General features: G+C 47.9%; 7 protein-coding genes across 13 annotated transcripts; 4 read left to right on the plus strand and 3 right to left on the minus strand.

The window, feature by feature from the left end:
- The first annotated feature begins 10,760 nt into the window (after window positions 1–10,760).
- On the plus strand, window positions 10,761–14,593 carry Ripk3 (receptor interacting serine/threonine kinase 3). 2 transcript variants are annotated; one of them, XM_013157774.3, is made up of 11 exons: window positions 10,761–10,779; window positions 10,914–11,010; window positions 11,197–11,337; window positions 11,461–11,764; window positions 12,156–12,307; window positions 12,434–12,480; window positions 12,661–12,831; window positions 12,941–13,008; window positions 13,213–13,563; window positions 13,705–13,765; window positions 14,237–14,593. In XM_013157774.3, exons 2-11 carry the CDS (start codon window positions 10,994–10,996, stop codon window positions 14,371–14,373), a joined length of 1,449 nt encoding a protein of 482 aa, XP_013013228.1. In that variant the 5' UTR covers window positions 10,761–10,779; window positions 10,914–10,993; the 3' UTR covers window positions 14,374–14,593. The 2 variants fall into 2 exon arrangements, with proteins under 2 accessions (XP_013013228.1, XP_003474333.3); XM_003474285.5 differs by lacking the exon at window positions 10,761–10,779 and adding an exon at window positions 10,798–10,820.
- Window positions 14,594–15,666: 1,073 nt separating this feature from the next.
- Adcy4 (adenylate cyclase 4) lies at window positions 15,667–37,799 on the plus strand. Of its 6 annotated transcripts, none has more exons than XR_010043352.1 (27): window positions 15,667–16,117; window positions 17,417–17,614; window positions 17,708–17,869; window positions 18,685–18,834; window positions 19,208–19,356; window positions 19,433–19,544; window positions 20,209–20,336; window positions 20,456–20,614; window positions 20,839–20,971; window positions 21,174–21,347; window positions 24,200–24,243; window positions 24,385–24,471; window positions 24,688–24,757; window positions 25,074–25,171; window positions 25,750–25,834; window positions 25,939–26,076; window positions 26,663–26,773; window positions 27,025–27,209; window positions 27,338–27,422; window positions 27,934–28,092; window positions 29,709–29,855; window positions 30,147–30,254; window positions 30,360–30,474; window positions 30,787–30,942; window positions 34,051–34,127; window positions 34,566–36,132; window positions 37,435–37,799. XR_010043352.1 is itself a non-coding variant. In XM_003474388.5 (25 exons), the coding sequence occupies exons 1-25, from the start codon at window positions 15,959–15,961 to the stop codon at window positions 31,144–31,146; spliced, it is 3,234 nt and encodes a 1,077-aa protein (XP_003474436.2). In that variant the 5' UTR covers window positions 15,668–15,958; the 3' UTR covers window positions 31,147–31,627. The 6 variants fall into 6 exon arrangements, 1 of the variants encoding a protein (XP_003474436.2); XR_010043353.1 differs by having other exon boundaries at window positions 34,566–34,720; XR_010043354.1 differs by having other exon boundaries at window positions 34,649–34,720.
- Ltb4r (leukotriene B4 receptor) lies at window positions 32,887–35,289 on the minus strand. The gene is made up of 2 exons (NM_001172835.1): window positions 35,042–35,289; window positions 32,887–34,194 (listed from the first exon to the last, which is right to left on the minus strand). The coding sequence occupies exon 2, from the start codon at window positions 34,183–34,185 to the stop codon at window positions 33,139–33,141; it is 1,047 nt and encodes a 348-aa protein (NP_001166306.1). The 5' UTR covers window positions 34,186–34,194; window positions 35,042–35,289; the 3' UTR covers window positions 32,887–33,138.
- On the minus strand, window positions 37,600–40,946 carry Ltb4r2 (leukotriene B4 receptor 2). Its single transcript, XM_013157491.2, has 2 exons — window positions 39,398–40,946; window positions 37,600–38,998 (listed from the first exon to the last, which is right to left on the minus strand). Exon 2 carries the CDS (start codon window positions 38,976–38,978, stop codon window positions 37,896–37,898), a length of 1,083 nt encoding a protein of 360 aa, XP_013012945.1. The 5' UTR covers window positions 38,979–38,998; window positions 39,398–40,946; the 3' UTR covers window positions 37,600–37,895.
- A 154-nt stretch (window positions 40,947–41,100) lies between these two features.
- Window positions 41,101–50,390, minus strand: Nop9 (NOP9 nucleolar protein). Its single transcript, XM_003474401.5, has 10 exons — window positions 50,024–50,390; window positions 49,348–49,818; window positions 48,430–48,540; window positions 48,047–48,188; window positions 47,726–47,918; window positions 46,956–47,096; window positions 46,445–46,570; window positions 46,024–46,260; window positions 45,701–45,806; window positions 41,101–45,362 (listed from the first exon to the last, which is right to left on the minus strand). The coding sequence occupies exons 1-10, from the start codon at window positions 50,268–50,270 to the stop codon at window positions 45,205–45,207; spliced, it is 1,932 nt and encodes a 643-aa protein (XP_003474449.1). The 5' UTR covers window positions 50,271–50,390; the 3' UTR covers window positions 41,101–45,204.
- Window positions 41,854–44,998, plus strand: Cideb (cell death inducing DFFA like effector b). Its single transcript, XM_003474287.5, has 5 exons — window positions 41,854–42,032; window positions 42,278–42,419; window positions 43,718–43,864; window positions 44,098–44,288; window positions 44,456–44,998. Exons 1-5 carry the CDS (start codon window positions 41,992–41,994, stop codon window positions 44,586–44,588), a joined length of 654 nt encoding a protein of 217 aa, XP_003474335.1. The 5' UTR covers window positions 41,854–41,991; the 3' UTR covers window positions 44,589–44,998.
- Window positions 50,391–50,484: 94 nt separating the features above from the next.
- Window positions 50,485–60,590, plus strand: Dhrs1 (dehydrogenase/reductase 1). The gene is made up of 9 exons (XM_003474406.5): window positions 50,485–50,734; window positions 51,037–51,207; window positions 52,220–52,363; window positions 52,500–52,579; window positions 58,364–58,496; window positions 58,818–58,964; window positions 59,606–59,675; window positions 59,980–60,060; window positions 60,205–60,590. The coding sequence occupies exons 2-9, from the start codon at window positions 51,058–51,060 to the stop codon at window positions 60,339–60,341; spliced, it is 942 nt and encodes a 313-aa protein (XP_003474454.1). The 5' UTR covers window positions 50,485–50,734; window positions 51,037–51,057; the 3' UTR covers window positions 60,342–60,590.
- The last annotated feature ends 1,657 nt before the right edge of the window (window positions 60,591–62,247 follow it).

Here is a 62,247-nt window from a genome sequence, read left to right on the forward strand (position 1 = left end):
TGTTCAAGTCACAAAATTAAAGCTTGTAGAGTGGACATTCCAACAATGATACTGCAAACAGTTCTGTTCAATGATCCAATAAAACTCTGTGATATCATTTTCTATCTTATACATTTAAATATACATGCAGTTATATAGTTTAGAGCACTTTCTTTTCCTCTCTTTTGTACAATGACTATTACACATTTTGGGTTTCATTGCTCCCACGGTTCTTATTGCTTTTTTGGAAGAGAGTAAAACCAAATGTGACATAACAGAACAGAATCGGTCAAGTCAAAAGGGTGGACATAATAGATAATATAAAAACATAATACCAGGTGATCAACAATGGTTACCATAATGCCTCCCACTATTTCTAATAGAATTGCCTATATCATTAGTTGTTATACAATTGAACAAAACCGTAAAGAATAAAACCGACAATACCAAAACATTGGAGATATTGTAGGTCTTCAAAAGTAGATAAAAGTCAACGAGAATGGGCGTTATAATGAATCTCATTATCTTCTCAGCTGATGCCTAAACTTTCGAACCTGATACTATCCAGTAAAACAGAATAGAGGAACCTCAGTCAAAAACAAGATGGTGAGAGTAATACAGGGCTTCAAATCGAGATAATAGAAAGTCAAAGTGGGTTACTATATTATATCCTGCTATATTTTTCCCTTTAATTAAATGGATAAAAATAAAAAAGTAAATAATGGAGTGGAGATTGAGAAAAAAGAGGGCATAACAGCGAAACAGGGCAGATCAAAACATAACCATTTAAGCAGAATAGTGTTTCACCACCAGATAATCCTGACCCAAAAATAGTTACCATATTGACTCCCTCCCTGAAGTCCTTGAGTACAACTTCATATACTGTAGCATTAAGTATATCAAAACAATGTAAAACCATTTAAGAGAATGACAGCATTATAGAGTATTTAGAATCGACTAACAGGAAATGAACAATGGTCTCTGTATAATCTCCTTGTCCTTAAAAGGTTTTTGCTTATACTATCGTACATAACAAAATCCAATAAGATACAACCTGTTTAGACCATTGGAGACAGAAGAACAAAAGCTAGATGAGACTTCAAAACAAGATGGTACTAAATCAGCATTACCTATTAAGATGTCATTTTCTCCAAAAAAAGCTGTTCCTATCATCCAATCTTCTCTGTCTCATTTCTGTTGAGCTCTTTTTCTGTCAGTAGCTGTCAGTTTGTCTTCTTCATTTTGTTCTCTGCTCCATTCATTGTGGCCTCCCCACCACTATTTCTGGGTTCTTTGTATTTTTCTTTTTTTTAGAATATCCTGCAATACTTTCTGTAGGGTTGAATTGGTGGTTGCAAATTCCCCCAGTTCCTCTTTATCCTGGAAGCACCTCGTTTTTCCATCAATTTCCAGGGGCAGTTGTGCAGGATATCTCAATCTTGGCTGGAGATTATTATCTTTCAAAGCTTGAATTATTTCTCCCCATGCTCTTCGTGATTTGATGGTTTGTGAAGAGAAATCTGCTGTAATTCTGATGGGTATTCCCTTGTAAGTGATCTGTTTCTTGTCTCTTACAGCTTTTAATATTCTGTTCTTGTATTGAATTTCTGGAATTTTTATTATTATATGCCTGGGTGTTTCTCTGTTAGGGTTGTAGGTAGCTGGGGTCCTGTATGTCTCATACATCTGAGTATCTTTACCTTTTGCTAAATTAGGAAAATTCTCCTGGATTATTTCTGTGAGTAGCTTTTGTAGTTCACTTGTTTGTGTCCCTACTTCTTCTTTTATGTTCTTAATCCTTAAGTTATGGCTCCTCTTATCATCTTCTTGTCTTTGTATTATTGCTGTGTGTTTCTTTGTTATTTTTAAGAAGTTTTTCATTTCATTCTCCCATGTTTCAAGTCTGCCCTCCAATTCAGATAGTCTGTCCTTAGTTTCTTTCAAGCTGTTATGCCAGTCTTGGATAGACTTCTTAATTTCTTGATAGTCTCTTTGAACCTGCTTCACATACTCAATGCTTTCTCTGTTTTCTCCATCAAGCAATTCTCCCCTCTTTTTCTGTTCTTCCATTCCACCATCTGCTTTTTCCTGGGTGGTGCTTAGCATTTCTCTAACTATTCTGCATACTTCTAGCTTCAGGTCATTGATAACTTCATTCCTGAATTGGTCTATGAGGTTCTCTAGATGGCGCTTAATGTATATTGGTGCGGTGTCCACTATTGCCTGTTTCTCAGGATTGGGGGCCGAGGAGCCTTTTTTGTTGCTTCCCTTCCCCATATTTTCTGTTCCTTATAAAATGCAAGCTTACATAGGAGGCCCGGCTTCCCTGCCTGTCAGCCACAGCCTGATCAAATTGCGCTGGCTAGTTGTTCCCGCCCACCGCTGCGCCCCAGGGAGTTGCGGAGGAGGCAGCCTACGCGGGAGTCGGTCGCTCCTCCGGGCCACCGTCAGGCTCTGGGATCTGGGTTAGGCCAGCCTAGGGAGTCCGCCAGCAGCGTCACTCAGGCCAGGCACCTTTCACCAATCCCGTCCGAGAGGGGAATGTGCGGCTGGAGTTGTCACCGCACCCTGCTCTTACAGGACTGCCTGAGCCCAGAAAAACCTCCGCTGGAGTCAAACTGTGGTAGGGGATCAGTTTCTTGCTCACCTCGCCACCAGTCAGTTTTCCTCCTTGTCCGTCCTGTTTCCGACTCCGTTCGCAGACTCCCGTTCCCAGAGCTCGGCGCGTCTCTCCTTGCCGAGCCGCTGTGGAAGCAGCCAGCTGCTGGGCGGCGGGAAATCCAAACCGCGGTTTCCAATGGCGCGGGGACTCCGTTCGCAGACTCCCATTCCCAGAGCTCGGCGGGCGCGTCTCTCCTTGCCGAGCCGCTGTGGAGGCAGCCAGCCGCTGGGCGGCGGGAAATCCAAACTGCGTTTTCCAATGGCCTGGGGACTCCATTCGCAGACTCCCATTCCCAGAGCTCGGCGGGCGCGTCTCTCCTTGCCGAGCTGCTGTGGAGGCAGCCAGCCGCTGGGCGGCGGGAAATCCAAACCGCGGTTTCCAATGGCGCGGGGTCGAGCCTCCACACAGAGATTTTTCTGTTCCTATTTTAGCGCCAGGACTGTATTCTAAGTTAGATTCTCTCAGCCCAGTTCGTTCCTGAGTCAGCAGAGCATATCTCTACTGGTTCGTATCTCCTTAGTCCGCATCATTCCTGGCCTCTGAGCCGAGCCTTTAGAGAGCCTTCAGTAGCTGCTGCTGTCTGTCCGCCATGTTCTCTACTCTCTCCTCTCATCAATTCTTGAAATTTGTCAACCACTTTCTCTTTCAATGTTACAGTTGTACTCATGTTTTATCTTCTTTTCTTGTGGGATTCCAATTTTATATACATTAGCGCTCCTTGTTCTTTGACTCTTAACTTTTCTATGTGCTAGCCTCTTTCATACACCATGGAGAGCTTTTTCAGGCCCAATTTTCAGTACATCAATTATCTTTTTAGCTGTATTTTTTGATTAACCAATTCTTAAAAATTTATTTTTAGTGGTTATAAACTTTTTTATTTCCAGACATTCTATTTTTCCCTACATTTCTCTGAGCATCATTATCTTGTTCCTTGCTTATTTTTTATTATATCTTTTATCTTATTCATTTATTTATTTACTTAGTGTTTTTGAGACAGGGTCTCACTGTGCAGTTCAGGCTGGCCTTGAGCTCACTTTGTAGCCCAGGCTGGTCTCAAACTTGCAGCGATCCTCCTGCTGCAGCCTCCTAAGTGCTGAGATTACAGGGACGGGCCACCATGCCCAGCTTCCATCTTTTATGTATTTAAACATTTTATTCTTTAATTTCTTTATCTAATGCTTGCAAATTCTGAAATCTTAAAGATTTAGATGTGTTCCTGTTCCTGCTGTCTCTCTTATGATGGGTTGAATCCTTGTCTATTTAGTACTGTTTTGTTGAGTTTAAATTTGACTGAATTTAATTCAGTAGGCTACCCTGAAGATGTTTCCCTCCAAGAAGAATTTGGTTTTGCTTCTGTTGAGGTCACTTCTAAAGGGAATATTAACGTAGGGCATTGAAATTTTTCAGTTTTTGTTCACTTGATCAGAGAGAAAGTATAAAATCTCAACCACAGACCCACATGAGAGCAAGTCTCACATGGAAACTGATGCTTTTACTAATTTTGACATCTGGTGCTAACAGCTGCACAGGTTTCTTATATATTTACTCTTATATATTTCCCAGAAATGTATAAGAACTGTTTCATTCCAAATAAGAATGCAGCCAAATTAAGGGTCCCAGCTTTATGGGGATGATGTGGTTTGAATATGTTTCGTCCCTACCAAAGCTCATTAAAGAATGAATACCCATGTAGTGGTATTGCTAGGTGGTAGCCTTTAAAAGATACTTTGGTCATTAAGATAAATTAATCCGTTCTTATGGGCCTAGATTTGTTACTGAGACAGCAGAAGTGATCCAGTGACCCTGTGTTCGCCTCATCTGTGTGTGCCTACTTGCCCTTCTGCTTCCTCCATGAGTTGAAGCAACACAAGGCACTCAGCAGAAACCAACAGGATTCAGTACCTGAGCCTGGACTTTCCAGTCTCCAGAACTGTGAGCCAAAATGAACCCATTTTCACAGTAAATAAACCAGCCTGGGCTATTCTGTTATAGCAAAAACAACAGATGAGGTATAGAAAACAAGGGATGAAAAAGTCCCATATTCATCTCTGCCATCCTCTCATCCCCAAGACACAAACCCTTGACACCCTTGACACAAACCCCAAAATTCTGGATTCTAGTTCGGTAACTTGTCAGTTTACTTTCTGGTTGGTATTATTTTGTCTCACTAGTTTCAAGGGGATATCCTTATGTAATTAATCTTTATTTTCTTAGAACCTTACTAATGAACTTAAACATACTTTTTAAAATGTTTTATACAGCATTCAGGTATTCTGCCATGGAAGACTTTTGAGAATATCAGGTCTACCATGTTACTAAGAGATTTTTAAATAAACAAAAAATGTCATTATATGGTGCATATTATTTTATGATCTGCTTTTTTCCCTTGGTAAACACCCCTCAATATTAATGAGTATAGGTATACAACATCACTTAACAGCTGTATTTCATTTTATTATGTAATGTATTCATTCTTTCTGGGGTTCATTGAGGGAGGTATGTGTGCACACACATGCACACGTGTAGTACTAGGGCATGAATCAGGGCCTTTGTATTGAGTTATACCCCCCAGGCCCATTTAAATTTTTTTAAATTTTTAGACAAAAATCTTGTTAACTGGAGGACATGATAAATTGCCATAAATATATGACTTTAAAAAACATGAAGCAGTATGGGAGACAACTCCAGTGACTCCCTTTGAATCCAAAACAATTGCTGTGACTTTGAATACTTGGAGACTCATTTCCTTATACTGATATGTGAAAGACTGGCTAGGGTATTTCCTTCTCTCTTCAATTGGCTCTGAGCACTGCAAATAAGGCTTGCCAAGGTGCTATTATGCAAAGTCTGTAGCCATCAGGCAGTCCTGTTTCCTTGCATGGTTCTCTCCACAGCAGGATTGAGCTGGTGAGATATTAGAGCAAACAGCTCCGGAAATGTCAACTGGTTATGAGCCTCAAGATAAGAGGCTATGACTCCCCAGGGCACAAGAGTTTGCAAATCAGAAACTGAAGTCATAGCCCCCCAAAACAATTCCACTGTTACCATAATTGGGTTATGTAAATTGATCCTTCTGCATATCTTTATCTCTTCAGTCTAATGCTCTCTCAACTGAGCTATTTCAGCTGCCTCTTGCATATCTTTATCTCTGCAAATTACAGAGATGCCATTCTTGCACCTAGCCAGCCAGCTCAAGTTACTCAGTAATCCCTGACATCCTCACTATCACTCATCCTTGAGTCACCCCTCTTTCTTCACAAGATAATAAATACTGGGAGAGGCCTAGGATTGAGGCCTTTGTCTGCATGTGCTCACAAGGACTGGACTTGGGACCCTTTGGCTGCCCTTAACTTGGAACATGTGTTGGTGTCTTTACTCTCACTATGGGTTGGATTGGTGGTGGTAGATTGGAATTAACTTGCTAGGATTCCAATAAAATCTCAATGGGATTACAAATATAACTGTTTGGATTGTGAGGAAAACTAGAAAGAGTATTACAATACTTGGATGACTGAACTCGATATTTGGCTTTACAATAAAGCAGGACCTAAGGAAATCAGTGATTGTATTTGGGGCATTAAAAAATCTGATGTAATAAAAGTAAATAGATTCTTCCAGCTGGTGATAAAACTGTTCACCCTTAGGAACATGCTACCTTGATAGAAGTGAAATCTAAATTTTAATACAGCCCTTAAGAATATGGAATACACTTCTGAGGGAGAAGTTCTGATTATTACTATAATCTATTGCTTTTTTAAATTACCTTTTTTTTGTACCAGGGATTAAACTCACAACCTTGTGCTCGTCAGGCAGGTGCTTATGCCACTGAGCTAAATCCCTGGCTCTAATGCATTTCACAGTGCAGTAAGTTTGGGCCCAATGAAACCCTCTGAAGCACTTGCAGCCATCAATTCTGCATCTCCTCATACTATAAAGAATTTTTCACTGTAGGAGGTGAAATTTTAAAATTTGTAATTGAAAGAGTTTTGGCCCAGACAGGACACTGTAGCCCGTAAAGCCCGTAAAGGGGCTCTATCTCCCCCACTCCTAGGAATCTACCTCTGGTGCCAAACTAGTGCCAATGGGCTACCTGTGCAGCCCTAATGCCCCCTCAGGCACCACCCCTAACCTAAGCTACATATAGGCCCCCACTCCACATGTTCCACAGAAGATCACCAATCCCAGAGTGGAGATGCCGCACCCCAGGGGATCGCGGGTGTCTCTCCCTGCATTCTCAAAATAAAGGTCATTTATATTTCATACTTCTTATCTTTTCAGCTGCTGCCGGTCCCCCATAGTTCTATCAGTAATAATAATGATTGTAATAGTGGAGAATTAGCTGGTCATAGTGGTGCATGCCTATAATCCCAGCACTTGGGAGGCTGAGGCAGGAGGATCATTGCAAGTTCAAGACCAGCCTGGGCTACAAAGTGAGCTCAGGAACAGCCTGAACTGCATAGCAAGACCCTGTCTCAAAAAAGAAAGAAGGGGAAAAAAGAAAAATAATAATAATAGTGGAGAATTAGAATCCTACGAGGAACACTTTGGTCCCATTCACTGTGTGAGATTTGGTCCTGAGGAGAACTATACCAGTGATTCTGAAGGTGGAATTCTGACTGTGGAAAACTGTGGTAGGAAAAACCTATAGCCTCTGGAAATGTGTGACTCCTGAAGAAGTTACTGGTAAATTGTCAAAACAAAGATCAACTTTCCAGAGAGAACAGAACAGTAACTAGAGGAAATTGTTTCAGGAAATTCAGACTCCATCTATTCAACTCCTGAAGTGAAAGTCTGAGCATCAAGCTTGTACCACAGATAGTGTAGAATTTACGAATTCATGGAGCAAGAAAAAAGAAAAAAAACAACTAAGTTACTTTCTGCTTAATGCCAAACACAGACATGAACAATATGGAATTTGCCTTAATCTTGGGCTGGAACAACTAACTTGGTGTTCGTCACATGTGAGTGAAAACTCACAGCACCAAGAAGAACAGGGGAAGCTGGGTTCTTCTTACTGTGACAGCCTATTGTCTTTTTAATGAATACATGTAAGCCAACATCTATTTCCTGTCATTAAGATTAAATTTCTTACAGTTTTTTTTTATTATGGAGAGGAAAAATATACTTGCTTATTTTTTTAACATTTGTCTTCAAACAGAATGTCTGTCTCTCTCTCTCTCTCTCTCTCTCTCTCTCTCTCTCTCTCCCTTTGTTGTTGTTGTAGAGAAGAGGAAATAGGCCACCTGTGGGCCGGGCCATAGGGAGGACAACCAGACACCAGCCTGTTCCCACATCTGGGCCAGGAGAGGAGAAAAGACAAGGTCCTCTCTCCCCACCCTATAAGCAACTGGCTGATCTGGAAAAACACAGGCTAAGATGATAGTTGTTGAAGTAAAATACAACTTAGTTCTTGTAGCTGTAGAAGAACCTGTGGGGGAAAGAAATGGGTCAGTCACTCTTTGTAGAAGACATTGACTTTGCAGACTACTGTCTGATTACCTATTTAGAAGACAACAATATGTAATGTAGCATCTATGGCAGATCTCCTTCTGCAGGTGACAGCTGTTGTTAACTCCTTATTATCTTGTTTTAAAGTCCTGTATCATTTTCATTGTTTTGTTTGGTTTGGTTTTATTCTGTTTTGTCTTGTTTGGTTTTATTATATCTGATGGCATGGGATGATATTTCAAAGATAACAAGATATATTATGGTAGCCATTTTGGATTTACTATTATCTTGTTTTGAAGTCCTGTATTGAATTCATTGTTTTGTTTTTATTGAATCTGGTCTGTTCTGTTTTATTCAATTTTACTATATTTGATGGTAGGGGCTATTTTGAAGACAACAAAAGGCATTATGGTAGCCACTGTTGATTTCCTATTATGTTGTTTTAAAATCCTGTGTCACACTGGCTTGTTTTGATTGGCTTTATTGTTTTATTTTGCTTGATTTTATTCTCTTCAAAATTAAAAAAAGAAATATATGACAAAGTAACTGGTTTTATTTCTTTCATTGTTGTAGTAGTTTGGGGTTTACAAGACAAACAATTACATACAGGATGCAATTTATAGTATTGTTTTATAGTAATCACCCAAAGAGTTAAGTACAAGAAGTACTTAAATATGTCCACACACTAAGATCCAAGGAATCCAGCTGAGGGCCTGAATCCACAGAAACATCCTGCATGAGTACAGATGAAGACTTAAAAGTCCATAAAAGACTTAAAAGTCATGAGTGACAGTGTCACTCATGAGTCCAGCTGAAGGCCTAGAGCCCATGACAATGACTCATGCCAGTCTGTTTCATGGATCTGCTCTGGAAAGGCCCAAAGATCAACAATGGAACCTAGAAAGTCTATGCCAGCAGAGTGAAGGATCTGTGCCAGTAGGCTGAGGGTTCTGCACTAAAACCAGGAAACAATTTTTAAAGTAAGAACCAAGGCTCCCCAACAGAGTACCGCAGCCATCCTCAGTGGCAACAAGGTCTCCAGCCCCTCCAACAATGGTAACAGCTGAGTTTATGTTAGGAAGCCAGTGTGACAAGCTTCTCCAAGAGACTGACAGCACATCATCTTTCCCTCTGGAGCCAGGAAGCAATACTCAAAGTAAGGAACAGAGATCCCTGAAAATGAACCGCAGCCATTCTCAGCAACAAGATCCCAAGCTCCTTTGATGATGAGAACAGCTGAGTTCCTATCAAGAAAGCTGGTGTGACAAACTTCTCCAGGGGATCAACAGCACACTATCTTCCCCTCCAGTTCTCCTTTTTATGCTGGCAACAATCCCCAGGTGGGCCCTCCACACCCCGAAGCATGCTGATACAGTTCAGCTGGGTGTTACAAGTTGACCACTTGTTATCAGTCCACCACAACTGTAAACTGCTTCTGTATACTGCTTCTAAATATTTACCAATCACTTAACATGCAGTGGGTTTTTAGGACACAATATAAAGATTCCTAAGCAGCTTCAGAACAGCATTGCCTGACCTTAACAGAATCCATGGTGAGGCTACTGCAGTTTGCAGTTACTCTAGAAAACACAGTTAACTGCTGGCCACTTCTCCCACCAGAAGACCCCTCAGACCACTGGACAAAGTAAAAAGCATGAAACAAAGGGAGCACTTTCACAGTGAGATACCCACACATCCACAGGGTTGGATCTACTTCTGAAGGAGTAAGTGCTTAGGGCTGACTTTATCTAGCTCTCAGCCTCCAACCATGGTCATGCCTTGGGGAGATAAATAGGGGGCTTTTCATCTACTCTAAATCCTTAAGGTTCCTCATGCTCCTGAGTTCTCAAAAGCCCTCATCCAAAGTATATGCTTGACAGCAACATGAATTAATCAGGGTATTTGAATGGAGAAGCTGTCATATGGGGGAGTCGGTCAGAAGCGCTGAGCTATGACATTCTGGCTGGCCCAATACACCTGGCTTGAGCACAGTGCCCTAGAAGAGGGTCTTGGGTTTTTCAGCTCCATGAGCTCCATTTGTAGAGTACACAAAACCCTACCAATGCTAGGCACTTGCCTCAACAAGAGCAGGCCTCAGGCCCTGGGCAGGAAAAGAGACAGGGACCCTTCATCGCATTGATGAATGTTTTTCTCTCCCACCACCTGCACTGCCAGTGGAATGGTACAGGCCTGAAGCCTATGTACAAAGAGAATGACTTGATGATTTGAGCCAGGCTATATGTCATTTCCATGTGCACTTGGGTAAGGTAATTAAGTTGTCGGTGCCTCAGTTTTCTCAATTATAAAAACATAATAAAAGCAGTACCTGTATCCTTAGGATTGATGTAAAATTAAATAAGCCCACCGGGCACTTGCACATGGTAAGCTTACAGGCGTGTTAGCTGTGATCTTAGGGCAGCTGTAGGAGAGCTGAATCCTAGGACAAAAAAATCCTCCTAACCATAGGATCATAAAACCTCCCTATCCCAGCCCTGGCATCAGTTGAAGAAGGAAGAGACACTGGGCTGTAGGAAGAGTAGATTGTGGTTTCCTGGAAGGCGAGGACTCCTTCCGGAGCACTAGCAGTGTCCAGCTACAGTTAGACTGGCTGTGCCCCACAGAGCGTGCGCAGGAAACATTTCTCAGAGGAGACAAATCTCAGACTTCCTTCTTCCCCACCCAAGGGCGAGGTGGGTAGGACTGTAGAAGAGCCCGTGGGGGGAAGAAACGGGTCAGTCACTCTTTGTAGAAGAAATAACCTGGTAAGGGAAATTTGTACCTTGACCTAGAGTGATCCTTCTACAGATCCTGTCCCCTCCCCCAGGCAAGAAAAGCCCAGCTCCAGAAGTCACTGCATCCCGTGTGGCTCACAACTCCCAGAAGTCTCTTGCAGCTGCCAGCCTGATGTCTCGAAAGTTGGGGTGAGTAGGAAGTAGCATGAAGGAACCCCACAGACAGAAGCCTTCCTTTGCAACTCCTGCCACAGCCAGGGCCCCAGTGACAGTGCCAGAAGTGAGACTGACAGAGGGTGGGAGTTACCTGCCCTGAGGGATCGGGCACAGTGTGGGGTACAGCTGGCTGGCTAGTGGACCAGACCCCTCCTTCAGGTTCAGCGGCGCCTCTGCCTCCCTGGTCCCCCCAGACGACTTGAAGAACCGCGAGTTGGTAGGTGAAGGCGGGTTCGGCACAGTGTTCCTGGCATGGCATAGGAAGTGGCACTGTGATGTGGCTGTCAAGATCGTGAATTCGTGAGTGTCCCTGCGGTCGCTGGCGGCTCTGGCCGAGGGGGTGGAGCCGCTGTGCTAACTCCCCGAACGAGGAAGGGAGAGATCTTTCGAAGAAGCTGCGCCCCCATGCACCTCTCTCTTTAGGGACCAGCTGTCCAGCGAGGCGAGAACTATGGCAAGTCTGGATAACTCGTACGTGTTGAGACTTCTAGGAGTGACGGAGAACCTACAGTGGGACGGCGTGTCCGGGCCAGCTCTGGTGACACAATTCATGGAGAACGGCTCCCTGTCAGGGCTGCTGCAGCAGAACTGCCCTCGGCCCTGGCCGCTCCTCTGCCGCCTACTGTGGGAAGTGGTGCTTGGGATGAGTTACCTGCACAGTCTGGAGCTAGTGCACAGGGACCTCAAGCCCTCCAATGTCTTGCTGGACTCAAACCTTCACGCCAAGGTCAGCCCATCCACACCTAGCCCACACCTCTAGCTCCACGCCCCACCCCCATCCCCACCCTGCACCCCCACCTCCTACTCCCACCCCCGACCCGTACCCCCCTTTGCTGCCACAGCGCCACCCACTGGCCACAGCTCCTGGGGCAGTGTTCCTCTGCCAAGGCCAATTTAGCCCAAGGACTCACACTCAGACCTATCCGGAAGGAAATGTTGAGTCACTCCATGACCCAGACCCACCCAAGGAGACCTACATCTCTGAGCCAGGCCCCTACTGATTCTACCTTTCCTCACTCCCATTATAAAACAAGCCTTGCACCTTCTGCAGGAAGGTAAGGGAGGATTCTAGATCTGGCCCATTTCATTCAATAGCTGCTCCTGTTCTTCCTTTGCAGTTGGCAGATTTTGGCCTCTCCGCGTTTACGGGACAGTCACAGTCAAGAACAGGGTATAAGTTCCAGAAGCCAGGGGGCACCCTGGCTTACTTGGCCCCAGAATTGTTAGCTGATATAAACAAGAAAGCCTCCAAGGCCAGTGATATCTACAGGTAAGGTGCCTGCCCCAAACACACATCCTAGATTTCTACACCTCTCTGGAGGCCCTTTTAGGAAATAGTATATGGGAAAGGAATCTTGCCAGTGGTTGGCCAAGTATCCACTTGTATCTCCTGCAGCTTCGGGATCCTCATGTGGGCATTGTTAGCAGGAAGAGAACCTGAGGGTAAGACTAAGCAGACTGTGGGGTCCTTAACCCCAAGTGGTCGCTACCTGAAAGCCGGTCAAGCCCTCCCTTTCCAGCTGAGCTATGCAGACTGCCTTCTGCACCTCCTCCTTGGTCAGGGGGACGGATACCCCTCATACTCTTGAGTGCCTTTTCTGTTACCCTCCCACCCAATCCCAGTGGCAGCACAGATATCACTGGTCCATGAAAGAATAGTTGAGAAGCAGATGCGACCCCCAGTGAGTGAGCTGCCCTTGTCCAGCCCTGAGACTCCAGGCTTGGAAGAACTGAAGAAGCTGATGCAGCGCAGTTGGAGCCATGAGCCCAGTGACAGGCCCCCCTTCTTCCCAGGTGAGCTGGTGGTTTCACTGGCAGCTAGAGGAGGCCTGGGTCTGAGAGCGGGGGCTATTCCCAAGAAAAGACTTTCTGCTCATCTGCAACCCAATCGGCTATCTCTCAGAATGCCAGGAAACAACTGAAAAAGCCTGTTTGGGGGTACTTGGCAACATGGATGCTGCTGTCTTGGAAGTGAGTGCCTAACTGCACCTCCCACCCAGGATCTGATGAGGAATGGCACACATGGCTACACTGGCCATCCAGTGACTCCCTGCTGAGCACTGCTGTGTGTGCCTTTACCTTTACCCTGGCCCTCCTCACCCCACCCCACCCCTGAGTTACCAGGTACATTGACTCTTCCAATTCATGCCCCATAAGCTCCTCCTGTCTCTGCAGGTGACAAAATTTCTGTCTGAGCACAGGAACAGCAATAGGAAGTTGTCTGCCCCAAATCTAAGCCAAGGAGGAAAGGAAATGGACAGGGAAACCACCGGAAACCAATCCTCGTGGACTGATTCCACATTGTCTGAGAGTCTGAACTACCTGACACTGAAGCAGCCCCCCACCCCAGTTCCTAAAAAATACACAGGTCTTACTGAGGAGAGTAGGGCACCGGGAGAGCAGGTTGAGAATGCCAGAAGAGCAATGGGCCAAACTCTCCAGGCTCCAGAGACCTCACCTTTCAGAAACCAGACAGCCAATCCCTTTTCCACTGCAACTCCAAGTCCTGGAGCCCAAGGCAATCAGGTGAGACACTGGCATCCTAAGCAATGATCTAGGACTCCTGTGAACTCTGTCCTGTTTCCAGAAAAAACTTGGGGCTGATGGAGTATTCACTAGGGGGACTAGGCTCCAGCACAGGAAGCCTGACAACTGTGTCACTTGTAGGGAACTATGGGACATGACACCAACTCGTTCTCCAGGGCTCCAGAGTCAATTTCACCAACAGGTACCCATTCCTCACTCCATTCCTTTCCCCTGCTGAATTTTCTACCACCTCCTTCTTTAATAACTATATATTGGCCCAGGGTATTTGGGAGTGGGGAGAAACACAATTTTCTCACTTCATAAATGAAGAGACTGACATCGACCGGGAGAGGATCTTATAGCAAAGCTTGGATTTGCCCTTGGGTGTTCTGACTATCCCCAGCACCAGATCTGTAAGCCCCCCCGGTTCTGTTGTTACTATGGCAATCTAAAGCATCTCCCAGCACAAAACCCCAAATATCAGTTGCTACTTTTCCTGAATTGTAAAACCAGCTGTGGAGAGGCAGCGTAAAGGGTGAGACACAGGACAAAGCACTGTCAGGCAAGTTCCCTTCTTGTATTTCCTCTTGATGAACACAAGGGGCCGCTGCCCCCTTCCCCAGTGGGCCTGCTAACCTCAACCCTCTCACCACCACCATTTTTTTTCTTAAAGGGCCGTTTATATACCATAGCAGCTACTTGCAAGTGGGAAGCTACAACCACATGACAGTACACTCAACAGCTACCTTTCCTGAGCAGCACTTGACAGCCTTTAGCCTGGGTAGGAGGGACCAGTATCCCCAGAAGTAGATTTGAAAAAAGGCCTGCCAGAATCTGAAGCCTGGAGTGGGCTGCACAGCCAGTATGAGGTGGACACTGAAGCACCTCCTAAGCTTCCCGCGGGGTTTGGAGAGCCAGCATCACCCCTGAAACCTTCAGCTTTCTTCAAGTTCAATCCTGCCTATGTCCCAGCTGACTTTGTGACCTGCCCCCCACCCCAGTCAATAAACATGTTTGAATGTTAGCAAAAGGCGAATGAGAGAGAGAGAGCCTGTGGCATGGGAGGGGCATAGGGTTAGGGGCTTCGGCTTAAGAATAGAGGCCAGGACCTAATGACCAAGGAGGAGGAGGCACTGCAGTTTGGCCAAGGCAGGAAAGGAAAGGGAGTGGGGAGGGCTGGGAATAGCTACGCTGATAGGGGCGGGAGATTTAGCTCGGCAGTGTAAATGTTCACCTGGCAAGCATGAAGTCATGAGTTCAATCCCTGGCACACACACACAAACACACACACACACACACACACACACACAAAACCACAAGGGAGAGCCCAGCAGGTGGCCGGAAGGAATCCCAGAGGCCTGGCTTCCTGGGTCCCGTTCCTCTGGAGCTCACTGCCAACTCCACCTTAGGCCTAGACTCAGGGGATAGAAATCAGGTCTCACAGCATCCTTTCCTTCTGAACCTAGGCCTCTGAAGCAGGTCCCTGGGAATGGGAGGGGTAGCTCTGTGGTAATTTACAGATGTCAGCCCTTCTCCTGTCCCACAGGAAGCCCCAGCTCTCCAGGGTCACCCTTATTGTCACATGCCTCCACCGCACAGGGTCACATACTCTCACCCTGCTTCTAGGGACTGGAGCCCTCTTCTCTTTTTCTGGTACTGGAGATTGAATCCAAGGCCTTAGTGAGCTACATCTCCAGCTCTTTGTTTTTATTTTGAGACCTTACTAAACTAAGATACCCAGGCTGGGCTCAATCCTGAGATCCTCCTGCCTCATCCTCCCAGAATTCTGGGATTACAATGGTGGGGCCTACGCTGCTACCTGCGTTCTGGCTGGGCATACGCCAGTCCTCCCTCAGTCTCCCCATACCTTAGCATTCTGCCCACATTTTGGTCTATTCCCTTAGGACCACCCTCAGTCTCTCCCACGGTCCACCACTCCCTCCCTTTGCTGGGACCAGGAGGAAAGGCAATGATGTGAAGATAAGGTGGGCGGTGAGGGGAGGCCAGGGGAGTTCTCCAGCACGGGAAGGGGCCGGGCTGTCTTGCTGGGGAAGTGGGAGGGGGCCTTGGCGCCGGGAGGGAAGCGCTGTCGCCCTGGGATCTGAGCCACTGGCATTACGGCGGGGAGCGCGACAGGGCACCCGCACTTCAGGCTGCGTCCTGAGCAGTGAGTTGGGGGAAAGGACGACCCGGGCCCCTTCGCGCTGGCCGTGAGTCCTGGCATCTTCACGGTGTGTCTGGGCTCGCGGGAGGCGGCAGGAAGGCTCAGGCGGCCATCGGGAGCGGCCGGCGAGGGTGCGGCCTTGGAGCAGGTGAGCTGGGAGGCGCGGTGGAGCCCCGGGCACTCGCCCCGCGCTCGGCCCGCCCGAGACCTGCGGCCCGGGCCGCGGAGACCATGGCCCGCCTCTTCAGCCCCCGGCCGCCCCCCAGCGAGGACCTCTTCTACGAGACCTACTACAGCCTGAGCCAGCAGTACCCGCTGCTGCTGCTGCTGCTCGCCGTCGTTCTCTGCGGGCTCCTGGCGCTGCTCGCTGTCGCCTGGGCCAGCGGCAGGGTGAGCGGGGGGGGGGGGGGGGGGTCTGGGTCGTTTTCGGGATTGGAGTTTGAGGGTTCTTCTTTCCCGTGTTTTCTTTTCTGGGAACCAGAGAAGCAGCCTACAACCCCGCTCTGAACTGTCGGGACCTGGACAGTCTCTGCCCTGCGGCCCTGCTCTCCGGGTCTGCACGGAGAGGTAGCTGGGTCCCCGGTACTTCCCATTGCCCTCCCGGCTCTAAGCGACCCCAGAAGTTTCTGTGGTCCACCGGTTCTAGAATACCAAATCCAACACCGGATTTTCCAATTTTCCAGAGAGGAAATTCTACTCAAGCCCCAGTAGGGATCCATTTCCTGCTTTTTTCTCCCTCTTTGGCAATGTGGGGCAGTTGTGCCCACTGACTTCCAGAAGGCCCCTTCATTTAAGCCCTCGGGGAGACCTCACATCAACCCATTTTCTGGCTATGAGGAGGAAGGTCTTCCATTCCATAACGGGAAATATTCTGCTCCTAGCTTTTTTTTTCACTGTTTGGAGGCAAGGTGTGAAAATCAAATGGGAGTGGCCATTCCTTGCTGCTCCACCCAAACTCCGGAAAGAGGTGGGGACAAAGGGCGGGAACAGTCTAGGGATTTGCCGGAGCCCTGGCAGGTGGCGGAAGCCCTGCTTTGGCCGCTCTGAAAGCGCGGGAGAGAAGCGCCCCCTGCCGTTCCAGAAGCCTCGCGCTAGACCTCCTTCCGCGGCTCCAAGTTTATCCTGAGCAATTGATCTTGATTTGATGACATTCGTTTCTTAGTGTCATCTTATGAGCTAAAGTCGTTCTCTTGCGTCCGAACGCCAGGCGAGTGCCACAATTCCAGTTCAACAGTTAAAAACTGAGACGCAGAGAGACCCTGGCTTTGCAGATAACCAATATGGGGTGGAAACTGTTCTCCTCAACTGTCCCAGGTTCCCCCGCAGCTGCAAACAAGATACTAGATTGAACCGTACGACACTGCCAACATTTTTGTTGGCAGCCTTTTTTCTCCCGGTGCTAAGAACTGAACCCAAGGTCTTGTCATTGAAGGTACATCCCTAGCCTCTGGAGGATCAAACTCAGGGTTGCTGGGATTACAGGTGTGCACCATTGTGCCCAGCTGGCAGTTTCTTCCTGTGCAGCTTAATATGAATGGAAAATAGAGGTGCTGTGCGTCCTTTTCGTATTTGGGTTCGAGACTCTTCAGAAATGTCCAGGGTGCTGTTACTCTTCCTCCAGTTGGTCTCTCCTCATTTTAAGTGAACTAAGCTTCCATTCAATTCACTCCAAGCATCCTTGCCCCACAGGAGCTGACGTCAGACCCAGGCTTCCTTACCACAGTGTTATGCGCCTTGGGTGGCTTCTCGCTGCTGCTGGGCCTAGCTTCCCGGGAGCAGCGACTGCAGCGCTGGACACGGTCACTGTCTGGCCTTGTGTGGGCTGCACTGCTGGCTCTAGGCCAGGGCTTCGTGTTTACTGGGGGCATCGTGAGTGCCTGGGACCAGGTAAAAAGGATGACAGGCAGACAGTGGGGGAGCCAGCACCCAGACCATGTGCTGTTGTGACATTGGCCTTCAGCTTCCTGTGCCCTGCTCCAGGTGTCCTTCTTCCTCTTCATCATCTTCACTGTGTATGCCATGCTGCCCTTGGGCATGTGGGAAGCTGCCGCTGCAGGCCTCACCTCCTCACTCTCACACTTACTGGTCCTCGGACTCTACCTTGGGCCACAGCCGGACTCCCAACCTGCGCTGCTGCCACAGGTAAGCATGCAAGTAGTACAGGCAGTGCCCTGGGCCAGCTCTGCTGCTGGTCCTCTGAGTGTTTACTGAGCTATGACTCTAAGGTTCAGTGCAACAGTAGCTGTGCTAGCTAGAGGCAGCCGCGCATTCGTGTGATCCCAACCCTCAGAAGGCTGAGGCAGGAGGATCACTGAGAGGTTGAGGCCAGCCTGGGCTACATAGTAACTATAAGGCCAGCCTGAACTATATAGTGAAACCCTGCCTCAAAAAAAAAAAAAAAAAAAAAAAAAAAAAAAAAGACAAAAAAACCGGTGGGTGTAGGATCCAAACACATGGAACCTGGATAATGCCCTCTTGCTGCTGGTACACCAGGGCAACGTCATGCCCACTGATACCAGAAGAGGTCTCGGGGCCCACAGGGAAAGAAATCACAGTTCACCAAGGGCAGAAGAATGCAGAGGCAGAAGCAGATAATGGAAACTTCAGAGAATGAAAATCAGGACTTCAGTAGTTTTGTACACCTACAACCGAGGCAGGGGATGAGGGTGGTAAAGTGGTATTCGAGGCAGAGGAAAGGTACATGCAAATTGTAAAGATTTCTAGACGGAAGATGCCATGTTGGCCCAACAGCCAAGAGTCTAGAGCAGAGAGCACTGGGAGGGGAGACACTCCAGGAGCCTCACAATGTGGCACCACTTGCCCTGAGATATTTGCCCTGAGATATCCCTACCTGTAGAACCAGCGCCAGCCCATTCTGGAAAAACAACTTTAACTACAGCCCTACGCACCTGACCTTCCCTGGTCCTGCTCCCCCTGAAGCTGGTTCTCACCCACAGTTGGCAGCCAATGCAGTGCTGTTCTTGTGTGGGAATGTGGTGGGGGCGTACCACAAGGCACTGATGGAGCGCGCACTGCGTGCCACCTTCCGGGAGGCACTCAGCTCCCTGCACTCTCGCCGGAGACTGGACACAGAGAAAAAGCACCAGGTCAGTTGCGCTTAGTAGGCATACTGGACCCATGCTCAGAGAGAATTGTTTACATTATGCATGGGCTCTTTCATAAGACCAGTAATTCTGAACAAGTTATTTTCCTTCTATGATGTTTCCTCCTTTGTATAAAATGTAGTTATTGCCCAACTTGGAAGATTGTTGCTAGGCACTTCAAGACATGTGTTGAATGAAGAATTCTAATTCAGGTGTTGGCCCTGAGTATTAAGTTCCTAAAGGTGATCAGGGTGGGACAGGGTGCTGGAAGAAGCAGGCTTGAGGGGAATGCACTGGGAAAAAGTAGTATGTGGGTTCCTGGGTGGTCTGGAGGGCTGAGTATGGGAGGGTTGGTGCTCATAGTTACTTTCTCCAGGAACACTTGCTCCTGTCCATCCTTCCTGCCTACCTGGCCCGAGAGATGAAAGCAGAGATCATGGCACGGCTACAAACTGGACAGGAGTCCCAGCCAGAGAACACCAATAACTTCCACAGCCTCTATGTGAAGAGGCACCAAGGAGTCAGGTATGAGGAAGGGTGACCAGGGAGGAGGGCTGGGGACTGAGACTCTGGCTGCATTAACAAGATCTGCCTTCTGCAGTGTGCTGTATGCTGACATCGTGGGCTTCACACGGCTGGCCAGCGAGTGCTCTCCAAAGGAGCTGGTGCTCATGCTCAATGAGCTCTTCGGAAAGTTTGACCAGATCGCCAAGGTCAGAGGGGGCCCTCCAGGGACCCTCAAACACCCCATCCTGGGGAGCCCATTCCGAGGGAAGCTCTTGTCTACCAAGACCCTAGTGGAAGTAGAAAATCCTCTCAAACATTCCCAGTCATGTCTGCTCACATGCTCTTCAAATGTGGAGAGACCTCTCAATATCTCCACCAATGTCCCCCAAATATCAGTGGATGTCTCCACTGATGTGCCCCTAAATATGCCCCACACAGGTGTCCAAGGACATTGTAACTAAAGTCTAGAAGTGCTCCATTCTGAGGGGGCTTTTCCAAGAGAAATTTCTGCCTTCTGCAAAAACAGCTCAGCACCTACTCAAACCCTAAGGGTCTAACCCATATTGGGATCCCTCTCCAAACCCCTCAGTCCTGAGACTACTTCCAGGTCTGTGTAACACACACACATGGCACAAATAGGAAGAGCCACAGACACCCCAGCCCCTGGGAATGCCTTATGAGAAAAATATCCACAGGGGACACCTCAGTCAGCCCCATGCAGAGTTCAGGGAATCCCTAGATCTGACCTAGATGCATCCAACCTTGGAAGTTCTTCAGGATTACCACTCTCGCTCCCCACTTTTCCCAACTCCCTCCTACCCCTCTGGCTTCTAACCAGGTTCCTCTACACACCCACACACACACTCCCAGGAGCACGAATGCATGCGGATCAAAATCCTGGGAGACTGCTACTACTGCGTCTCCGGGCTGCCACTATCATTGCCTGACCATGCCGTCAACTGCGTGCGCATGGGGCTGGACATGTGCCGTGCCATCAGGTCAGCCTCTGTGGGAACAGATAGATGGATGTGGGGGAAGACACCTTGAGAGGAGGAGGCGTGTCCTACGGACAAGGCTTAAAGCAAGACTCAAATTGTCCCCCACACACTGTGCTCAGGAAATTGCGTGCAGCCACTGGTGTGGATATCAACATGCGTGTGGGCGTGCACTCTGGCAGTGTGCTTTGTGGAGTCATCGGGCTGCAGAAGTGGCAGTATGACGTCTGGTCCCATGATGTCACACTGGCCAATCACATGGAGGCGAGCGGTGTACCAGGGTGAGATCTGGAGCCTCAGGCAGCCACCACAAGAACCAATAAGTCTTCCCATCTGCTATCATCCTTTTCATAGTTACTTAAAATTGTGTGGGGCCCAGGGAGGTTCTAGGGTACAGGGAGGGGATCTAGGAGGCATACCCTTAACACAGATCCTTTTTTAAATCACACCTCCAGAAGTGAGGGGTCTGGAGGATCTCAATGCTGACTCCTACTCGTCCTTCCAGGCGGGTGCACATCACAGGGGCTACCCTGACCCTGTTGGCAGGGGCCTATGCTGTGGAGGACGCAGCCATGGAACACCGAGACCCATACCTTCGGGAGCTAGGGGAGCCTACGTACCTGGTCATCGATCCTCGGGTAAAAGCCCAGCCTGGACCAGACAGACTGACCCTACAAACCACCCATATCTACAGGCCTAACCATTTCTGCTATGCTAGAGATTGGCAGGCGGAAGGCCTGGGTCCTAGTGGGCAGGGGGAAGGCCAAGCCTCTAAGGGATGGTGGGGGCGGGGGGAATGAAAGGTCTGCGATCTTTACTCTCAGACTTCATATGCCCCAGGCTGAGGAAGAGGATGAGAAGGGCACCGCAGGAGGGTTACTGTTCTCTCTGGAAGGCCACAAGATGCGCCCATCACTGCTGATGACCCGCTATCTGCAGTCTTGGGGTGCAGCTAAGCCTTTTGCCCACCTGAGCCACATAGACAATCCTGTGTCCACCTCCACTCCTCTCCCGGTATGTGTTCCTCTATTATGAGCCCTAACACTTAGACTAAGCCAGCTCTCACCATCCTTGTGCTCCACTCTCAGCTTCCTTCTCACCAGTGAGTCACATTTTTGTGACATCCCAAGGTCCTGAACTGTCTGGTCACCCCAGTCATTGGGTCAGCCTCCTCCTTGCCCTTCCTTCCGGGGAAAGAGCAAAGTTCACTGCTCTCTGCACTCACCTCAGAGAAGATACAGGATTCCCATAAACACCATTGTCCATTGCTCCTCAATCTCTCCTTTCCTGACACCCCAAAAGTAGTAGATTCCACTTCTTCATGGTTTTGATCCCAGCACCACATAGTTATCCCACCAGGAAATGTCTCTATTTAACTCAGTTCCTGCAACTGCACGCTTTCCCTCGACCTCTATTAGAATTAGGGAAGAGGGGCCTGGGGATTTAGCTCAGCGGCATAAGTGCCTGCCTTGAAAGCAGGCAGTCGTGAGTTCGATCCCCAGTACCGATAAAAAGGAAAAAGACCGGAAAAAAAAAAATTAGGGAAGAGGGAGAGAGGTGATTGTTCCCCCTACTCCTGAGTATTTATACATGGACTCAGTGTGGTGTGAGTGAAAATCAAACATGGCCTTGAAAACGGAAGTCACCACTAGCAGACCAGACAGAGGGGAGGCTATCCCTTGCCTGTGTGAATCTAGGGGCACTGATGACTGTCAGATCCTGTGCAAAGTGCCTTGACATTCACAGTGACCCACTAGCTAGTGGAGGACCCTAGATCTCTGCCACAAGCAGACTCTTTAAGTTGATGAGCAGCCAGAACTCCCTCCTGCAGGGACCCAGGTCATGTTCCTAAAGATGTGCACAGGATTAATGAGGTTCTGTCCCCTCCAATGGCCATCCCTCATCTTACCCAGCCTTCCTGAAATCTGTTCAGCAGTCCCAACCACCTTTCCACAAGTCTCCCAAAGTCTTTGTTAACTGGATAAACCACTGGGACTCTTGGGATGTCTCAGAGTACCCTTTCTGTGTTCAATCCTCCTCTGTTCCTATCTGGCAGGAAAGAAGGCCAGAGAGATCAGGGAACAGTGAGGTGACACTGGCAATAGCAGTGCAGGGGAAGATCCAACAGAGGTCAGGGGTTTAACCAGCAGGAGGGAGAGGAAGGAAGAATCCAAGGCCAGGCTGACAGTTGCAGGATGAGCCCTCCAGGGTGGGGTGGCAGTTGTTACAAGCCCAGGGACTTCATGAACTGTGAGGTGACCTTGGGAGCAATTCCTATGGTAGGATTGCCTACCAAAGCCCATGTCAGACTCCTGCTACTCTCCACTGGTGGGCAGACCACTGGCATATCAGGCAGTCAACCCTGATCAAAGGTATCTCCTGAAATAGGCCCTCAGTAGCCCAGGATTCTACTTTTAAGCCCCTGAAGTTCTAGAGGGTCAATCAAACTGGATCCTGAGACTCACCGTCAACCTACTGTTAAACGGTGTGGAATTTTGGAGTAGAGGAGCAATGTTTATATTGGCATGTACCATTCACCCATCCATTCCCTCCATTTAGGGGGGCTGCTAGGAATCAAACCAGAGTCTTCTGCGTGCTAGATAAGTGCTCTACTATTGAACTATATTCCCAGCACCCCGTCCCATTTTTTGAGCATCTATATTATGGCAAACACTAGACAACTTCTTGAGAAGGCAGAAATGAATAAAATGTTTTTTCCCTGCCTTCAGCTTAGGCATGGAGTAGGTGGTTTGAAAAAGACCTGGGTGTGGATGCATAGATGGGTCCATACTCAGAGCCCACCATTCCCCCTCAATATTTCCTCCTCCCATGCTCTAGGTTCTGGTTTGGGGATGATGTGACCTTGTGACCTACTTCCTGCACATGAACCAAAGGGAGCAGGGAGAAATGGCCAGCACACTTCTGGCCTATGGTCCACTGGACTTCACTGTTCCGCAGCAGTTGGTTTGCTGCTCATTTCTGCCTGGGCTCTGCATTCCTGCTGACTGAAGAAGAGAATCACTAATGAGATCGGTTTCCCTCCTTTGCCCTTCTCTATGTCTTATCTATTCCAATACCTCTCAGCTTAGCTTGGCTGACCTCAATAAAGGTCAGAGGGGAGTCAGAATAATCTGCATTGTCACTTCAATTTGTTTGTTTTGAGTACCGGAATCAAACTCAGGACCTCATGCTTGCCAGGCAGGCACTGTACTGCAGAGCTATATCCCCAGCCACCATTTCAATTTAAATCAAACTTTTGAGCAGTCAAGGGTGATGAGAAAGTCCTTGTCTTTGGAATTTGTGCAATCTTGAGAGTTTGGAGATTCTAGCAGGGGAGTATAGCTAATCCCATACCCTTGATGGAGGAAATGGTCTTCCATCAGTGAAGGTCACCCTCTTCAGCTAAGAGTACAGCTCCAGGAGGGGTTAACATGGAGCAATGAGGGAAGGAGACACCTGCCTAGGCAGCCATGTTAGCTAAATCAATGCTGGCAACCAGTAGGGTGACAGATGTCACAGGCAGGTCGTCCTCACATCCAGCTGTGCAACCTTTAGGGAAGATGAGACGCAGCATACAGAAGATAAAGGGATCCCAATGAAATGATGGAAGCAATGAGGAAATGAAAAGTCGAAAGACCCTGGGGATCTACTGTGATAAGAGGAAACCTCAAGAAGGAAATAGGGTTTGAATTTCCACTTGAAGAGCAGATGGGATTTGGTGGGGAAGAGAGAGAAGTCATCAGACAAAAGAAGTAGCCAGAGCAAATGCCCAAGGCCAAGGACATGTGCAGAGCATGTTGTAAGTGCAAGATTACCTCACTGTGAGGCCCCACTCACTGTCGCTTCTCCATGTGTTCTCCTGACAGGAGAAGGCCCTGGCTTCCTTCAGCCCCCAGTGGAGCCTGGACCGGTAAGAAGACAGAGAGCCACTCTTGACAGTGAGACCGATTGGGTCACCTGTCGCCGTCTTTCCTGGTGGAAGGTGGCTGCTCTGCTTGCCCAGATGCTTTTGAGGGTCCCCTTGATGACAGGCTTGGTTGTCACTGTGCAGGAGCTGGACCCCCCGGGGACTGGATGATGAGCTGGACACTGGGGATGCCAAGTTCTTCCAGGTCATCGAACAGCTCAACTCTCAGAAGTATGGAAAGCAAAGAGGTCTAGGAGGCCAGGAAGCCCTGAGGAGTCATGTTATGGGGGAGGGTTGGTGATCCCCCAAGGCCTGGGAGGGAAGTAAAGGGCTGTTCAGGAGGGAAGACCCACCTGGTCCCTCCTCCTGTCCTTTCCCTGGCCTCCTCCTGTGCTGGCCTGTCCCACCGCATCCTCTGTGGTGTTACCACCACCCACCTCTCACCAGACAGTGGAAGCAGTCGAAGGACTTCAACTTACTGACACTGTACTTCAGAGAGAAAGAAATGGAAAAACAGGTAGGCTGGACACAAAAGGACTTCCCAGCTTTAGTTCCTAAACCTTGGAAAGGGATCAGGCCTGCAATGTCCTTCTCCCCTGGTTTGCTCAATTTTTGACCTTAGGGCAAGAGCGTTGAGTCTCAGACAGGAAAGTCATCCATAGATTGAGTTAGTGGTGGCGAGAAGGACAAACTCCTTGGAGAACTGGTAGTGGCTACATGGAACTGTGAAGGGTCAGGTGGTGAGGAACCCAGCACTCCCCTCAGCTTGACACTTTTAGAACAATGGGCGGAGCACATGGCCCTTCTCTGCCTACCCCTTTGTTCCCTTCTAGTATCGGTTCTCGGCTCTCCCTGCCTTCAAATACTACACAGCCTGCGCCTTCTTAGTTTTTGTGTCCAACTTCATCATCCAAATGCTGGTAACGAACAGGTAAGGACACACCAGACAAAGAGGCCCTGGCTCTCCTCCACAGATCTCCCTTTGCCCTTCCTGACCCCTGACCACTCTGTCTTCCTTTGCCCACCCCCTTAGCTTCATGCACTTTCCCACAGAGGGAGCATGCTCTACTGAACCAAGCCTCAGCACAGCCTTAGTCTAGTATTATTGTGCATTGTCACATGCTTGTCTCTTTTGGTGTGATAACATCCCCATGAAGGAGCTTGTGTGCCCACTGAGAAGCCCAAACAGGCTAGAATAGGTCCTTATTCCCATCTCTCCTTTTAAGGTCTTTTTTCAAAACAGCTGAGTGAAAGAGCTTTTAGCCCAGAGAATGGTCTGATACAGATTTAGCCACTCTTGGGAGCTTCAATGCTGTGATTCCTGATCTACCCAAACACTTCTTGGAACCCTTCAACTTTCCAAAAACATCTTTGATCAGCTTGACCCCACTAGCAGCTACTCTGGATCCCCGGGACCACCTCCACCTGGCAGCTCACCCCAAGATGGCATTGTATCCTGTCAGCACACCCTGTACCAGCTTATTAAAACCTCCTTCTGTCACTCCACAGGCCCCCAGCTCTGGCCTTTACTTACAGCATCACCTTCCTCCTCTTCCTTCTCCTTCTCTTCATCTGCTTCTCAGAGCACCTGACGGTAAGGTGGGATGGAAGGTAGAAGTGGTGAGCTGGGGCTGACTATGACCTGGGCTGAAGAAGGCCTCTCAGTCCATGGCTAAGACACCCATGCTTTCTCCACAGTGGTGTATCCAGAAAGGTCCCAAGATGCTGCACTGGCTGCCTGCACTGTCTGGCTTAGTAGCCACACAGCCTGGACTGCGAGTAGCTCTGGGTACTGCCACCATCCTTCTCATCTTTACCATGGCCATTGCCAGCCTGGTAAGGGCAAAGGGGATCCTCTCCACCCTATCAGGGCACGCTGGACCTGTGAGGGACCAAGGGGATTCCTGAATCTGAGAGAACAGCTAGATTGAGGCTAAGGGAGGCTAAGATTGTCCTACAAAAAGAAAGAAAAAAATTACTCTCCCACAACTATCATCTGCGCAGACTCATTGTTAATAACGTGATCAATGTCCTTCCTGTCTCTTTCCTATGTAGGGAGACATTCCATACTTAGCTTCCTTGGCTGATTTTAACAGAATGTATAATCATTCCTAGACTTTTGTCCCTGAGGGGCCCCTGGAATCATCCCCAGCCAGAAGAGGAATCTAAGGTCCAGACAGTTTGAGTGACTGACAAGATCCAATATACTGATCCAGGGCAGACCGGTGCTCACTGCACCATCTCACAGTCCCTCTTCCCAGTGAGCACACAGGCTTAGGTTGCCTCACCAACCAGAAGTAGCACAATCCACCGCTTTGTAGGAGCCTGGCCCTGAATCATCCCTAGGTCAGTGGAAACCCAGCCGAAGCACCGGGGCATCAAGGAGCTGCCTGCTCCCTCAGCGTCTCATCTCCTTCTATAGTTCTTCTTACCAGCATCCGCAGACTGCCCTTTCCAGACCCCCAGTGTGTCCTCCGTGGGTTTCAACCTGTCCTGGGAGCTGCCTGGGTCACTGCCTCTCATCAGTGTCCCGGTAAGTACCCTTCGCAGCCGTGGATCTCCTTCCCCAGACCTGTCCTCAGTGCCCTCCCTCGAGTTGAAAAGCATTCCATCCTGTGCTGTGGGACAGACACTAACCACATCCAGCATGTGTTTGTGTGGACGATGTCCCCTGTCTCCAGACAAGTCCAGGGCTCCGGGAGGGACACGGTGGGAGCTCACAGGTGTCCTCCCACCTATGCCTGTGGGACAGGCTCCCTGCTGACCCCTCACTCCACCCCACAGTACTCCATGCACTGCTGTGTGCTGGGTTTCCTCTCCTGTTCCCTCTTTCTGCACATGAGCTTTGAACTGAAGCTGGCGCTGCTCCTGCTGTGGCTGACGGCTTCCTGCTCCATCTTCCTGTACTCCCATGCCTGGCTGTCAGACTGCCTCATCGCCCACCTCTACCTAAGTCCCTTGGACTCCAGGTATGTATGGCCACTGGCCAGAAGGGCAGAAGAGGAGAGGTGGGGAAGGCTACATGGGCACTATGGGCAGGGAAGAGGCCAGTGGGAGGGACAGAGCAAGGGACAACCCTGATCTGTGGCCTCTTCAGGCCAGGAGTCCTGAAAGAACCAAAGCTGATGGGAGCCATCTCCTTCTTCATCTTCTTCTTCACCCTCCTGGTCCTGGCTCGGCAGGTAGGACACGCAGCTCAGCCTTGCAGGGCCTCCCTGTGAATGGTGGAGCTGGAGCCCCTATTGGTGACTGGTCTCATGGCTCACCAGCATTGGATTCAAATGGCATGCCTACTAGAAGCTTCTTTTTTTTTTTTTTTTTTTTTTTTTTTTTTTTTTTTTGTACCAGGGATAGAATTCACGACCTCACGTTTGCCATGCAGACACTTACGTCACTGAGCTAAACCCCTGGCTCCCACTGAAAGCTTCTAAGCAAGCTTTCCCGCGCCCTTTCTTGTTCCTTCACTCCTCACTCCAGATATCTACTTCCTACTTCCAAGTCTGAGAAAACTGTGTTTAAATAAGACTCTGCTGCCAGATCTGTACACCAGACTTTGAGTCTAGTTTGCCACTTTCCAGCCCGTGAAGCCTTTTCTCCAAGCTGGGTGTGAAGGTGTTCAGACATTTGTGCAGTTGAGGTGCAAACACTCAAGAGCTGGGGCTTCCCAGCAGTCTCTCTCCATGGCCCTTCCAGAATGAATATTACTGCCGCCTGGACTTCCTGTGGAAGAAGAAACTGAGGCAGGAGCAGGAAGAGACAGAGACAATGGAGAACCTGACCCGGCTGCTCTTGGAGAATGTGCTTCCTGCACATGTGGCCCCACAGTTCATTGGCCAGAACCGGCGCAATGAGGTGACTCCTGATCCCTGAACCCTGAGCCCCAGGTGCCACCGGGACCACATTTGTATGAAAGTCTTGGCCCCTTAGCCCATCCTCTCTGAACTCCACAGTAGTGGGTCAGGCAGCCATCAAAATCCATGCTCCTGTCAGACGCTTCTATTTTCACAAGATTTGGGGCTTTGTCTTAGTGAGTATAGAATCTCTGCATTTCAAATTCTTACTTGGAAGGAGAGTTTTTTTCTCTAACTCATGATTATTCCATATCTTTCAGAAGCTTGGCACGTGTTGATAGTTTTTGGCAAGAGCATTCTGCCAACCAGGCATAATGGCACATGCCTGAAATCCCAGCACTTAGAAGGCTGATGCAGGGGAATTGTCTTGAGCTTGAGGCCAGCCTGGGGTACAGGGAGCATTCAAGGCCAGCCTGAAGTACATAGCATGACCCTGTCTCAAAAAAAACCAAAAACAAACAAAAAAGATACTGTCTACCTTTTTCTCTAGACATGCACTATCCAGTATGCTAACCATAATCATGTTTGGCCATTCAAAATTAAGTTTAAATTCATTAAAGTTTTAAAATTCACCTGGATGTGGTGGTGCATGTCTGTAATTTCAACATTCCAGAAGACTGAGGCCAAAGGGTTGTCTAAGAGACCAACCTAGACAACTTAGCAAATTTGTGAAACCCTCTCTCAAAATAAAATACGAAGAGGGCTGGGGATGTAGCTCAGTGTAAAGGCCGTGGGTCCAATCCCCAGTACTAGCTATATCTCAAGTGCACAGTCAAATGTGACTAGTGGCCACAATATCCAGCAGTACCTTTATATAAAATGCTTCCACCACTGCAGAAGTTTCTAGTGGATGCTGCTACTCTAGAGCCTCAAAAATCTGGCTATAGTGAGTCACCCATAAAATGTCACCCAGATACTTACACCATCATTTTTGTATCACCACTACCTAGCACTATTTGCCATGGAAATCCTTTTGTCTTATACTAGGAGATGTTAAAAGAAAGAGTTTAGGAACTTTTCACAGTCTTATGACCCTCTTTCCTATTCTCAGCTCTCAACTACTTCTTAGAAGTAGTTCTATTTCTAGTCTCAATTCCTATGGACACAGAGAATCTTATAGCTGATCCTATTTCTTTTTTTACATTGGCTGTTAGAAAAAGTTCATCCAGAATCCAGGACTAACACGGACTTTGTGGCACTCATCACGTGAATATGCTCAGATCTGACTCCATCTTTATCTTGTTATTCTTATTTTCTCTTTGACTCCCTATTGTTGCTTTATTTTATACTCCTCTCTTGACAAACTCACCCAATATGACACATTTCGGCAATGAGATAGAATTTTTAAAAATTCCCACTGGTATGGTCCCAACTTCAGGGATGAGTACCTTCATTTAGCCATTAGGTGATCCTGACCCAGATCTCTGTCCTTCTTAGAGTCACAAGGACACCAAATTTTAGACTTATGAATCACATCCCTGGGATGACCAGGCCCTCCCACTCTCCCTTCTTCCCAATCCTTGTTGAACAAAGAAACTAGGAAGGTGGACATAGGAAGAAGGCCTCTGAAACCTGGCACACATGACATATGCCCCCTCCCCTCTCTTCCTCCCCCAGGACCTCTACCACCAGTCCTATGAGTGTGTTTGCGTGCTCTTCGCCTCAGTCCCAGACTTTAAGGAGTTTTATTCTGAATCCAACATCAACCATGAAGGGCTAGAGTGTCTGCGGCTGCTTAATGAGATAATTGCTGATTTTGATGAGGTGACAGCTCCAAGGGTATCCAAGACCCTATATCTTGGACTGTAGAACTTCACACTGGTCCCTCTCTACATTGCCCTCCTGTCCATGAAGCCATTCCTATCCATCACCACCATCCCCAGCATTCCCTTTCCTCTGATGCCCAGCTCTATACTCTCCAACTCTCTCCTTCCTCCTGCCAACTTCAACCCTGAAGCTTTGTCCTTTAGCCTCCTAAGGCCTTGGGCTGAGCTTCTGGGTGAGGGAAAGGGAAGAAGTGAGAGAGATTAGAGACAAAGCCTCCTCTCTATACAGCTGCTTTCCAAGCCCAAGTTCAGTGGAGTAGAGAAGATCAAAACTATTGGCAGTACCTACATGGCAGCCACAGGTTTAAATGCCACCTCTGGACAAGATGCACAACAGGTACAACACCCTTACCATCCCTCCCCACAGTCTCATTAATGGGCACACAAGTAGGACATTCTTGTGCCCTCATTGGCCCATCCTGATGGGCACACCCATTACCAGGATGCTGAGCGAAGCTGCAGCCACCTTGGCACCATGGTGGAATTTGCAGTTGCCCTGGGGTCCAAGCTGGATGTTATCAGCAAGCACTCATTCAACAACTTCCGACTGCGTGTGGGTGAGTCCCCCGCTCCTCAAGGCAATGTGGTATCTCGTTTTCTCAGTTTCCCTACAAGTCCCTTGTAAGTTGCTCCCCAGCTTTTCTCTGCACCCCTTACAGACTTACTTATTTGGATGAGGCATGAAACTGCTGGGCCAAGAGCTAAGAGGCTCACTCCTTCCATTCCCTAAGCCACATTCCCCCACTCCAGGAACCCTTCTCCTTTAAGAACCCCTTAACTCTTTACCCCAGTTCACTTAACTTCCTCTCCTCCACTTCCTTTTCAAAGTTCCTCTTTTAAGGGCTTCTCCTCATCACATCATTTGTCAGGGTTGAACCATGGACCAGTGGTGGCTGGAGTGATTGGGGCTCAGAAGCCACAGTATGATATCTGGGGCAACACAGTGAACGTGGCCAGTCGCATGGAGAGCACAGGAGTCCTTGGCAAGATCCAGGTGAGGGAGTGACACTGGAGGAATGGAGAAGGTGAGAAGGATGGGGTCACCCCCATACATCCTTACAGACTTCCAATTGCAGGTAACTGAGGAAACAGCCCAGGCCCTGCAGTCCCTGGGCTATACATGCTACAGTCGAGGTGTCATCAAGGTCAAAGGCAAAGGACAGCTCTGCACCTACTTTCTGAATACAGACTTGGCACGAACTGGACCTCCCTCAGCCACTCTAGGCTGAGATCTCCACTCCTTCTAAGAACTTCTAGGATGTTTGTAGCTAACTGATATCAAAAGCGGGTGATGTAGCTGGGAATCACCACCTCCTTGGCTCTCAAAAGGATGGTTTCTTCTCAGGTTAAACTCTGTGTGTGTGTGTGTGTGTGTGTGTGTGTGTGTGTGTGTGTGTGTTGTGCAAACCAGAGTGTGTTGGAAGTGATTCTTTTCACTGGCTTAGAAGAAGACTGCCTGTGCCTCCTTGTCTACCTCCTAAGTTGATTCCAGTATGGTGCATACCATAGAATCATACAGAATTTTAGCCACATAACTCCAAACAACAATTTTTCCTTTCCTGTCACCTAGCCACAAATATGGGAAGAAATCTCCAGAAATGTCATTTGGCTTTTATTCATTCAAACACTAAATAACCACCTATTATGTGCTTGCTATGAATAATGAGTGAGTGGTCTGGGAAATAAACTATGATTCTACTGTTGTTCTCAGATTGGCGCAGTAGGCTTTCTAGTAAAGACTGGTAGACAGCTTGGGGGCTTTCTTGTCCTCAGGTCCATCAGATAGCCTTGTTCCTGCTCCTCTTGTGCGGATGGTGATATGGTTTATGGGTCTTAAAGCGCTGATCTTCATTCTCAGCTGCTCTTTGGGTCCATGGCAATATCTTATATGCTAGATTTGTTATAAATATTACAGAAGGACTTTTGGTTTTTGCTGTCCTAGTTTGTTTCTTTTTCTTTTTTATGGAAAAGATCTAAACAGTACTTCACTGCTGCTGCCATCTTCCTAAAATGTCAAAACAAAACTAGACCAAGGTTCTCTGAGACAAAACACGCCTAGGAATGAAGAGCTCATCCCTCCCATTTTTAGGAATCTTTGTTTCTGGGCATTACCCTGGCCACAAAGGACCCTCACTACCACCTGTGATAGAGTGTGTGGTAAGGGCTGACAGATGCTGATGTGCACAGTTCTGGAAGATAAGATCTGATGACTTGAGTCTTCTGTGAGACCTCTGTGGGAGATGGAGTGAAGGAAGGAAATCCCCGAGAGCAGTGGTGGCCAACCTACAGCACTTGTGCCGCAGAGGGCTGTTTGTATCACTGAAAGCTCTAAAAGTCATCATCACTGACCTAGGACATCTGCTGCTGAGACCATGAAAATTACAAGCAGAAAGCTGGAGTCATCTAACGGGAGGACAATTTACCAGTAGAGCTGTCTTCACAAAAGGTCTCCTGGATATGAGTCTGAAGTTAGAAGACCACATGCATGATCTGGGGATTAAACTCATAACCTCATGCTTGCTAGGCAGGCCCTTAAGCCACTGAACTAAATCCCTGGCCCAAGCCCACAGACTTTTTCTAAGTGTAATCTACAGTAATCACCTACCTATGAGTCACCTGGGTTGGGGGTGGGGATCTATGTCAACTTTTTTTTTTTTTCATCGGTACCGGGGATTGAACTCACGACTGCCTGCTTGCAAGGCAGGTGCTTATGCCGCTGAGCTAAATGCACAGCCCCATGTGTCAACTTTTATGAACCTTTAAAAATTGTACATCAGGGGCTGGGGATTTAGCTCAGCGGCATAAGTGCCTGCCTTGTAAGCAGGCAGTCGCAAGTTCAATCCCTGGTACCGATAAAAAGGAAAAAGACAAAAAAAAAAAAATTGTACATCATGACAAACTAAAGACCCATTCCTCTCAACTCCACCAGGGCAATGCCCCGTAAGACATACGCCCCACTCCGAATGGACTGATTTTACGCGTTGGTTTTAATTGAAAAGCTGCCTGAAATAACCAGGCCAAAAAACATATTTTCCCTCTCTCATTTTCTGTTTCTCTCTCTCCCTCTCCTTCTCTCCCCTCTCTGCTCTAATTTGCCCCACTTCTCCTCCTCCTCCTTCTTCATCCCATTCCTTCCCCATGCCCATCCCTCGGGTACAGAATTGAGTCAGGTCAAAAAGCGCTGGGCGTTCTGCGAGGAGGAAATTGACCTTGCACCAGGCCTAGTCTGATTCGCTTTGCTTGAGGCCGTCGAGGCTTCCACTGGCGCCAGGTTCCGGAGCCATGGGGATGCCCTTCACAGTCTGAGCCAGGGTGCCCCCGCGGCGAGTGCTGAATGCTTCGGAGCCCGTGGCCTCCAGCAGCTTGGCCACGAAGCCCACACCGGCCGAGCGCAGCAGGCCGCCGCCAGCGCACGCGTACAGCAGCGGGTTCACGCTGCTGCTCAGGAAAGCCAAAGCGATGCACACTTTGCGGGCGTTCCGCAGCTGCTGCTTCGACTGGTCTAGCGTCCCGGCCAGCACGCGGCTCCCCTCGACCAGGTCGACCACGTGGTAGGGCAGCCAGAAAGCCGCGAAGGCCAGGATGATGATCACCACCAGGCGGCCAGTGCGGCGCCTGCGGTGGAAACGCCGCACCCGCAGCCGCCGGCTGATGTCTGCGTAGCTGGCCACCACAATCAGGAAGGGCACCACAAATCCCGTAAAGGCCTCAAACAACAAATGAAAGGCCTTGTGCCTGTCGCTGGGGTACACTGCGAGGCACAGGTCCGTCTCGTTGGTCAACTTCACCACCTTTCGAAATGCGAGGACTGGCGTGGCCAGCAGGAAGGATGCCCCCCAGATGCCCACCAGCAGCCACCGGGCAGCCGTTTTGGTGCGCACCTTCTGGGACAGAAAGGGACTGGCCACCGCCAGTGAACGGTCCAGGCTCATGGCTGTGATGAGCAGGACGCTGGCATACATGCTGACCCCACAAATATAGTGGCACAGTCGGCAGCCAGCCAGCTTAAAACTCCAGGTGTGCCAGGTCAGGAAGTGTAGGAAAAAGGGAGCAGTGAGCAACACGGCCAAGTCGGCCAGGGCCAGGTTCAGCACCATCAAGGCAGTTACTGACCGCTTCCGCATCCTTTTCAGGATGCTCCACACCACAAAGGTGTTGCCAGGAAGCCCCACAACCATCGACACGGACAGTAGGATCATAGCCAACAGAGGTATGAAGGTGTTACTTCCAGAGGGGGAGGCTGCACGAGTTGTAGTGTTCCTGTCCATCACAAGGACCTGAAGGGTGAGGGTGGACACATGTATGAGGGTAGAAACCGAAGCCCAGGGCACAGCTAGTCTGATTACTTTGGTCTCTCTCCAAGATCAGAAGCATCAGAGGTCTCTCCAAAATGATCTTACCCCCCACTATGGCCAACTGACCTGTGTTAAGGCAGGCTGAGCCTGGCATGGTGGCACTGTCTGTAATGCCAGCACATGGTTGCCCCTGGGTGCTGTCGGTTAAGTTGGTTGGGGAGGTAGAGATACAGAGAGGATCACAGGTTAATGCCCAGCCCAGGTAACTAACTTAGTGAGGCCCTGCCTCAAAATAAGAAATAAAAAAGGGTTGGGGATGTTATTTAATGTGAAAACCCTGGTTCAATCCCCAGTAGGAGAGCCCGGGCAAAGGAGGATCTAATGGAGTGGAAAGACAGTTTCCTAACTGAGCCGTGGGGCTTCTTCCTACTCACAGACCTACTTGCAAAATACCCAGCAGCAACAAGCAGCATCAACGTTTCCGGCCCTTTCCAGCCTCCTCCCTTAGGTAAGGGCCCTCAAATCCAGAATTGAACTGGGAGACTTCCCTCACCAAAGTTACACCCTGTGAAAGGTTCGCTCCTCTGTCCCTGGCCTAGTCTTTAGTTAGCCCCTCAGGCCCACTGACTTCTTCCAACCACCTACCACTCTCCCCAAAGATACCAGAGTAGATCAGGAATAAAAGTGTTAGAAGAAATTACTGGGCAGGCAAATCCTCCCAACATCTTTTATAGTGGTCATGTTTTCTTTGGAGATTCCTTGGCATCTTCTTTCTTAGCTGCACCTGGTCCCTCCCCACCCCCATCACCCCTACTCCTGGGGTACTTACATACAAATTTTGCCCGACACCGTTTAGAAGCTGATGCCAATCCCAGGGTGAGGCCTAGGTTGTATAGCCGATCACTTGATCTGTCTCAGTGTCAGGGGGTTGACCTTGGATCTGGTTGCTATCAGCTATGTTGGGCAGAGAGGAAGTTCCACGGAGCAGGGGAGGGGGAAGTCTCATCTTCCTGAGGGTGGGGCTGAAATAAACCCCCACTCCTCCCTTCAGTAGGAGGTGGATAGTTTTTCTGTTCCAGGCAGCCAGGCCAAATGAGAAGAGCCCTGGAAGGGGCAATGAGAGGAAATCGGCGTGTGGAGAATGAGTTGGCGGGGGCGTGGTCTCAAGATACAGGTCTAGACTAGATAAATGAACAAAGTAATGAATTCTATCATAGGAGAAGCAGGGAAAGAAACTAGAGGGCATAAAATGAGAAGCTAGAATACTGGCATCCAAACTATTTTTTTCTTTGTATTTCACATAAAAATAGGTCTTTAGATTAAAAGGAAGTGTAAGTCGAAGCTGAAACTAGGTTCTGGACTTGGGTATACTGTAGATAACATCATGATTTAAAGAAAGCATGTCAGTAAACCAAAGGGGACAGCACCTTATTCTTGGCTTGAGTTCAAACCACGATCAGAGTTGTGGGGGAGGAGGGCATCTCCTTGTACCTCCCCTCCTCCCTTCTCTTAAAAGGACTGATTCTACTCTACAGCAACCAGTTCCCCATTCTCTTTGGTAGAAGCTAGCGTCTAAGTGGCTGTAGTATCACACAGAATACCAATGTCTTCCCTTTCTTCCATCCACTCACCCTGTACTGGCCCAAATGGTTACCCTGCTGAGTTTAGATTTAGGCACTGAGTGCTGGGCAAGGAAATCCCACAACAGCATTCCCACAACGTTAGGTGGTCCAGTTCTATCTTAAACAGGTGCAGAAAGTAGAGGCTGAGCCGAGCTAAAGGAAAAGTGAGGACACAGGGACAGTGATGCCTTGGCCAAGAACCAAGGAGCGTGGAAAGGAAAACAGCTGCCAGAGTGTCACTCCTCTCCCTGCTTGCATGGAAGGAGGTCTTCTTACAGTCTCCTGTGGAACCTAAGAAGTAAGAATCCCTTGCTTTAGTCTACCATAAGCCTTCCCGCTTCTCTTTCAACCTGGCCTCTTCACAGGGAAGATGCAGGGTGTCACGGTCCCTTATGCTCTCCAGCTTCCCCCACTTGCTGTGCATTGAGAAAAGCCAGAGCAGAGTTGACCCAGTAACCGTCAGGCAGAGGATATGATGAAAAGAAATGGGCTGAAACCACAGCAAGATCTGAAGGCTAGTGAGGAAGGACTTTCTGACCATACAGCGTGTGTAAGCTGTGTAATATGTGACAGAGGAAGCTAGTGAACCTTGGCCCAAACACCCTGGAAGAAACCTGTGTTTTCAGCTTGGAGCTCCAGGGTCAACCTGAAGCCCCTTCAAAACCTGGAAGGTTTCACTTCCTTTCTCAAGCTGCTCCCTACCTCAAGTCTCTAAAGGGCCTTTCCTTCCCGTCAAGGAAGAGCTATTCTAAGGAAATTCCTTGATGCCCTGGTTTAGAGCCCCTGAAACATTAGTTTCAGTGGCATCGGCATGTCCCTGAGCTCTAGATTTCCTTTGCTCTCACCTCTGCCTGGAGGTTATGAACAGTCAGTTAAACCGTCCCTAAAATAGAGCCTGGGGTGATGATCAGAGTAACCATCCAGGTGACCAACTAACTTAGATTAGTGGAGTACTGACAGGGATTTTCAGAGAAAGTTCTGAACTAACTGGGATGGGTTGGTTATTTGTGTGCCTGTGAACGCCCCTTGAAAAGATTCTCACAGTATACTCCCAAAATTTAAAATGTCAAGATCCAGAAGGTTTTAGAACTAGCAATGGAGAGATTCCAAAAGGTGGAGACTAAGAAGCATTGGAGAGGGGTTAGGAATAGTGAGCAATCTTGGGAGCTAGCAAGACTTAGCAGAGAGAAAAGAGAAAGGAGAATTACACCTCCCTGAGGAATTTTTCCTATTTTCCAAATATTGTGGCCATTCATTAGGCTCCCCTGATTCCCAGTCCCCAAACTTCCCCTGGCTAAGCAAGAGCTGGCTCCTAAGTACCTTTTTAAGTCTGCCTAGAGGTGGGGTAGGCAGGCAGTCAGGTAAGTCTCTATCAGGCCCCTGCACCACTGTGTACTCTTTGTGTGCCTCGCTCTACCTGTACCAACTACAAGACAGGCAGGAACATTTCCTTTCAAACCCCATTGATTCACTTTCCCTTTTCAGATCAGTTTTTTTTTTTTTTTCCCCATGCAGCTCTAACAAACCCCAAAGAATGGATCTCATCTTTATCTCTATCCAAATTGCCATACCTTTCCTTCCTTCCTCCCTTTATTTCCAGAGTGGTTCTATGGATAAGCCTAAGGGACCAGGTCATCCAGGCTGGAGAGGACAGGCCAGGATGCCACTGAAGTCTGGCTGCAGTGTCACTCCTTGGACTGGCCCAGCTGGGAAGCAGGTGACATCAGTACAACTCAAGCATGACGAACCACAAAAGGGAGATTACTTAAACTATCATCTAATGGCTTCCCAGTGTATTTCACAAGAGCTGCCAGAGACAGGTGAGCAATGCCAGCACATGGCCACATGCCAACCTTCAAGAAACCAATATTTTTAACATGGGTCATCCACTCTTGCAATCCCGCAGTTTGGAAGAACCTGGGTCTGTCTCAAGTGTGTAATAATCCTGCTCAGCCAACTACAAACTGTACTCAGAGAAGGGTCCCCAAATACTCCAGAGTGGTGAATTCCAGGGGCAGTAGAAATTTTTAGGGAAAAGCAGGCCCCGTGTAGGGTTTAGGGTCAAGGATCCCACTCTTGACTCCCCCTCTTCAGCCCGCCTCCGGGGTCTCCATTGCTTCCAACCTGCCCCACTACTTTCAACCGAGGGGTAATTCGGAGCTCCATGGTACCCTCCCTAGAGCGGCTGCCCCCTCGGGTTTCCCAGGAGCCCTCAAAAAGCCGCTTGAGGAAACCAGGACCAGCTCGAGGCAGCAGATCCCCAGCAGTGAACACGTAGAGCACAGGGTTGACGCTGGAGCTGAAGAAGGCCAACGCTGTGGTTCCAGCCCGCGCTGCCTGTCCAGCCCCACCCAGCCTCGCCAAGGCCCCTTCGGGCGGAGCGAGCGCCGCCATCGCTTGCAGAAGGTTTACTGCGTGGTACGGGGCCCAGAGCAAGCCAAAGGCCAGCACGATGGCGCTCACCAGCCGGCCCACTCGCCCGCACCGGCCGTGCCCTCCGGAGCCCCAACGGGCGCCCCACAGCCGCGCCAGAGTCACGCTGTAGCAGACCAGCGTCAGCCCAAAAGGAAGCACGAAGGCAGTCAGAGTCTCCAGGCTCAGGTGGGCGGCAGCATGGGCCGGTGACGGGTGGCACAGCTGGCACACGCGGTCACTCCAGAGGTGGCGGTAGACAGCGGCAGGGACAGCGAGCAGCAGGGCGGCGAGCCACACTGCCAACAACAGGTGGCGGGCCAGGGCCGGGCTGCGCAGCCGGGGCGCAAGGAAGGGGCGGGTGACAGCGAGGCAGCGCTGCAGGCTGAGCAGGCTGGTGAGCAGCACGCTGGCGTACATACTGAGCGCGCACACATAGTACACCGCCTTGCAGCCTGCCTGGCCCAGCGGCCAGGTCTGCCCGACCAGGAAGACCACGAAGATCGGCGTGAGCAGTAGCACCGCGCCGTCAGCCAGCGCCAGGTGCAGCACGAGCGTGGCCGCAAGCGGTCGTCCCCGTGCGGGCCGCCAGCCTGCCAGGCTCCACACTACGAAGCCGTTTCCGGGCAGTCCTAGCAACGCGGCCAGAAGCAGGAAGGCAGTGCCTGTGGCCCGTGAAGCCTTCCAGCTCAGCAGCGTCTCGTTCCCAGGGGGCCTGTAGCAGACCGTCATTCTTCATCTCCAACAGGGGGCTAGAAAGAGCCACAGAGGGTACTGAAGGGTGGGGCCAAGGCCATACACCAGCGATGCTGGATGAAAAGGGACTGGGCTTCTCCCCACATCTCCCTCCACCTCCCTGTAACCTGCCACCCTCTCTCTAGGAGCCTTGACTTATTTCAGGACTCTGAACCCCAATTCAAACATGACTCCTTAAAACCAGATCACCTGCTCCCGGTCAACTGACCTCCTACCCTCCTGGCACCTTCCCGGAGCCCAGTGGTAACCAGGCCCACAGCCTTCACACCAGGACCTTATGATGTCCACCTCCACCCGTCTAGCCTGGCCCCTTCTTCCTGAGCCAGCCCCAATCCTTATACCTCAGGACAAAAGTGGGCAGTGGGCTGTGAAGGGGTACAGGCAGATCTACTTACTCAGCTGGGTGCAGGCAGGGTTCTGTGTCTGCCAGAGACCTGGGAACACTGCAGGGTGGAGCAGCAGCCAATGAGGCCCGAGCTTCTGTGACTATTGTGGAGAGTGAGGAGAGAACGGGGAGGGGCAAGATGGGGCTCATCCTGGCCCTTTCCCAGAGCCCCTCCCTCACACAATTCCTTCCCATCACTGGCAGGCCCAGGCCTGTGGAAACTTGCTTCCTAGAAAACAGGATAAAGCTGAAGGGGTGCAGATAAAGTACCCTGGAGGCGCTGGTAGGAGCAACCTACTGAAGCCTGACCCTAGGCCCCACTTCAGCTCCTGTCACTCCTCCCTCTTGAACCCAGTCCTTCTGGTCCTCCTCCTGCAGCACTTGTGTTTTCTGGCCTCTCTGCTCAGTACTTGGCACGGAAGCTGACCCAAATTGTGCCTGCCTTGAGTCTCCTGGCCCTGCTGAGCCCTTTGCTTACTGAGTTCCGAGCCCACCTTTTCCCATGTTTTGATTTGGGCCCTACCCTCCACTCCTCCACTCTCCAGGCTCTCACTAGGTTGTCAGTCAGCTTGTAAAGCATGGTGTTTGGCCGTGGGGAAAACAGGGAGTGCAGAGTTACAAGAAGCTCTTGACCTTGTTGGGGAGTCATAACTCAACCAGGAGAAGGCCACATGATGAGGCTACATCAGGGTACAAGAAACAGGAAAAGGTACAATGGTAGAAACAGACTGAAAAGAAGCCTCTTTGCTTGGAGATATCAAAGCTTGGACATGAAGATACTTAAAAGAGACCCGGCAGGTAGAATGGCCTCTGTCAGCCAGGACTGAGACTTTATGAGAACACTAACACCAGCGCCACTGTCTTAGTTTGGATTCCTCTAAAGCAGATCCTGAAATAAAGGTATAAGTACTCCTGTGCTGGGGGAGGGGTCAGCTCAGGAAGAGGAGTGGGAGGACAGGGTATGATAGGGAAGAGGAAATCCAAGAAGAATGTCAGTATGTTCTGTGTGTAGATGTTGGAAACCTCTGAGAAGTACATAGAATACCCATTGTTCAAGGACTATCCCTGAGCACTGCTTCACCCTTTCAGTTTACAGAGTTTGAGTAAGCTGCCACAGCTTCCATCAAAGCAGCTTCCATATGGCTCCAACTCCTAACTGTTGTGATTCTAAGAGTGGAGGCAGAAAAACTCCCACAAGGGAGTGTCCCAAACATCCCAAGATGGAATCAGTTGGGATTCTGAAGAAAAAAGCTCTTTCCACAGAATTTCCATGCTTACAGCATGGGCAGCACTGTATCCTTGTCACACACAGGGAAAGGAAGATATGTTCTGTCTACTCCTTGCCAGAGTTTTTGCGAGGGTTTAAGAAATCTGGCTCAGAGCTGGGGCTAGTTTCTTTCATTGTTTTGGGCAACAACATAAACACCTTTATTAATGCCAGGTGTGTTCAAGGCGCCAACTGGGCTCAAGCCTGCATGTGAAATGTAGCTACCTGCACCACAGGGTAGACCAGGTATTCTGTGTTTCTTTTTCAGTAGAGCAAGCTAGAGAGGTGGAGGGGGTCTCTAATCCTCCTGGACAGAGATGCAGAGATGGTGCTCATCTGAGGCATGATTCTGGCTTCACCATTCCAACTGAAGTCAGAGATGGGATGCAGGCTACCAGAAACTAAAGTTCTGAGGCCATGAAAGGACACCTCCTGTCCCACTCATATCTCTTTCATGTTCATTTATTGGCAAAAGGGAAAAGGGTTACAGAAAAGGTGGCTACTCTGGCATCAATGAGCAGAAAGTTATAGTGAATGAAACCAGAGATGTTAGGGCTGGGGATTTAGCTCAGCGGCATAAGTGCCTGCTTTGCAAACAGGCAGTCGTGAGTTCGATCCCCGGTACCGATAAAAAGGAAAAATACACACACACACACAACCAGAGATGTTAAGCCAGACCCTCTCCAAATGAGGAGGAAACCGCAGGTAAGTGGGAGGCTGCAGTCCCAGGCAAACCCACACATCGGGATCTTCACTCCACTCCCAAACACATGGCCTCACGTCTCACCTTCTGGCCTTGCCCAGCCTGCCTCCTTGTTTCCCATACTAAGGCACTTTCCGCATGCTGGGCACAACCGGTCCTGAAAGCTGCAGTTCATAGTTTTTCCAATAGGTAGCAACAAGAACAGTGCGGATCCCACACAATGCAGCTTCTAGGAGATTGAAAGCCACAAACAGATCCTAAAAACTCCCTGGGAAAATGAAAACCAAAAGTTCCCTGCACAGAAATAAAAACACCAGAGGCCACATTCTAATCCTTTCACACCGCTCCTGTTTACTCTCATAATGGATGAACACCTCCACCCCCAGCTCTACCCGCAATCCCACGTTTATGTGGCCTTTGCTGGGAACCCTACCACCACTATCCAGGCAAGGCCCCTCCTCTTCCCCTCCCCTTGGACTTTGTCCTCCTTACTGACCAGGAAGGGGGGAACAGAGTCCGAGTTTGACTCATCTCCCACCTCACCAAGGCTGAGAGTCCAGCTTTGCAACAGAAAACACTTCAGGCCCAGCACAGAAGCCACGGAGAGGCAACTCTCCTATTGCTTCCCCCTACCATGGATTACCTCCCGGCCTTGAACCCCAAAGACCTACTCAGGTAACCTCGGGCCCTACCCTCTACCCTCCAACTCTGGGGATAGGGGAAGGCAGGGTGACAAACCTTTCCACCCCAAGGAGACTCATCTCCTGTCCTGCGCCTATATAAGTTAATCCAGCCCCAACCCCACTGCATGCTCTTCACCCAGTTGGCTAAGTCACAAACCTAGAATGCTGTCCCCTAAACCTTCCAGCCACTCCACCCACCATCCCCACTAAATTCCTTCTTTCCTTCCCAACTACCAGGTCAGTATCCAGCGTGAGCTCCGAGTTTGGCCGTAGGGTCTGGAGCTCAGCTCCACCTCAGCGACCTTTCCGCGTCTGTGATCACAAGCGAACAATCCGCAAAGGCCTGACAGCTGCCACCAGGCAAGAACTGCTAGATAAGGTAAATGAGCCAGGTTCCTGGGGTCCCACAGCAGGAACACCCAAGAGAGTCGAGAAGCAACACCTCAGAATGATGAACAGAAAGGATGCAGGTCACATAACTGCAGCTCCCTCTAAGGGCTAAGAGCAAGCGAGTTAACCCAATGATCTCTTCTGTTGGGGTCAATTCATTTATTTTCCAAGTATTGTTACACTTTGGTATCAATGCTTTGTAACTTATCAGACTTGCTATTCAGTGCACTTTCACATAAAAATTCTGTCCCAGTACTCATTGTGTGGTACGCAATGCACATGCTTTCATGTTGATTGCCTCATGCCTGGGTACCTTTACCAGCCAAAATACTTGCTTGGTACATGTCATTTTTGGTACCTCATTGTATATCCCAGAACCAATTAAGAAGCACCCATACACACCATGGGCTTTTCTTGGTTTTGGGGGTCTTTTTCTTTTTAATGTAGGTTCCACCATGAAGTTCAGGCTGGCCTTGAACTCAGGGCGATCCTCCTGCCTCAGCCTCCTGAGTGCTAAAATTACAGGTGTATACTACCACAGCCAGCTCTCATGGACTTTTCTTTGGGAGTAGAAGGAAAGAGAGGTCTACCTCTAGGAATAGAATATGAAAAACCAAATTCAAATCCTGATTTTGCTACATCTGAAATGAGTAAAAGACAGGTACGTAAAATCCTCATAGACAGCACTTAGTGAGTGTACGAGACATTAAATGGCACCAAATGGAGAACACTGTGGGTGGAGGAAGTGAAGTAGAACATCGTAGACAAGACAAAAGTAAGGATTTCAAAATAACTTGGTCAGACTTTTTTTTTTAAAACTTGAATCTTGGTCATGTCATATAGTCTGGTCTCAAACTCCTGAATTCAAGTGACCTTCTTGCCTCAGCTTTTTAAGGACTACAGACAAGCACCATCACGCCCAACTCCTGGCTAAATTTTTAAAATTCCACACCAGGAGAAGTGGCTTATAGGACAGCAGAGAAAGGTGACAATGACATGGTAGGAGAGGTTGGAGGTGTAGACCAATGGCAGTGGCTACCTACCACATACAAGGCTCTGAAATCAATCCTCAGCACTCTCTCACACACACACAAATGGTCACACCTAGTAACCGCTCCCCAACGACTAGACATTGAGAGATGACACCTTAAGGGATGGCAAAGCACTAGGATGTGGAGCTGGTGTACCAACCAGGACTAGAGCTGACCAATGGATGTCGGGCAGCTAAGGAGGGGAGGGCAATGGTATGAGATCTGTCTCTCCCCTATGCTTCTTGCCACGGGGCAGGCACTAGAGACCCTGATGCTGGGTGGAGTGCTAACACTGGTACTAGAAGAGGATGGGACTGCTGTGGAGAGTGAGGACTTCTTCCAACTGCTAGAGGACGACACATGCCTGATGGTGCTGGAGACTGGGCAGAGCTGGACCAGTAGGGTAAGAGACCCACACTGGAGCTGTTTAGGCCATCAATGCTCCACAGCTCACCCTAGTTTCTACCTGGCCCAACCCTGATCTTGGGGCAGAGGCACTGGGAGGGCTATGGAGCTGTCAAGGACATCACACAGTGGACCCAGTCTAGAAAAGTGGGCCTGACCCAGTGCTGATGGGGGACAGTGGTGGGTGGCAGGGTATGATGGGTCCACTGCACTGATGTGGGTGCCTTACAGAGTGGGATGCTGTCATATGGCCTGGGCCGAGAGAAACCAAAGCACAGTAAGGACATTGCCCGCATAACCTTTGATGTATATAAGCAAAATCCTCGAGACCTCTTCGGCAGCCTAAACATCAAAGCAACATTCTACGGGCTCTACTCTATGAGCTGTGACTTCCAAGGAGTGGGTCCAAAAAAAGTACTCAGGTCAGAGATCAATGTTTCATATAATCCCTTCCTTATAAATGTGTAGTTCCTATAATTTTATTTCCTACTCCCGTTAATCCCCACTGAGCTCCCCTTGTGAAAAACACCAGCTCTCAGGGGCCTCTTGGTTTCCTCTCATCATCTGATTTCCTGTCTCTGGATTTCAGGGAGCTCCTCCATTGGCTCTCCAAGTTGCTGCAAGGCCTTGGGCATATTCTGCTGGGAATTTCCTCTACCCTTCGCCATGTAGTCGAGGGGGGCGAGCACTGGCAGCATCAGGGTCGCCTCCATCCCTACTGAAAAGAGAGTCTGAGCTTTTGTCCGACTTGTTCTATGAGACACGCTGTGAGGACTGTGACAGCATCCCGTTTCAGGACCTGCAGGCAGTGCAGACTAACCAACACCTGATTTCCCCCACAACCTCTGACCTCACTGCAATGGAATCCATCAGCATAAGGCATTACTCCCCCAACCGAACTCTCTACTAAACATCCTATCCTGCCCTCATCTGCAGCCCCCCACCTACCCTGAAAGGCCACAACCTGTTCCCAAGCATCAAGAAGCCACCCTGCATCCTTACCAACTCCCTATCCCTAAGCTCCCCATCACATTGATGACAGCCCTGTCTGACTTTATCTTGAGACCTCAATTTCCTCATATGTTTTACCTAAAAATAAAATCCCAATAAAAATATAAGAATGTTTTATCAAGACTTTTTTTTTTTTTTTTTTTTTTTGGTCTTTTTCGTTTTCATTGGTACCAGGGATCGAACTCACGACTGCCTGCTTGCAAGGCAGGCACTTATGCCGCTGAGCTAAATCCCCAGCCCCTTATCAAGACTTTTAAACCAGGAAAGGGACAGGGCAGATGGTCGCATTTCCCTCCCTATCAGCATCTAGTCTAAGATCCCAAGGCCTTAGTCTTCAAGTATTGAATTCAATGCCCGCCTCCGCTTGGCCACGGCATTCTGCTGCTGTTCCCAAGCTTCTCGTCGCTTCAGGAAGGTAGTGAGGGCCACATTTCGAGCCACATGGTGGCCAAAAGGGTCTCTAATCAGCTCCTGGTTCTGCTCCCCTGCAAAGGAAACCATTCATGATTAGTGCCACTTTCACTTGGAGACAGACTGTACTTAGAATGAAGATCCCTCCATTCTTCTCAACACTGGGCCTATCCCTATGATAAACACCTTACTCTCCAAAGAAGAAAAGCCAGGAGGAAGGGTAGGAACTGAGACCATAAGATCAGTCAGCAGAGGTCAAGGCAAGAGCAGACTGCTGAGGACCAGTAACCAAGACCACCACTGGGAACTGAAGCCTCTGTTGAACTTAAGTCCACTGCCCAGGAGGCCAGCTATCTGGCTAAGAGAAGGGCATTTTGAAGTTTGGAAACATCAGAGACACAATGGTACTCACCTAGCTCTGCAGCGATTTCCTTCCGAGCCCCCAGTGCTGCTCCATTCCAGATGGCATCTAGAACACGGCTACCATGGCGACTACAGGCCAAAGCCACATACTGTCCCTGCATTGAGACAAACAAGCTAAGTCCTTCTAGGAAAGCATATGAAAGTGTTTTGACAGGAAGGGGAAACAAAGTTTCAAAAGAGTTTAGAGACTGAGTCAAACCATCTGGGAAGTGCATTTCCCATCTCAACTCTAAGGTATAGTCCTGAGGAAGCTCATTTTCTCTAAAGGGATAACCGAGGAAAATCAAGGACTCTAGAAGCCAGAACTCTAACCTTTAGGGTCTGCAGCACGCGGCGGCGTGGTTTCCGTGTCACAGAGGGACTGGTCAGGATGGCATCCACTACATGAGAACCAGCAGGACTTTGGGCCAGAGACAGAAGTTGTGGTCCTGTCAAGGAACCCAGACTTCGAAGTACAAGACCAGGGGTAGAGAAGTGCAGCAGATGCTGAAGCAATAGGGAACCAAGTACTGTCACTTCACCTAGGGCCCGGGTCATGGCTATTTCTACCTGGAAGCAAGGAGACAGGAAATTATGGGGCAGTGACCAAGCCAGGTGGGTGAGCTCATCCTCACGGCAATGCCACCTTCACTTGGATAACGTCAGAAATCTTGTCACCTCACTTAAGGGATTCCCTAAGCCCAGGGAGGCCTGGCCCCAGTGAGACACCAGCTCAGCCTCTCCTTTAACTCACCTGGTGCTCTGTAGGCACTGCCCCTTCCTCCTCGGTAAGTCCATAGTATACCTCATAAGCCATCAAAGTGGCAAAGAGAGGCACACAAGCCACCTGCCGGGAAGAGGGCTTTGCACAGTGGAATGCCTAGAAGACAAAAAAAACATAATGATTCGGAGAACTACCTATTCCTAATCTCCACTTTATAAACAGAAAAAAATATTCAGGAAAGGTAAGAAAGCTTGATTCCACAAGAAAGTAAGCTTTAAGAGAGCTGGTTCTTATCTGCTATATCCCAGCCTGTATACATGTAACAGGGATCAAGCTTATCCCTTAAATAAACTTCTCTCAGCTATGGGAAACAATTTTCACTCTATAGCTGAGATGGCTCTTGCATAAAATTTTTCCCTGATCTGTGAATTCCCTTGGCATTAGACCTCTTGCATCCAGTGGTACAATGACTAAAATTAGATACATTCTAAAGCAGAATTTAGACTGCAGGACAAGCCAATTGTAAGTAACAATTACTCACCTCCAACAACAGCTGTAAGATCTGGGTTTGGTGAGCCCCAACTCTGCGGCAGGCGCCCACGAGGGCAACAACTACTCCTGTGTGGCCCTGGGCTAGGATAGCTTCCAGGGCAGGACTCAGCTCCTCAAACACAGGGGACAGCTAAGGAGAAACATTGGATGCAGAATCTTTGGAATTATGGTAATAATGAACTAAATATTTCAGAGAAATCTTCCTGCTGAAGACAACTAAAAGTACTAGCTAAAATATAATAAAAAGGTCTGCCAATGTCAAGACTTTGGATTGACTAAATAAGCTCAAGACACAGGGGCAGAGAGGTGCCACCTCACATATACAGGGAGCGTTAAGCAACCCCTTCCTAAGTGTAAGGGAGAGCTAGAAATAACTTGCCCTTCCATTCCAGCTCCCAACCCATAAGCCCAATGGGAAGCCCATCCTGGTGCTAAGCAGCAAAGGAAAGGAGAAGCAATACCAATAGCCTAGTGTCATGCAGATTTGTAACTAAGAATCCAGAGTATTGGGTAGTCATGAAACTTAAGTTGCCAACGTGATTTAAGACAGTCTCCTGCTGGTACCTGTACCTCAGAAGCTAAAACAAACTCCCTCTGGGAGGAGGGGATCTCCATCCTAAACTCACGAAAACCCTGAATAATAACTTTACAAAAGCAATGGGTACTGGGCACTGTCAGAGATATACACAGGCAGACACACAATAAAATAACACCCAAAAAATGGCAGCAGGAAAAAACTAACCTAGGATTCCAACTCACCAGCTCAGGAGTAGTAATTGCATCCAATAAGCGCTGCAAAGGGAAGTTAGCAATGGGATGTGCAGCCAAGATCTGCAGCTGACCCTGCAAATGATCCTCAAAGAGGCTCTGGAGCTTTGGGGGCTCCAACACCAGCAGCACCTGCTCCAGGAGTCTGGAGCTTGTCTGATCCCTCAGAAATAGCAGCAAGGGGCTGAGGACAAGGAAAAGAGGATCAGGCAACTGTAACTCTACTTCTTCCAAAATGCAACTGTACCACATCATCTTGCTCATTTCACACAGCCCCACCAACTCTGGCTGATTCCAAGGCCCTGACCATACCTGCCATCTGCTGAGGCATTACGAGTACTCAGGTAGCCAATTGTAGTATTGCAGAGATGGGCACAAACGTGGGGCAGTTTGCGGTGTAAGATCTGTAAAGCCACTTGAAAGCAGAAGCTAGAAATCTTGTCAGTGATAAACACTGTGAGAAGAGAGCAGAAATAATTATTTTGTCTAAAACTCTAAACCCAAACAACCTTTAAAAACTTTGAGCAACAAGATACAAGGGACTACAGACACAAAGCATCCATGCAAAATACTTTGCAGTATCAAGCCAGACCAGATTCTAACACAGGAGGAATGATCTGACCTAAGGACTTTGATGGGTAGTAATCAGCTCTAAAAAGGTGGATACCAGAGCCTCTTCCAAATTCCCTCCTTACCAGCAATGTCCTTCAGAAAGCAGGAACTCAGGTCCTGAAGGCAATTCAGGAAGGTTTCGGGGACCTCAAAATCAGTTTGCTTATGTTCCCAAATTGGGGCCCTTAGTGCTTCTAAAGAAAAATCAAAAACAAATGCAATGGTGAGACCCAAACTGCCATCCAGAAGGAAGAATTCCGTAGATGAAGAAGGATTCAGTTTGGAGATGAAGAACAGATATGAAACAAATGAAATGTTTCTTCTGGATGACTAAGACATTTTTGTTTTAATTTTTTGAGAAGTTTCAACCAGGTCCCTTATAGTCCCTAGGTGATAGTTTAAACTCCTTAGCTAGGTATGGGCGGTATTCCAAAATCAGGCTTTAAACTCTTTGACCATATTTCCGTTTTTCAAAATTTAAATCACGGCCTATGACTGTACCATGAAATAAAGTTAGTAATCTTGCCCACCATTTTGTTGATAGAACAGAACAGAATAAAATCATAAATAAAATACCAGTGTATTGCATATAGTTATGTGTATTATTTCTTAAGCTTTTGTTTCAGCCCAATATGTATACTTGTACATAGATATATGAATATATATATTTATATATGAGTCGTATTTCTAAAAAATTTCCTGTGAGTTATGGTTTAAAAAAAAATAGTTTAAAGTCTATGGCTCTATTTCAGTCACTTCCTCTTCCTGCCCCATACTAATAGCTGACTCTCTAAACACATCTGTACATCTTCACATCTAGGCCTCTGCACGCACTGATCTTTGGTCTTCAGAGCTTTGAGCTAATTTCTCTGCTAATTCTCCAAGGTCAAACCAACTAATGAAGACTTGCTCTTCTGCTTGCTTACTTTTTTTTTTTTTTTTTTCCTAAATTTCCTAAACTCTCCTTCCCACCAGTCCAGTTACCTTTCTGTCATACTTACCAGATGACTGGGAACCACGGGGTTTCACTCTCTCAGATTGCAGAAGACAACCTCCTAACACCTGCAGCAGAGTTCTGACCACGAAGCTGCCGTGTGTATCTCCACAGTAGAAAAGAAAATCATCACACACCTCAGAGGCCAGACCCAGAACCAGCTTTTCCAGGGCCTCCAAAGTACCATTCTTTCCATCTTCCTCTTCTTCCTCCTCCACCTCCTCCTTCTTTCTCTCCTCTTCTGCAGGATTCACGAGCAATCGAGGCAACTGCAGCAAAGCACTTTGCAATACATGGACCCCGCACCGATGACACGCCACAAAACGAAAGTTGGAGCACAGAGCAGCCCATATTTGACATAGCGGCTTTAAAGGACTGAACCCCAAGAGTTCCTGCAGCATCTCACTGCCCGTCCTGTTTGTGGCTAAGGCTAGGGCCTGAGTTTCCACTTCCTTCAAAATGTTATGCACCATCAGTTCTGGGAGGCGGGGTGGGGAGGAAAGAAATACATTAAAGACTGAAAAAAGAATACGCTTATTTTCTATCACCTAACCAAGGGGTGGAGGGCAGGGGCCGAAAAAGAGGACTGAGGGATAAACTAATACCCCGCACTCTGGAGATCCTAGATAGTTTGTCTCTCTAGGGTTTTAAGCTCTGGATCCCACCTCTTAGTTTCTCCCTACCTCGTTCTTCCCCAGCATCGGGGGCCTCTTTCAGCGCTGTCAGCGCACGTCGGAAATACCCCAGAGCTTCGGGGCTCAGGTATGGATGCTCATCTACAGCCGACTTTGAGCGCCGGTCCTCAGGCGGCCGAGGTTGCTGTTCGCGGCCTCGTGAGGGTCGCCTAGACCCCTTGGGCCCGCGCCCCCTCTTGCCGCTAGCTGGAAACTGGCGTCGCGCCTTCTGGGGGGAGGGTGGGCTCAGCCCCATAAACGCTTCGTGACCTCTCAGTCTGTGAGAATGCAAACTGCAGGACTCTCACACTGCTAGGCGTGGACTCAGAGCTGACAAGAGTTTAGAAACGCCGGCGCGCTCCTGGCGCAGCGTATTGCGTCATAGCGGCGCGACGACCCAAGCGCGCTGCGGCGGGTGAGTCTTCCGGACCGTCAGCCAATCGCTTGCACATTTTAACCCCAGCCCAGAACTCACTCCGCCCATCGTACTTTGCCCAGAATCTTCTCTCACTCTACCTTGTGATCTTAAAGAGCCTTGTCTTCCAAGTGGGCTGCACCTTCCCGACCAACACGATGACTTTCTCCCCAGCCTGGCACTCTGACAGATAAGAGTCTGTCCCGCCTGTTGTCCAGAGTCAAAGTCCTCCCACTACTGTATAAAAAGACCTGGAGAACTAAACGTACCAGGGATTCCAGAGGCATTGCAGTCTGCAGCTGCAGGTAAGGTGCACCTGACCTGAAAGCCACGCCCTGGCTCTATCCCTGAGAAGCTCCCTCGCCAGAGTCCCCAAACTAGTTAGCTTCACTCACAAGGTCGCAGCAGGCGTGTCCCATCTAGCTTTCTTTCCCTGGGCCTCCCAAAAGGTACAGTCAGTCCTGCCTGGAGCCTGAACTCGGTTGTTCTCCAGGGAAACGTGGCTCCCCTCAAAGAATTCCAGCCTTGGCTGCCCTCCTTCACTAACTATATCCCTCCTCCAGCCACAATCTGCAGGCTTCCTTCAAAGCTACTCTTTGCTTCACAGATAACTCCCTTTACTTGAGTCATGGCACCTCTCATGAAGGGCCAAGTGTGTGTGGTAACTGGTGCCTCCAGAGGTATTGGTCGAGGCATTGCCTTGCAGCTCTGCCAAGCAGGTGCCACAGTTTACATAACTGGCCGCAATGAAGATACTCTTCAGGTCGCTGCTGAGGAGGTAAGTGACCACTTGAGTGACCTCTTCTAATTAACCAGTTTTTGGAGTCCAGTCCCTTAGCAGATATTTTAGTTTTCTTCAACAAAACATAACTATTTACCCAGAGTACAATAAATAAACAATAAGTAACTAATTTCACTACTAAGGGTGTTTTAAGGCAAAAAAAAAAAAAAAAAAACTTGCATCCAAGAGTTTCAAGGGTTTTGGAAATTTTAACTAAAGGCTTTTAGACCTCAGCTTTTCTGTATTTTAGGTAAGACATTACTGAACTCTGTACTTTCACTGGATTTCAGTAAAATAAATATTTGAGTACCTCTGGTTTACTAATAAAATTAGTAAAATATAATTTCTGCTCTTAAGAGTTCAGCAGGAAGTCAGATACAGAAACCAGTCATTTCAATGTAATATGATAAGGGGGAGATCCATACAGCAGCCTCCAGGTGTGGAGGTGCACAGAGATATAATAAAGGGAATAGTTAGGGAAAACATTCTGGAGGACTTGAAAGGTAAGAATTAGATAAAGAAGACCTGAGAATATTTCTCAATGCTAGAGCTCCTTCTGAGCATTCATGAGTTCAATCTGTAGTATGCGTGGTAGAGCGGGGAGAATGGCGAAAGTCTATGAAATTTTTATATGATGCAGGGGAGTAATGAGTGAAATGCTATCAAGCAAATGATGGCTCTTAAAAGTCGCTGGCTAAGAGCTGTAGTTGTAGTTCATGGTACAGTGCTTGCCTAACATGTTCACAGCAAGCACTCTACTAACTGAGGTACATTCCCAGCCCTTTTCCATAGTTTTTAAACCTGAGATCCCAGTCCACCTTACTCTGGTTGGGAGGACCCAACCACTTCTTGAAATTCCTCAAACAGACACCAGAGGGTGGTATTGCCTGCCATGTTGACTACTGATTTTGATTTCTCTGGTCACCTTCAGTTCCCAAGCCCATTTGACATTGCATTATATTTCACACTGGTATGCAACTACAAGCTCATGTCTTCTGTTTTTCCCCAGGCACAATCCCTTGGGGGCAAGTGTGTGCCTGTGGTGTGTGATTCAAGCCAAGAGAATGAAGTGCGAAGCCTATTTGAAAGAGTAGCTCGAGAACAGAATGGGCGTCTGGATGTGCTGGTCAATAATGCCTTTAGTGGGGTTCAGGTACCCTTTGACTTGATCCAACTCCGTATTTCTTACCTTCCTCTCTGGCCCCATTCATTGTCCCCTCCAATACCCAGCCCTTTACACCTTTCTGTCTTCAGATCATCCAGTCATTTCCCCTCCTTGTATCTTCTAGTCAATCCTGAAAGCCACCAGTAAGACATTCTGGGAACTCCCTGCCTCCATTTGGGATGATATCAACAACACCGGACTCAGGTGTGTGTTCCCTTTTTCCCATTGCAATAGCCTGGACTCCCTTTACTTAGCCAGCCTAAGGACCTGGATCTTTCCCCATGTGCATTCTCCTTTTCCCTCTGACCTCCCCAGTCTCGTTCTTCTCCCTTCTACCCTACTTATTTTTGAAGTAATTCCATCCAGCTGAGTCTCTGTACCTGAGAATGCCAACTTTATTTCTATCAGTCATTTTCATTGGAACAAAGCATTGGCCCTATTCCTGCCTCACTCTCTGCCCATCTAAATACAAGACCCAAAATGAGCCTCACAATCTCAGTAATGCACACAGCCTGTGATCTGCATTTTCAAAAACTCTTAGAGGGAAAATTTTTTAGATCAAGAGGATGCTGAGATAATAGTAGGTTACAGAGGCTCCCTGAGATAGTCAACTTAAACTTCAAAAATAATATAGTGTGAGGAGTCTTGAACAGAGGAGATGGATCCACCCGACCCAGGAACAAACTAAGCTGAGAGAAACCAATTAAACATGCAGTCCCGGTGCTACTATTGGAACAGCTAAAGGCTCAGTGCTCCTGCTGCAGCACTTGAACTCACACAGCCGAAACTTACCGAGGTACCCAAAGCCCGCCACTCCAACTCACGAGAGACACACTCACACTGAGGTTGAGGATCAGTGCGCCAAATAGAGAGCTGAGCTGGTGGTGAACCTGCATCAGCCTGTGGTGAGTGATGGTAATAAAACCAATCCACAGAAAAGGGGGCTCTAACAGATGACATTCTGAGGCCGGGAAGACTGGCGAGAACAAGGAGCAGCAGTGACTTCAGTTAGCTGCTCCCTTCTTAAGCAGGATTGGTGGGGTGTGCTTGGCCTAGGTCATGCGCTGGGCTGAGATCCAATAGGTTAGCCCAAACCAAGTCTCTACGCCTGGCAGCACATCTTAATGCAGTGAAGACTCCAGCAGGTTGACTGACCCAGATGGGAGGGCCCAGCATACACTGCCCCTCCTTGTACTCCATAGTACACTGCAGTGGGCAGGAGCACCTAGTCAGCACACTTCAGATGAACTATAACCAACAAAGAAAGAAACTGGGGCCTCCTATATACACCTGTATGAAAGGAACAAAAAATATGAGAAGAGGAGGCAACAAGAAAGGGTCCCCAACCCCTAACTCTGAGAACATTGATCCAGGAAAGGTAAATGCAAAGGAGATTGAGGACAGCAAACATGCAATATCAGACATGGCACCAGTGGACATAAAGCGATATCTTCAGGACCTCATAGATAAGTTCAAAAGTGAGATATTTAACCAAGTAAAGCAAGATATAAATAGAATAATAAAAGAAATACTAAGCACCTCTCAAGAAGACACAGATGGAAGAATGGAGAAACAAAAAAAAGGGGAGAACTGTTTGATGGAGAATATAGAGAAAACAGAATACATGAAGTAGGTTCAAAGAGATTACCAGGAAATTAAAAACTCCATTGAAAGCTGGCAAAACTGCTTGAAAGAAACTAAGGATAGATTATCCAAACTGGAGGACAGGTTTGCAATGTGAGATCATGAAAGGAAAAATCTCTTAAAAATAACAAGGAAACAAGAAGTAACAATACAAAGGCTAGAAGATGACAAGAGGATCTATAACTTAAGAATAAAGAATGTAAATGAAGAAGCAGGGGCACAAACAAAGGAACTACAAAGGCTATTCACAGAAATAATTAAGGAAAACTTCCCAAACATAGGAAAAGGAAATGATATTCAGATGTATGAGGCATACAGAACTCCAGCCACCTATAACCAAAACAGAACTATACCCAGTCATATAATAATCAAGATCCCAGAAATCCAATATAAGAACAGAATATTAAAAGCTGTCAGAGACAAGAAACAGATTACTTACAAGGGAAAGCCTATCAGAATTATGGCAGACTCTTCAGCACAAACCATCAAATCTAGAAGAGCATGGAGTGAAGTATTCCAAGCCCTGAAAGAAAATAACCTCCAGCCGAGATTGAGGTATCCTGAAAAATTGTCTCTAGAAATTAACGGAGAAACAAGATGTTTCCGAGATAAAGAGGAACTGGGGGAATTTGCAATCACCAATCCAACTCTACAGAGAATACTCCAGGACATTCTAAAGAGAGAGAAAAGTACCAGGATTTCAGGAACGGTGACAGAGGCCTCAATGAGTGGAGCAGAAAGCAAAAAGAAGACAGACAACTGAAAAAAGAGCACAACAGAAATGAGGCAGAGAAGGTTGGATATAATTTCTAATATAGATAGCCTAGGCACACTAAATTAAGGGAAAAAAGAATTGCAGGCAGAGTGGATCAAGAGGTAGGGTCCACAGAGATGCTTTTATAGGATCTATATTTATAAGAAATATAATTAACCTGAAGAAGGGTATATGGACCAAAAATCAAATACGAGAAAACTACTCTATGTGATTGGGAACCAGAGAGTAATAGGGGCAGCTGGACCAGTATTTATAGATAGGTTGGAAAGACAGGCTTTAATAGGTAAAGAAATACAACTAGAGATCAAGTCCAGGAGTAAGAAGGTTCGGAACCACTTAGGTAAATAGCAGGTTTGTTGGGGAGACCAAAAGTGCACAGTACACCTTGGGGGAGTGAAAGGGGAAGAATAGTCTTCAAAAAGACAGCAGAAGATATTGCTAATAGTGTATCAGGAATTAAAACCCATATTACTAGGACTAGGGATTTAGCTCAGTGGCATAACCACCTGCCTTGCATACAGTCGTGAGTTCGATCCCCAGTACCAAAAAAAAAAAAAAAAAAAAGAATAAAAAAACCTATATTACACCACTCTGCTTAGATAGAACTTATTCTGTCCCAGTTTGTATACAAGCACTAGATCTGAGAGCACAGACAGCTATCCCAAAAATACCAGGATATAACACAGTAATCATCTTTAATTTCCTATTGACTTAATCTGGATCCCTGTATAACTTATACTGCTATATCATGACTGATCTTAGTTTAACCTGATTTGTTTGATTGCTGTTTGTTATTGACAGGTTTTATTCAAAACTATTGGTTGATAGTATCAAGTTTGAGAATATAGCCAACTATACTGAAAATGACAGTGATTTACTACGATACCCATTCTGGTTTGATTACTACCTGTTTTTGTAGTTCTACACTATCTACAAAGTTGTGTTTCTATTAATGCTGTTATGTACTGATATATTCAGTAATACTATATCTGATGATATAGCCAATTCTATTGATGAAAACAAGAGACAACACAGTAACCATGATAGAACTCCTTGAACAGCAGTGTTATATGTCTTTTTAGTTTTACGTGTCTATAGGAATATGTTTTGTTCTGTCCTGCTTTGTTCTGTTTCTCCCTCTAATATAGAAAGGATAGAAATACATGTTAAGACTCATGCTTGCGTAAAACCTGTAAACAGTTTACGAGAACTGATCTTACGACACATGATGAAATGAACAAATACTTTGAAGGAAAAAAAGGCATAGCAGTACCCAGTGCTGACTCCGGGGTGTCATGATGTGAAACCCAGCAATCTATTATTCTTTGTTCAGAGTGATTAATGAAGATATGGATAAATGCGTGTATGTTTAAGAGTATAGGATTGATAACCATATTACTAAGTTTTTATTAGTTGAACAGAATTATTTGCAGTCTCACTGTTTGAATTCCCATTTATATGTTCCACTTTTGTATCTTGAGCGACTGTTTGTAAGAGGATAATATGTAAACATCAACAAGTGACTTATTACTGTTTTTTTTTTCTTTGAAAGTATGTATTATTTCTACATGTTTTCTGTTTTGTCTTTCTTTAAATAAAAATTTTTTTAAAAAGAAGATGCTAATAAGAAAGACTGGGCACCTGCCCTTCTCATCCTCCATAGGTTCACTGTAGACCCACAGATAAATGTACTTACCCCCATGTCAAGTTGGGACTGCAGGAGTATCACAGAGTCATAGGTACATTTGGCATGGGAGTGGAGTGAAGTACATCATTAGAACTCACTCAGCATAATATATGCAGCTATGTCCTGTGATCCTCTCAGATAACTAAACTACACTTGATAGAAGTGACCAGTCATTGGTAAAAGTAACTAAGAACGCCAATCTGTCAATCTTGCTTCATATTTTCTATCTTAGTACAGTGTTAAGGAAAGCCTTCCTAATGGGCATTATGAAACACATTTGGGAGGCTGCTATGGTTGATACATTGTGTCAACTTGAGCAGTTTACAAATTTAACTAAGAGATTCACAGGGGAGCCAGGATTCTTTGTTGTAAGTATCTGAGTATCTGTATCCTGTGGAAGAGAAGGGCACAGAGATTTTGTGAGTGCTACATCTCCTTTGGGGGTTTGGGGAGGTATCCTGCTTACAATATAAGTGAGGAAAAGAGCGGGCTACTGCCTTGAAGTATTGCCATGCCACCCTGCCTTGGGGCCAGCTGATAATGAACTGAAACTTCCACAAACTAAGCTAAATTTCCTTCTTTCATTTGGGGTGCAGGGTATATTGTCCCAGCAATGAGAGAAAAGTAACCAAGACAGAGGCTGAGGTAGGTGGATCACCGTGAGTTCAAGGCCAGCCTGGGCTAGAGTGAGTTCAACTACATATCAACTACATAGTGAGACCTTGTTATGTTTGTTTGTTTTAAAAAAAAAAAAAAAAAAGCCTTCCCTACCTTCAGTTTATAAATACATTCAACTTTTTTTTTTTTTTTTTTTTAGTCCATCTGTGCACTTTTCTTTCTTTGGTTGGTTGGTTTTTTGAGACAGAGTCTTACAGTATGCTATGAGCTGGCCTTAAACTAGCCGTGTAGCCCAGACTGGCCTCGAATTCGTGATCCTCCTTCCTCAGTCTCCCAAGTGCTGAAATGGTAGATGTATGCCACCATGCCTGGCTAGGTTTTCCTATTTTACATTTAAATATTGTGTCCTTTTGGAATTGGTTTTTGAAATAATAAATGAGGTAGAAGGTCAGTCCTCCCCATCCCAAAGAACTGGGCAGATGTCCCAAATCCATTTACTGAATAACTCATCTTCCTCCATTGATTTGAAGTGTTTCCTTTATATTATGCTGCATGGGTACTTACACTTGGGTGATTATTGGCTATTTTGTTTCACTGACTCACTTGTCTGCTGTTATACCAGTCCTAAGTCCTTTTAACTATTATGTCATTGTACGTTTTAGTACGAGTGATGATAGGGTAAAATCCCTCTTGGCCACAAGTCAGAATTGGCCTGGCTACCCTCACATGTTTATTCTTTTCATTGTTTGGTGTTTGTTTGTTTGTTTTACCGGGAATCAAACTCAAGACTTGCCAGGCAGGCACTGTGCCACTGAGCTGTATCCCCAGCTTTTCATTGTTCTTTAGAGTATTTTGTCAATTCCTTCAAAAATCCTTACTAAGATATAACTCAAATTGACTAGATATATGGATTGATTTATACAGAACCAATGTTTTGTGTACTATTCTTAGTAATTTAAGTTGTGCATGCTTTGCAATTTGAGTTTTTCCATGCAGACCCTAAACATTTCTTCTTTCTCCCCCAAACCATTTTGTGTGTCATCGGTATTGCTACAGAGCTCTTTTCTTTTTTTACATCTAAAGATTGTAGTTGCTCATTTTTTGGTGGTTAATTTTACCTGTTTTTTTCTTAGAATGTGTCCCCTGCTGCCTCTCTACAGCCTCCATGCCCACCCCCTCTCCCACACTGACTGCAGCCACTCCTGGGAGCAAGAAGCACCCATGGGCAGCAGCGCAGGCCAACTAACCATTTTCATGCTTTTAGAGGTCACTACCTGTGCTCAGTGTATGGGGCACGGCTGATGGTACCAGCTGGCCGGGGGCTTATCGTGGTCATCTCCTCCCCAGGGGGTCTGCAGTACCTATTCAACACCGCCTATGGTGTGGGCAAAGCTGCGGTAAGGACCCAGTCATGTAGGGGTTAGGAAGTATAGCATACTAGTGGTACTTATAGCTCGGGAGGTCCAGTCCCCAGTGGACAGGTTGGGAAGGCTGGCTGGCCCACATCTCTCCCTCGGCCCTGTCCATGGACAGTTCCTTTCTTGGGCTACCCTTGTTCTGCCAGAGTAGGTATCAAATGGAAAGGAGGGCAACAGAGACCCCAGAGATCCTGGGAAGGGCAGGCCCTGAGGCATCCCCACTGGCAGCAGGGAGGGTAGAGGACGAAGGTGATATGGCCAGGTATCCTGGCTCTCATTCTGCATTCTGTGCCTCCACAGTGCGACAGACTGGCTGCTGACTGTGCCCACGAGCTGCGGTGCCATGGAGTCAGCTATGTGTCTCTGTGGCCAGGAATGGTGCAGACAGAACTGCTGCAGGATTATATGGCAAAAGAGGAGCAAACTAAGGATCCCAGGTTCAGTCAGGTTAGCAAGGGGAGGGCAAGGAAAATAAGGAGAATGCAGAGGAATTAGCCTCTCCACCTTCAGTATCAAGAGTGACTATTCCCACTTCTCATGCGCTGACTAGAGCAGCATGCACAGGGCTAAGCACTGTGCACACATAATTTTAATTTTGTAAGGCAGATAATATCTCCATTTTATAGACAGTGAAACTGAATCCCAAATAGAATAAGAAACTCGTTCCAGGGCTGAAGACAGAGCCCAGTAGTAGAGCATTTAGCATGTGCAGGCCTTTGATTTAGTCCCCAGCACTGAAGAAAAGAAAGGAGGATAGACATGGATAGACAAACTCGTTCCAAATCGTACATGGTAAGGCTGTCTGCCGCTGGAGCCCGTGTACTCAACCCTGGCACTGAAATAGCCCTGAAGGTCCAGATGCTAGTTAGCACTATCAAATCTCCACATAGGAGAGGCAGCAGGTTCTGGGGTATAGTACAGGACTGAAATGTGGGGAGGAGTGGCTGTGGTATCTTCTGAGACACTGGGTCCTATAGGTCCCGCATGAGGTCTTTGGCCTCTCTTTCTCCTGGAACAGAATCAGTAGAGGGGAGAAGTTTAGGCAGTGCTCTTGGAATTAACCTTTTATTTCTCATCCTGTTTTTCAGTTCAAAAAACTTTTCTCAGCATCAGAAACCACAGAAATGAGTGGCAAATGTGTGGTGGCACTGGCAACAGGTGAAGATATTGGGACCACCTGGTAACAAGAAAGGGCATGGAGGATCCATAGGATAGTGGCACCCAGTATCCAGTTTTGGTTTGGGAGGTGGTTCAGAAATTCTCCCAAGTTCTCTCTGGCTTTTGGAAGCTCAGAGGGTCAAGATTCCCTGTGTGAAGTTTGCACATTTGGCTTCTGGGAATGAGGTGAAGAAAACAGTTTTCCAGGGTTCCTTGCCTGTCTCAGTCTCAGCCCACTGAGCCCAAACCTTGTCACTCTGCACCATTTCCACACTCACCCTCTCTAACTGTATGTGTGTTGCAGACCCCAACATCCTGAAGCTGAGCGGGAAGGTGCTGCCATCTTGTGACCTTGCTCGACGCTATGGCCTAAAAGATGTGGACGGTAAGAGCTCTGACCCAGCAGCCAGCCTTGACTGCTGTTCCTTCAATCCCCTGCCCATGCCTTCCCCTCGGTATCTTCAACCAAGGTTGGGATGAGGAGTGAAAAAGGATCTGATCTTCCTGTTTCTCCTCCTGTTGTCCCCAGGCCGCCCTGTCTATGACTACTTGTCTGTGCGCTCTGCCCTCCAGCATGTCTCCCACCTGAGCTGGTTGGCCTCCTGGTTGCCTGGCTTCCTTCGCGTGCCCAAGTGGCTTATCACACTCTATACCAGCAAGTTCTGACAACCTGGCCCAGTGTCAGTGCTGTTTCTCTGCCCACTTGGGCTTGGTCATTGGACCTATATCTGTGGAACAAAGCAGCCTTGTTCACCTACTAATGCCTTTGGTTTCTGCTGGGCCTGTGTGGTGAGTTCTGAGGTCCTTCAGAGAACCCTCTGTGTGCCTGAGTTTTCTTTGTCCTTACTCTCCACTTTTTGTTTCAGTATCCAAAAATGCACTGGAGGCTAATAAAGGTTCTTCTTTCCCCTTCAATGTGTTTGCGAGTGCTGACTCTGCTTGGAAACATACAGTAAATACTTGTGGAAAAGACACAAAGATTCATGCGTAGGTTCTCAAAGGCTGTGTTCATAGGACAAGGCCCCTTTCCTTAACCCTGTTCCTGCTCTTCCCTACAACTCTATTTCTTGTGCCCTCACAGGAAGCACAGTCCTTCCATGACTAGGAATACCCAGGCTCGCTATGATTTCACACATCACTCCACCATCTCTTCAGGAATGCCTGCTGCTCTAGCTGGGCCCAAGGGTAGATTCCTTGCTATGTATGATTTCCTGGAACTGAGGTAGAAGGTACTATGTGAATCCAAATGAAAGAGAACTGGCTGATGGCACTGACATACTCCCGTGCTTCCTCATGCCGTGGTGTCACCTCAATTGCTTTCCTCCCAGCTAATTGCATGATCCTTCTGGGCTACCTTGCCTGCTCAGCAACTGGCTACACTGCCACCCAGTGCACAGTGGCTTCGGGAGGCCAAGGGAAGTTCTCCAAGAGCCACAGGTGTCAGTCACGAAAGCACACTAAAGCAGGCATCAGGCTCAGAAATGGGAAAAAGAGTGTGAGGATCTGGGCAGACACTGGCACAGTCAGCTATAGAAACTTAAACAGAGGGCTGGCGTGATTTAGAGATTTATATTGAAGCAAGCTCGCTGGACTCAGGTGTGGGCCGTTGGAGACCACCCAGTACCAGTATTGCCAGGGACCTGATGGCAGTAGTGGTGAGAGCTCAGGAGATACTGTGGGAGGTAACATGTACAGACTGGGAGCTGGGCTGGTGCAGAACTGCTGGGTTATCTTGGCGTGGGGACCATGAGACCAGCAGCAGGCATGGAAAGAATGTGAATAGTAAAGGAGAAGCCAACTTGCCCTGAATTAGTACTAATAAGACACTGGGCCTGGCTGAGATGCAACCCACCCTCACTGGAACAAACCAAAATGCTTGTTTGGTCCCTGGAAGGTGACTAATCCTCCAGAAGGAAGTGATGGAGATGAACTTCTTGACATTTTTTTTAAGGGAATAAAACAAAGCAAAATAGAACAAAACAGATCAGAGCAAAACAATGCAAATAACACAGGATTGGATTACATTTTTAATCTGCTTTTCGGAAGTAGCACATTTACATGGTCCAAAATCTAACAGGCTTGGAGGGTTACAGTGAAAATTCTCCCATCCCTGCCCGTTAGTGCCCAGTTCCCAACCCAAAGGCAGTCAGCACTACCACACAGAGCCCACACCAGTACAGCAAATATTGAAAGAACAGAGCTGACTGTGAAAGCTGGCCTTTGTCCACCTGCAGCATTATTTTCCAGTTTCTAAGGCCTGTTCTAGCTTTGTGTTCCACCTCTAGGCAAGGCAGTGGTCCTGGGCCCAGAGACCTGGCCTCGCACAGGTCCTTATGCAGCTGTTCCTAGCAGGAGGGTAAAAGTCTGTGATGGCTTGAGGGGAGAATAAGAGCCTTGAAAGGCTGCTGTGAAGGCCTAAAAGAAAACAGCCCAAGGGCCCAGCCCAGGCCCAGTTTCCACAGCAGCAGACCTCACACCAGGACTGTGAGATGCACATATTGAAGAGGTTGTTCTAGAACAATCACCTAAGGGTCAGGAGAGGCAAATCGAGGCAGACGTAGAGCCTCTGCCC

Source organism: Cavia porcellus, unplaced genomic scaffold (assembly GCF_034190915.1).
Source record: "Cavia porcellus strain 051 isolate PalLab524CR breed Dunkin Hartley unplaced genomic scaffold, mCavPor4.1 scaffold_26, whole genome shotgun sequence".
NCBI classification, from domain to species: domain Eukaryota; kingdom Metazoa; phylum Chordata; class Mammalia; order Rodentia; family Caviidae; genus Cavia; species Cavia porcellus.

Bases quoted from the DNA above. Each gene is read 5' to 3' on its own strand.
- Ripk3 (XM_013157774.3), top strand. The intron at 11,338-11,460 runs GTGAGTGTCCCT...CTCTCTCTTTAG, and splicing joins GCTGTCAAGATCGTGAATTC to GGACCAGCTGTCCAGCGAGG. The intron at 12,481-12,660 runs GTAAGACTAAGC...ACCCAATCCCAG, and splicing joins AGCAGGAAGAGAACCTGAGG to TGGCAGCACAGATATCACTG.
- Adcy4 (XM_003474388.5), top strand. From the start codon at position 15,959: ATGGCCCGCCTCTTCAGCCCCCGGCCGCCCCCCAGCGAGGACCTCTTC. The intron at 28,093-29,708 runs GTGACTCCTGAT...TTCCTCCCCCAG, and splicing joins GCCAGAACCGGCGCAATGAG to GACCTCTACCACCAGTCCTA. The intron at 30,912-30,993 runs GTGAGGGAGTGA...TTCCAATTGCAG, and splicing joins GAGTCCTTGGCAAGATCCAG to GTAACTGAGGAAACAGCCCA.
- Ltb4r (NM_001172835.1), bottom strand. From the start codon at position 34,185: ATGGACAGGAACACTACAACTCGTGCAGCCTCCCCCTCTGGAAGTAAC.
- Ltb4r2 (XM_013157491.2), bottom strand. From the start codon at position 38,978: ATGACGGTCTGCTACAGGCCCCCTGGGAACGAGACGCTGCTGAGCTGG.
- Cideb (XM_003474287.5), top strand. From the start codon at position 41,992: ATGGATTACCTCCCGGCCTTGAACCCCAAAGACCTACTCAG. The intron at 42,033-42,277 runs GTAACCTCGGGC...CCCAACTACCAG, and splicing joins AACCCCAAAGACCTACTCAG to GTCAGTATCCAGCGTGAGCT. The intron at 42,420-43,717 runs GTAAATGAGCCA...GCCACGGGGCAG, and splicing joins GGCAAGAACTGCTAGATAAG to GCACTAGAGACCCTGATGCT.
- Nop9 (XM_003474401.5), bottom strand. From the start codon at position 50,270: ATGGGGCTGAGCCCACCCTCCCCCCAGAAGGCGCGACGCCAGTTTCCA. The intron at 46,571-46,955 runs GTGAGTAATTGT...TTTGTCTTCTAG, and splicing joins TCTTACAGCTGTTGTTGGAG to GCATTCCACTGTGCAAAGCC. The intron at 46,261-46,444 runs GTGAGTTAAAGG...CCTTGCTTCCAG, and splicing joins CAGTGCCTACAGAGCACCAG to GTAGAAATAGCCATGACCCG.
- Dhrs1 (XM_003474406.5), top strand. From the start codon at position 51,058: ATGGCACCTCTCATGAAGGGCCAAGTGTGTGTGGTAACTGGTGCCTCC. The intron at 52,364-52,499 runs GTACCCTTTGAC...TGTATCTTCTAG, and splicing joins ATGCCTTTAGTGGGGTTCAG to TCAATCCTGAAAGCCACCAG. The intron at 58,497-58,817 runs GTAAGGACCCAG...GTGCCTCCACAG, and splicing joins ATGGTGTGGGCAAAGCTGCG to TGCGACAGACTGGCTGCTGA.